We start from the raw sequence: 71,567 nt of genomic DNA, 5'->3' as shown, positions 1-71,567 counted from the left end.
AAAATTATAAATGATGGTGAAGATGACTGAGAGATGGACACTGCCCCCACCAGCCTGCCCCAGGACACTCACCATAGACTTGCAGATGGTACTCCTGGGTGTGGATGATGGGAGAATGCCTCAGGTCAGTGTGGGCCCAGTAGAACCCTGCATCCTCCAGGCTCAGGTTGCTGATCTGCAGAGAGTAGCCTGGGCCCACAATGCTCACACGACCCTGGTACCGGGTTTCCGCCTGAGAGATGTGTCCAAGCTTCCAACATCTACCATGGTGACTGAAGCGATTGTCACAGGGACCGAACGGGAGGTCCAGAAGATGCTCTCCACCTGCTGTCCGGGCAGCAGCTGCAGGGGTAGAGTGACAGACCGTCCTTGGGTCCCAATTACCACCCAGGGGCCTAGGTCCTCTCTGGAAGCAGCTGGCCCTGTGAACACAAGACAGAAGCTTTAGGGGCAACCCGACTAAATGGAAAATCATAACAGGCCTGAGTGAGACAGAATAGAGAAGAGATCATTCATCCCATTTTATAGATGGGAAGACAGAGGCCCCAATGAACTGAGGTGACTTGCTGCAGACTACATAGCTAGTTAATGATAGAAACAGAGCCCGAGTCGATGGCCTTTCCTTCACACCAGAGCAGTCACCTGTGATATTTGCATACACTAATTCTCATATAATGAAATAATTATTTGAATGCTCTCCTGAGTTTTATAGGTACTAAACAGAACAGTGAGATGGGAAATTCTTGGGAGGCACCTGATGATCCCTGCTGTTAACTCCCAGGGGACTGGGCCCAGCACTCACCTCATCCAGCCCATGCACAACAGCAGCTGTCTTGCAGCACCCCCAGAACTGCTTTTCCAGCCACTTCTGAAGCAGAAGTCGGCTCCTCCAAGGCCTGGCCAGGGCTCCAGGGGATGCACCTTTCTAGAGTGACAGAATTGGGGCTGTGCTGACCACACCAGTTTGCAGATCCTCAGTTGGGGCAGTCGTTGAAATTCCAGACCATAGTTCTCTTGAAAGAGCATGTAAGGACTGGGACACCAGACAGATTTTCAAGATTCACTCTTTGCTCTACCTGGCACCACTTATGTCATCTTCAACAGCTTATCTGAACCCCTGTGAGTCTCAGGTTTCTCACCTGTGAGAGGATGAGTGCCGTCTTCTAGAACTCTGTGAGGGTTAAGTGAAATAATGCAAGCAAGGACTCTTCACTACCAGAATTCACTACAATTATAACTCACCAGAACTCATAGTTTGTCAAACTACTTAACATCACTGGAATAACTTACTGCATGCACCTTGTTTGCACCCTGCCAAAGCTGGTCAGCACCCTCGTAAATAAATTTTAAGAGCCACTCCTCAGTAGCATGACTCATTGCTGTTAGGACATTTTTACAACACAGACATGTGGCCCCAGGAGGCAGAAAGTCTGAAGCTGACCAAGGTCTACTCCACAGTTGCCTAGAGAGAAAGGCAGCAAGGCTCAGTGAACAATCAGGGAGGCCTCTGCATCCTGGTTTGAACTTGAGATCCAGAAGGACTGTCTCCATCACTGTTTCCTAGGCCAAGTGATGAAGCTGTTTATACCAAAAGTTGAACAGAGAAGCCCCATCATGGTAGTTGTGGTCAGGAGCAATGAGAGGTGGTAGCCTCCTGGGGGCACATGTGTCAAGTCGGGGGACACGCAGCACACCAGTGTGGTCACCACAGAACCCACTGGAACTTCCTCTCCCCAGACTGGGGCCCAGGACTGAAACCTGGCCTGGAGGAGCTCCACCTACATCAGCAACTTGGCTTGCCCTTGCCCTTCTAGTGCAGTAACTCGCCAGGCCCAGTTCAGGTTCTGCTCCCTTGCTGCAACCTTGTCTGAGCTCCATCCTTCTCATAGAACCATACCTTCCTCCAGCTTTCTTTTGGTCTGTGCTTCTGTTGATTTAAGTATTTATTCATTCTGCCTCACACAAATGGCAGTGCTCTGCATCTTTCCCCAGAGTTCATGAGCTCCCCCAGGTGAAAAGGTGGAAGAGAATTAATATTTAATAATAAAGTAAAGTAGGACTGGATGGTTTAGTCTCATAGTTCGGTATAGTGGGGTGCATGTCAAACTACCTGGTCTCAAGCCCATTTCTAGATTCAAGTAAAGAGAAAGAGACACAAAGCCATCAGATATAGAATCAGAACCAGACACATGGCCAAGCCTGTTAAGCCCACTATTCTTCCCAAAAATGTGTACAACAGATATTCTTAATCCCACTGGACAAAGGAAGACAATGTAACTTGAAGAACTTTAGGAACTTTCCCATAGTCACCAGCGACGTAGAAGCCATGTCCACATGACAACCCAGGAGTGTCTGGCCCCAAAGCTGATGCTCTGTTTGATAGACTGTGTGGCCAGCAGCAAGATTTCCCCACACTCAGCCCTTCCCCATGTCACTATCCTTTATCAGCCACACAGAGAGACTACAGGGCTGAACTGAAGACTGGTGAGCAGTTTTATTTATTTATGTACTTATTTATCTAGAAAGGCAGAGACAAAGACACACTTCCCAACAATTGGCTCACTTCCCAAATGCCACAACAACCAGGGCTGGACCAGGCCAAAGCCAGGAGACTGGAACTCAAACAGGGTCTCCCAAGTGAGTGACAGGGACCCAAGTACATGAGCCAACGTCTGCTGCCTGCCAGGCTATGCATTTGCAGGAAGCTGGAATTTGGAGCAGAGCCTGCACTTGAATCTAGGTTCTCCATTAACGGGATGTGCCCCAACTGGTGTCTTAGTGGCTTCACCAAATGCCCTCTCCTGTGAATATTTTTTTAAAACAAAACCTGAGTCACCCATTCTTTCATCCTAGGTCTGGAAGATGCCCCTGTGGACAATGACCACCAGGGGCCTGTCCTGGAAACTATAGCAGGAGAAGAGTTTCTAAATGTGCAAGTTCTGATGAGAGAGAGGAAGGTGAGGCTGGGAGGAATGTTCCTGGAATCCAGCTTCTTGGTTTCAGTTCTGTGTCTTTGGTCAGGATGCTGTGGTTCTCTGTGGCTTTCTTTTCTGCTGTGCTCTCACAGCTGAGCTGTGCCTATCTTCAGTTTCTTGGATCACTAGCCATAGCCCGAGAAGCCACCTGATCTCTCTGAGTCTCAGTCTATCATCTATAAAATGAGTGCAATGCTTTCTGCCTTACCCAAGTTACAGGATTGTTGTATTGTTCCCAACTGTAAAATCTAAGTGAAAGTTCTTTATAAACTTCCAAGTTTTATAATATCTAAGTCCATCAGTCTTTAAGGACACCTAAAGGCCAGGGTGGAGACAACTGAGACTACAGGTGACACTAACACCTAGCTCAAGCTGATTTTTCCCTAAAGCAGAAGGAGACCAGCAACAGAACCTAGATCCTCACTGTGAATTTCTTTTTTTTAAGATTTATTTATTTTACTTGAAGGTCACAGTTACACAGAGAGAGGAGAGGCAGAGAGAGAGAGAGAGAGAGAGAGAGGTCTTCCATCCACTGGTTCACTCCCCAGATGGCCGCAACAGCCGGAGCTGTGCCAATCCAAAGCCAGGAGCCAGGAGCTTCTTCTGTGTCTCCCATGTGGGTGCAGGGGCCTAAGGACTTGGGCCATCTTCTACTGCTTTCCCAGGCCATAGCAGAGAGCTGGATTGGAAGTGGAGCAGCCAGGTCTCGAACCGGCACCCATATGGGATGCCAGCACCACAGACAGCAGCTTTACCCACTATGCCACAGCGCTGGCCCCTGTAAATTTCTTAAGAGCCTTGTTCCCCAAACCTTTAGTTCCCAAACCCATTTCCTGCTGTCTCTCAGATCATGGAGTGTGAATGGAAAGAATCTAAAGAGAAAGTATCTGCCAATTACCTATCAGATGACTTGACATCCCTACTGAAGTCATTTGTGGAACACAGAAGCTCCAACTTATGAGTAAGGGTGAGTCTCAGGGACTGGCAGGAGGAGGAAGGAGAAAAAGACACAAGAATATCAGGTATAGAGCACTAATCCCAAGGAACAACATCCCTATAGGTCCTTAAAGACCTGAGTATCTTGGAAAATATCCCTGAGCTGGGCTGGGCCTGACTCTGTTGCATGGACACAAGAGACAGCTTCTCTGGAAATGCCCAGATTTCTGGTGCATTGTTGGTAGCAGAAATGTGAGGTAGGCAAGCTCACAGTCTGGACCTGTGTAACCTGGGATTATAGCATTATTGCACACACATGCACACACACACATGCACACAATCACTGTGGCTCCCAGAGAGACAGCATCTTCAGAGAAAACTGCCCACTTACAGAATGAACCAGCATGCAAAGCAGGAAGAAGGGTCTGGACAGTAGTGGGAGGGGTAGACTTACCCATGAAGACATGAAAGAAGGGCAAGGATCGTGTTAGAAAATGGTCCATACTATTCACCAGAGTACTGACCTACTTCATGGGAGCTGCTGGACTGTGCCTGTGTAAACATTAGCCCACAAATATTTCCTGTTTTTGCTTCACCACAATAATCATATGCAGTTTTTGAGTCACAAGAAGAAAATGAGGAGACATAAAAGAAGGAAGAACAAGACGCACCAGAGTGAGACATTTAAAAGCCAAGGCTATCGAAGTCATAGTCTTGCTCCAAACCTTCCAGAAAGCTGCCCTCCATAACAAGGCTGAAATCCAGGGTCAAAGTCCCAGTAGACGATGTCCTTTATGACCATGTTGCATCTTACCAACCACCCTGGTCACTGAGTTTCACACCTGGGACTTCAAGACTGCTCCTAAAGCAGTCTCTTAGGCATTCTCATTTTAGTAAATGCAATGCTAAGTATCATGTAATTTTACTGACTGGGTTTCCCTGTTTCACCTGCCTTCATCCTGATATCCTCCTATTGCCTATTTCAGGTCATCACCACCTTGGGAAAGCCTTCTCTGAAGCCCAGGCTAGAGCAGTGCTAAGACACCATCGTCTCCTGCCCTAGGACATTGGTGGTCCTGGCCCTCAGGCTTTCAGTTGTGGACCAGGGAACTTCCAGAACAAACTCCTCCCTCCCTCAAATTCTAAGTCTTTGGACTTGACCTGGAACTTAGACTATCAATAACCTTGGTTATCTAGCATTCAGTCTTAGACTGAATTATATCATTGGTTTGCCTAGTTCTGATACTTGCAAATATCAGATTGTGGGACATCTCAGCCTCCATAGTTGTCTGAGTCAATTCCTATAATAAATCTCTGAATCAATCTAGCTCTATTCTATTTTTATTTCTATGGAGAGCTTGTTCTAACACAGACTTTGATACTGAGAGTGGTTCCACAAGAGATAGAATTATGGAATTTCAAGGACGAGTCTTGTATTTAATAATATTTCTTTCTTTATTTTAAAGGCAGAGAGAGAGAGATATCATCTATTCCACAATGCTCCCCAGATGGCTGCAACAGCTAGCATTGTGCCTAGCCAAAGCCAGGAGCCAGGACTTCTATTCAGGTCTCCCACATGGGTGTCAGAGATTCAAGCACTTGAGCCATCATCTGCTGTCTCTCAGGCACACTAGCAGAAAGCTAGATTGGATGCAGACAGACAGGACTCAAACTGGCACTCTGATGTGGATGTGGGCATCCCGAGAGGTAACTTCACCTGCTGCACCACAGGTCCTGTCCCAAGGATGTTTTCCAACTCGATTTTGAGATTTTTGTTATTGACTCTATAATTTGCTGGATTTAAGGCTGCTAATAACCACTTGCAGTAGTAAGGAGAGCACTGATAATCCATGTTCTGAACTGTTTATAGAGATTCACAGTCAAGCATATGAAATAAGAAGCTAAATGACTTCCCATGTATGATACTTTTGAATATTTTTGGAAATCTAAGGAATCATATGACATTGGTCAGTGGCTATTAATGTTGGTGGACAAACTTGTGCTCTTCAGAAAGCATTCTCCTCAGGCACAGAAGAAATACAGCATGGATTTAAAGTGCAGAGCTCAGAGTGCAAAAGTATTGCTCTTAATTTTCATTGTAATACCACGGCTGAGTATTAGACAACCAAGACGATTGCATCTAGTCCTTGGACAAAGACGATAAGAAGACTAAGCGATAGCTTAGCTTCTCCATCTTCTTCCAGGTAACTATTGTTCTAATGTGGTTATTGTTCAATTTTTATTGCCTTTGGAAGTGAACATACATTTTTTATATGAATGAGGAAGCTATTTTCATGTTGCAAGCTTATTTTATGGATTCTGACTTTTAGATTCAACTCTCAATATGCTATATAAGGTTTGCTTTCTTTTGATACTTAGAATTGAAGTAAATTGCTCTAAATGAAAAAAAAGTTGGTGGACAAGGTGGTGAATGAAATAAAAGTATGAGTTCAGGAATTAGAATTTCCAGCCCAAGGGACAGCCGCTGTGGCACAGCAGTTAAGCCACCACCTGCAGGGTGGGCATCCCATATGGGCACCAGTTGGAGTCCCAGCTGCTCCACTTCCCATCCAGCTCTCTGCTATGGCCTGGGAAAGCAGTAGAAGATGGCCCAAGTGCTTGGACCCCTGCACCCCTGTGGGAAACCCAGAAGAAACTCCTGGCTCATGGCTTTGGAATGGCCCAGCTCCAGCCATTACAGTCATTTGGGAGTGAACCAGTGGATGGAAGATCTTTCTCTCTGTCTATCCCTCTCTCTGTCTGTAACTCTACCTCTCAAGTGAATAAATAAATAAATAAAATCTTTTAAAAAAATTTCCAGCTGAAGTGTCCATAAATGATCTTCTAAGTGTGCCCTAAAGGAGTGCTTTCTCTGCTAGAGTCACGGGCATGAAATTACTGAAAATCAAACACAGAACCTCATCCTGTAGCTGGTTGAGCTATAAGGCAAGTTGAACTCCCAGTCATGTGGAGTGCCTGATTTAACAATGAGTGTGTCGGATCTGGCTGAAAAGCCCATGAGAGTATTTCAGGCATGGAAAGCCAAGACACTCTGGCAAAAAGATCTCTGTGAGTGAGATCCCAGTGGAAAGAACAGGTCTTCAAAGAGGGAGGTGCCTTTCTCTGAAGGGAGAAGAGAACCTCCACTTTGACTATGACCGTGTCTAAACAAGATAAGAGTCGGAGAACTCAAGGGGCTTCCATAGCCTTGGAAACTCATGACTGGTGCATAGGGAGATTATTGATGCCATAAACAGGAGTGTCAATTTGTAAAGTCAACAACAGGAGTCACTGTGCACTTACTCCTCATGTAGGATCTCTGTCCTTAATGTGCTGTACACTGAGGCTTAATGCTATAACGAGTACTCAAACAGTATATTTCACTTTGTGTTTCTATGGGGGTGCAAACGATTGAAATCTTTACTTAATGTACACTAAACTGATCTTCTGTAAAAAAAAAAAAAGAAAAGAAAGAAATTATCAATTCCCAACTTGACTCTCACTGGGATTAAACATGACAGTAGGTCTGATCTGATTTCATCATCATTTAAAAAAATCATCTATTATTTTTCACTTTATGTTTCTGTGTGGGAACAAACTGTTGAAATCCTTACTTAAGGTATACTAAGCTGATCTTCTGTATATTAAGATAATCGAAAGTGAATCTTGATGTGAATGGAAGGGGAGAGGGAGTGGGAAAGGGGAGGGTTGTGGGTGGGAGGGACGGTATGGGGGGGAAAGCCATTGTAACCCATGAGTCGTACTTTGGAAATTTATATTCATTAAATAAAAGATAAAAAAAAAAATGAGTGTGTGTTGGGGCAGGCGCTGTGGTGCGGTAGGTTAATCCTCCACCTGTGGCGCTGGCATCCCATATGGGCACCGGTTCTGGTCCCGGCTGCTCCTCTTCCAATCCAGGTCTCTGCTGTAGCCTGTGGAAGCAGTAGAAGATGGCCCAAGTCCTTGGGCCCCTGCATCCACATGGAAGATCGGGAAGAAGCACCTGGCTCCTGGCTTCGGATCAGCACAGCTCCAGCTGTTATGGCCATTTCGGGAGTGAACCAACGGATAGAAGATCTTTCTCTCCGTTTCTCCCTCTCACTGTCTATACCTATACCTCACTGTCTATACCTCTCACTGTCTATACCTATACCTCTCAAATAAATAAATAAAATCTTTAAAAAACAGTGGAGGTGTGCATTGGGAAAGGACAGGATCCTATAAACTAGGATGGGGAGTTGTCTCTGATAAAGATAGGGCCATTGAGACCCTAAATTCTAAAGTGTCATCTTTGCCAGTGGAAGAGGTCTTCCTGCTTCCAGTGAAAGCAGCCTCACCATCACCAGCAGAAATGGCCTCCCCAACCACAGAAGAAGTAGCTTCCCCCCTCTGACGTCAATGGCTTCCCCACACAGTGGTGGCAGCCTCCCCACCCACAGTGGTATAGCCTGGCCACATACAGTGATCACAGCCTTTCTACTTCTGTCTGAGAGGATCAGTTCCACATTCCCTGAGAAAACAGCAAAGGCTTACCCGAGGTAATCGCTGAGCAGATGGAGCTGATTCTCCTCAGAGCCCATCTCCATCACCTCTCTTTGCTCCTAGACCTATAACTAGATTCGAGTGCCAGCGGGCCTCTGAAGGTGAGGTACAAGGTAGGACCCATGAGGAGGTGATATTCTAACACCACATTCCAAAAGAACTACTTGAGGCCAGCGCCGTGGCTCACTTGGCTAATCCTCCGCCTGCGGCGCTGGCACCCCGGGTTCTAGTCCTGGTTGGGGCACCAGGTACTAGTCCTGGTTGCTCCTCTTCCAGTCCAGCTCTCTGCTGTGTCCCGGGAGGGCAGCAGAAGATGGCCCAAGTGCTTGGGTCCCTGCACCTGCATGGCAGACAGGGAGGAAGCACCCAGCTCCTGGCTTCGGATCGGCACGGCACCATCTGTAGTGGCCATTTGGGGAGTGAACCAATGGAAGGAAGACCTTTCTCTCTGTCTCTCACTGTCTATAACTCTACCTGTCAAATAAAAAAAAAAAAACTACTTGAGGGGCCAGTGTTGTGGTTCAGTGAGTGAAGCCACCACCTGCAATGCTAGCATCTTATATGAGCAGCAGTTTGAGTCCTGGCTGCTCCACTTCTGACCTAGCTCCATGCTAATATGCCTGGGAAATCATCCAAAGACGGCCTTGCACCCGTGTGGAATGCCCAAGTGGAGTTCAAGGTTTCTGTTTTCGGCCTGTCCAGGCTCCTGTCTTCGACCTGGCCTTGGCCATTGCAGCTATTTGGGATGTGAATGAGCAGATGGAAAATCTTTGCCCCGCCCCCTATGTGTGTGTGTGTGTGTGTCTCCCTGTTTCTGTAACTCTGTCTTTCAAATAAATAAAAACATCTTTCAAAAAAAGAAGAAATGAAGAGTAGAAGAGGAATCAGTTGAGGCTAAGAAATGAAGCAAGATAGTTGAGAGTGTGATAATGAATAATTAAACACACTTGTGGATAGGGAGCAACTCTAGTGCTTTATTGCACATCAGGACAACTATAGACCTTAAGTCCACATTTCAAAATAAATAGAGGAAAAGATTTTGAAGGTTCCCAACAAGTACGACTTATGGTGGCAGATAGGGATGCTGTTTAGAGCTTGCCTATGTAGGAGCCTTTGGCAACAATAGGGGTCTTAAGCAGGTCCCGCTAATCGAATAGCAGTGCAAACCTTTCAGATTTGAGAGCAAGGCCCTGCAAATAACTACCCTCATTTTAAGAGACAGCTGTTGACCTGGCAGTAGGCCTTAGTAAAGACTGAACCTTTGGCCGTGAGCCACCAAGCGACATGCAATCGGTGTCATCTGACCCACCAACCCGAAGTTGGGTGTGCACAGCAACATTGCATAATTGGGTGGATCATGTTTGTATGATCCAGCCAAGCAGGCCTTGAAGGCAGAAGTTACATGAAGAAGTAATTGCGCAATAACCATTAGTTATGGATGTTAACAACCCTTCCTGACACGGGCACACGCACACACACACACACGTGCAAAAGCTATGGTAAGTGCTTTCTCTGTCAGTGTGAGAGCTGAAAAGAGATCACCATGGAGAGCCCAGAGAGTCAGAAAAATGACTGGGCTGTGGGATCTTTCTCCAAGAAGCCACAGAAGAGTTAGCTGCAGACAGTTCTCTAGATGCCTTTCTACTTCCTGTCCATGGGTAAATCACTTCCTGGTTACCACGGCTTCTGACTGGTGTCCCTCTGAGGCTGATGGCTTTCCATGCATGGGGCGTTCCTATTAAAATCAGAAAACTCCTCTCCTTGCAGTAACTTACTCTGAGCTCTGGGTATGTGTGAGGGATGTATATTCACACACAGTTACAAATAACTCTGGGCTCATTCTGTGTTCCTTTCACCCTCACATTTTCTTGCAAAGAAATGTCAGCTTATGGAACTGCACTGCGGTATAGCGGGTAAAGCCACCACCGGCAGTGCCAGCATCCCATATGGGCACCTGTTCTAGTCCCGACTTCTCCACTTCCAATCCAACTCTCCACTATGGCCTGAGAAAGCAGAAGAAGATGGCTCAAATCCCACCCACGTGAGAGACCCAGAAGAAGCTCCTGGTCCCTGGCTTTGGATCAGCCATTTGGGGAGTGAAGCAGTAGATGAAAGACCTCTCTCTCTCTCTCTCTCTCTCTCTCTCTCTCTCTTTCTCTGCCTTTGCCTCTTTGTAACTCTGCCTTTCGAATAAATAATTAAATCTTTTAAAAAAAGAAATGTCAAGTTATGAGTCTGTTTTTGTATGGTGTGGATAAAAGCTCCTTATGGTAGCCACTTAGCACTTTCCTAGGGAGGAAGAGAGCTGCTGGAGCCTCTTTCCACATCACTTACCCTGGGTGACTAAAGCTTCCCTGGGGACCTGGAGGTGGTCAGGTAGCCCTGGGCAAGGTGACCTCCGTCTGGATGCCCTTTTCTCCTCCATATTCTTCCTCCCCACAAAGGCCCAACCCCTGCTGCTTTCTGGGGAGCATGTCTCAACAGCATGTCCCAGATTCCCACTATCCCGATACCCCAGCAAGAGATCTGGGGCACTTAGAGGCAACCTGGGCCTGTGACAGCTGTGGCCTGTCTGTAACTCCACTGTCCCCAGAACCTCAAGGAGAATGGGGCAGAGAGCACTGGAGATCTGAAAACAGTGGGGTTGAGGGAGTGAGAGAAGCTAAGACCTCAGCATGAACGACCAGCCTGCCTCTCTTCACTTTCAATTTCATTCTTGCTCCACCATAAAAGCACAGAAAGCAGTAGAACTGTTTATATTCACACCTTACCTTTGGGGTGTTCCTTGGTTGCATTGTGCAAACCCGAAATAAGCAATGTCTAACGTCCTCCAAATCTCAAAGGATCAATGCGGTGAATGTCAAACAGTTTACGGCAAAGAGAAATCTCCCTTAGTCTGGCTCCACCAAGTGGGGTAACCTCAGACTTCATTCTTCTGTTCCAAAAGATAATGATCTTCTGTCTCCAAGGTATTGTTTCAGGAACTTAGAAACTGCAGAGTGGAAAGGTGCCCCCAACTCCCCCCAGCACACATACTTTAGTATCAGGAACATTTTAAGCTAAATCCTTGCTCCATCAGTTGTTAGCTGAGTGAGTCTCTGTTTCTTCAGTGTAGAGTTAGTTAGTAAGATGTGTCATGCAAGACTTTTATAGCTTAAAGATGATAATATGAAAGGTGCTTGGCACATAATTGGTGGAAACTATGATTGTTTTGAATAATTACTGTTATGTGAATTCTTTGGAAACTATTAAGAATTAGATAAATCAAATTCAGTTATTATGATCCTTAAATCCTCTCTTATTATTTATCAACTGGTGCAATTCAAAATAAGATGGTGGTACCTAGGTTCTGCCACTATACTGGGAAACACAGAGCACTGTTTTCCTCAACAGGATTTCATCTGTGGTAGTTTAAGCTTTTTTGAATTGTAGGGTCCTCTGTATATACAAATATTAAGGGAATAGAATTATATGTAGCTAATGGAATTAGAATGAATCAATCTGTATTTAAACACAACAATTTCCAAGATATATGGCTATAATTTTTTAAACTAATTTGAAAGGTAGAGAGAGAAAGAGAGAAAGAGAGAGAGAGAGTCTTCAATTAGCTGGTTCACTCCCTAAAATGTCAACAACAGTTGAGGCTGGGCCAGGTCAAATCTAGGAGCCTGAAATTCAACCCAGTTCTCCCACATGGGTGGCAGAGACCCAACTCTTTGAGTCACTACCTGTGCCTCTCAGGATGTGTATCAGAAGAAAGGTGAAACCAGAATCAGAGCCAGGATTCAAATGCAGGCACTCCACTATCACATGTAGATATTCTGAGTGGCTTCTTAACAACTCCACCGAATGCCACCTCCTATTGCTAAATTTTTAAAAAGACCCAAGTCAGTATGCGTAGTATGTTATGGTATGCATGTCTGTGCCTAGACTACCTCTCAGAAGATCAGTAAATCATTTATAACAGAAATCTCCTCCTGGAATAGTAATTCTTAGGAAAAGCAAAGAGGCAGCTGGAAGCAAGAAGTCTTAGTTTTTTATTATGAACCCTCTTGTATCATTTCCATTTTTCCATGTGAATCTAGTCACAAGAAATAAATACTCTCATAACTTAAGTAAACGCACACACACCCTCTCACACAGGAGACAGAACAAAAGAGGAGACCTGGAAGAAGGTCTGGAAGCACAATGGGTCTGAAAGTCAAACAATTCAAATTTTAGAAGTGGCCCTCCCTACTCCCTAGTGTTGGGAGCTGGGGCATTTAATCACCAAACACTCGTGGGTGTTTTTCATGGCCAAGACAGGTGTTGGATGGTGAGACGGAGGCATCTGCTCTTCCTTGATGAGTTCACACCTGACCAGGGAGAGAGGTAATCGGACTACTTGGTATGTTGAATTACAGTGCTAACACCTGCAGAGGACATACTGGGAGCACAGTGCAGAGGCACTCAGCCTGCAGAGAACATCTCCCTGAAACAGGTGACGCTGGTTTCCCCTGTTACCCCCAGCTCCTATGTCATCACCATCTTCTTTCAGCCCTTTCCTCTGAGATCTGAGTGTCTTCCCAACACCATTATCCCTGCAGAGCAGCTTCTGTAGCCCCAGGTCACCATGAAGTCCACGAAGGTATCTGAGCATGCTTCCTGCAACATCAAGCCGTCGTGCTCCATGAAGGACATGGGGAAAGACGTTCTGTACAGCTGGATCCCCAGGGAACCTCATGCTTCTGAGTCCTGTGGGGACTCTATTCTCTCCAGCTCCTGAATTCCCTGTGATCCGGACCTGCTATATAGAGCCCAGAATCCAGTGAGCCAGAGCAGCTCCCACCCTGTCCATGTCTGGCAATTCTGCACAGGTAACTGGCTACATAGACCCTCCAGGGATTCCAGAAATGTTTTGGGCAGGTGCGAGGTCTAAACCCCAGAATTCTGGTAGGACACAGAAGCAAGTGAACAGGCATGAATAACCTTTGTTCTGTACCCTCAAGGTCCAAGAGAGCCTGGCAGGACTGGGGAACACCCAGGGCCCTGTGAAACCATAAAGGTGAGAAGAGAGTATGGATGATGGCATCCAGATTGAGCTTTGCTTGAGTGGAAGTGTTCCCTGGGATCTTCTCAGAAGGGTGGAGATGGCAGCTGGGGCCACATAGGCTGCAAGCAGGTCCAGGAGTAGCAGATTGTCCTGGGAAAGCAGACAGAAATTCTTCACTAGAGGAGGGGGATGGGGAAGCAGGTGGTGGGGACTCCCATCCCCTTCAGGGCAAGTGAGGACCCAGGGAGCGGGCACCATGGCTGAAGCTGCAGTATCTCATCTCTGCAAATCCAAGAGTCTCCAAATGAAGAAAAATGGGGGAGACAGTCATGGAGATCCCAGGGGAGCCAACCCCCTGTCCCTGGCAGTCCCAGCCTGTCAAGACATAGCAAATGCTGTCTGGGTGTTTAACACCTCTATTATGAGCAAGGTGCAGGAAGAAGCAACAGCAGAGCTGCTCATTAAATCCAAGGATCTTGACAAGAACCGGGTATGGGTGTCTGGCCAAGACCGCTCCCTGAAGATCAGCTGGCTGAACTGGATGGCACCAGTCCCTACTATTCTTACATGTGCTTGGAGGCCACCAGCATAAAATGTGTCATTCTGCTCATATACCCTGAGTCAAGCAGCTGCTTTGAACTTTATTTGCGAAGACCAGGAGCTTAACAGTATCAAAGGGGCACGCAGGTTGGGGCTGGGGGCTTGGGTGGCGCGCAAGGCCTCTCTACTTGGCCGCAGGCTGCTCGGACTTCCCGGCTTCTGGGCCGCCGATCTGGGCACGGGCCTCGAAGGTGACCGGGATGGTGATCTCCGCCGACTGAGTGGCCGGCTTGGGCAGCAGCGCTTCCACGGTGAGCGTACCCTTAGGGGACAGTGAGGAGGAGACCAGCGTGGGGTCCACGCCGGGGGCGGGGGGCAGCGTGTACTTCCCGGTGAAACAGCGGGAGATGTAGCCTAGTTCGTCCTGTCGCTCTTCGTGTTTGCCCGTGATCTCCACCACGCCGTCCTTGGTCTTGACCGTCAGCTCCTCCGGGGCGAAGTGGTTCACACGCGCCAGGGGTCGGCCGTGTGCTGGATCTCCGAGACGCCGCTGCTGAGCTGCTGGCTGAGCGCACGGCTATAGGCGGGCGCGGCCACTGCGGGGGCCTCCGCGGCGGGCAGCGGCCGCACGTAGCCCTGCCAGCCGCTGCTGCCGAACCACCGCGCCCACTCCTCGGGCAGCCGCGGCAGCCCGAAGGCCTGGTGGAAGAGGCGGCTGTGCACTGGTTACAGTATCCATCATTAGATGAACCTTTCCTAAAAGGTTTCCTCTCTGCTGCTTTTCCTGCATCCTCTTCTCTCAGGCCTTACCTCACACCAGATCCCTAGGACGGCCTCGAAGTTCACATTACGGCCAGCACTTGGACAAAACATACCTGCCAAGGCACCCCTTGTTGTCGGCTTCCAGGCAGGCCCTGGCCACCAATTTTTGTTCTTTTCCATGTACTTCTACATTGATTCCCAGATGTGACCTGGAACTTGAAAGTCAGAGTTACATAGAGAGAGAAGGAAAGGCAGGGGGAGAGAGAGAGAGAGAGAGAGAGAGAGAGAGAGAGAGAGAGAGAGAGGTCTTCAATCCACTGGTTCACTCCCTAGTTGGCCACAACTGCTGGAGCTGCGCCGACCCGAAGTTAGGGGCCAGGAGTTTCTTCTGGGTCTCCCAGGTGGATGTAGGGGCCCAAGGACTTGGGCCATCTTCCACTGTTTTCCCATGCCATAGCAGAGAGCTGGATGGGAAGTGGAGCAGCCAGGACTCAAACCGGCGCCCATATGGGGTGCTGGCACTACAGGCAGCAGCTTTAAATGCTACGCCACAACACACCAACTTTATCGTTTATTTTTCTTTTTTTTTTTTTAAAGATTTATTTATTTGAAAGTCAGAGTTACACAGACAGAAGAGAGGCAGAAAGAGAGAGAGGGAGAGGGGGAGAGAGAAAGAGGTCTTCCATCTGATGGTTCACTCCCCAATTGACCGCAACAGCTGGACCTGTGCAGATCTGAAGACCACTGGGTCTCCCAGAGGGTGCAGGAGCCCAAGGACTTGGGCCATCTTCTGCTGCTTTCCCAGGCCACAGCAGAGAGCCAGATTGGAAATGGAGCAGCCAGGTCTCAAACCGATGCCCATATGAGATGCTGGCGCTTCAGGGCGTTAACATCTGTGCCACAGCGCCAGGTATTGTTTCTCTTAACATTTTGAGGGCAGGCATTTTGTGTAGCAGGAAGGCCCTGCTTGGGCACCTGCATCCCATATTGGAGTGCCTGGATCTGATTCACAGCTCCACTTCTCATTCCAGCTTCCTGCTGATGCACATCCGGGGAAACTAACTGGATCCCTGCCATCCGCAAGGGAGACCCAGATTGAGTCCCCAGCTCCTGGCTTTGGTCTGGCCCAGAATTTACTGCTGCAGACATTTGGGGAGTGAATCAGCAGATGGGATATCTCTCTGTGTGTGTATGTGTGTCTGCCAGTCTGTCTTTCAAATGAATACGCAAATTTTTTTTTAAATAAAATAAAACTGCTGATGTTTATTAAGTGCATATTCAGTGCTCACCTCTCTGCATTTCTTCTCTTGTGTATGTAAACACCTTAGGTAACAGGATCTCAAATAGAAACCTTGAAGGCCTTCGGGCATGCCCTGCTTATTTGTGTCGGTTGGTTGATTGCTTTTCCTAGCTTTAAGAACTGTATGAAATTGGGTGGTGTCTTGCTTTTTTCTGTTTTCTTTTCTTTCTTTCTTTCTTTCTTTCTTTCTTTCTTTCTTTTTTTTTTTTTTTTTTTTTTTTTTTTTGACAGGAAGAGTTAGACAGTGAGAGAGAGAGAGACAGAGAGAAAGGTCTTCCTTTTTCCGTTGGTTCACCCCCCAAGTGGCTGCTACAGCTGGCACATTTCTGCCGGCATGCTGTGCTGATCCGAAGCCAGGAGCCAGGTGCTTCCTCCTGGTCTCCCATGTGGGTGCAGGGCCCAAGGACCTGGGCCATCCTCCACTGCACTCCTGAGCCACAGCAGAGAGCTGGACTGGAAGAGGAGCAACTGGGACAGAATCTGGCACCTCAACCAGGTCAAGAACCCGGGGTACCAGCGCCACAGGTGGAGGAATTAGCCTAGTGAGCTGTGGCACCGGCCATTTCTTTCTGTTTTCATTGATTCTCTTCATTTTCCACTGAGCTTCATGGCCCACAGAGGTAAAGTGATGCATCTGAGATTTCACAGGTAATGAGGGGAAGGCCAGGTGCACTCCAGAATGCCTGTGACTCCTGGGCCACTTTCCCCACACTGTCCATATAAACTTCATGAATATGTTTGCAGTGGATGAAGTAGGCAGACCTGACTCCACGTGGGCTATACCTTTCTCCTCCCAGAGTAGGGGGTCTCAGGCACACGGAGGCTCTGCAGAATCAGCCTGGCCTGCTCAGAGGAGGGTGCTGGAAGCAACGTGACACATGTGCAGACGCCCCTGCAGAAGGAAGCCGTTGAATCCCAACTGGGATCATGCCTCAATAGCTCCCGGAAAATCAGTGTGAAAATCACCCCAAGTGCACGTGCACAGACAGCAACCCTCTCAGCATCTCCTGCCAATTTGTTCCTGGGACGTGTGTTCAGGTTGCGCTCCTTGTCTGTTCCCTCAGGCTGTGGGGCCCGAGATCCAGGACAGTTTGTGTTTGAAGTGGTTCTTGATGAAAGTGCAGCAAGAGAGTGGGAGAAAAGCATGTAGAACAGCATGTTTCAACAGAAATGCCGTGGGAGCCACCTGCAGAATGTCAGTGTTCTTGTCATCACAGTATGTGAAGCAGAAATGCATTTTAATAATATATTCTAACTAGCCTCATATATCTAAAATATAATTTCTATCTCCCAACCAAGCTGAGGCCTCAGACGACAAACTAGGTAATATCACCATCAACACAGGTTGTGGGATTTCTGGTCCAAATGGAAGCTCCCAAGCCTTGCTACACAAAATGTTACCTGACCAGCAGCAGGAGTATCACAACCTGTTAGAAATACAGAATCTTGGGGTTTGTGTTGCAGTGCAGTGGGTTAAGTCACTGCTTACAATGCTGGTTCTGGCTGTTTTGATTTCAACCCAGGTTCCTGCTAATGTACCTTTGAAGGCAGCAGAAGATGCCCAAATGCTTGGGCCCCTGCCACCCATGTAGGAGACCAGGATGAACTTCCCAGTTCCTGGCTTTGGCCTGGCCCAGACCTGGCTACTGTGGTCTTTTTACTGTGGTCTTTTGTGGGGAGTGAGCTAGTGGACAGAAGATCTCTCTCTCTCTCTCTCTCTTTCCATTCTCTCTCTGCCTTTCCAGTAAATAAATAAATCTTTAGGAAAGAAAGAAAATATAGATTCTTGGGAACTGGCCCAGGATACTGGATCTAAATTTTCATTTTAAGAAAATAAGTGTATCATATGCCCATCAAGACTTGAGAAGAAACGTGCTAAACAGCAGTGGTTTCGGAACAAAAGCTGCAGCCAAGATGGACTCTCAGAAGTAGGCATCAGAGCTACAAGAAGCAGCTGTGCTCTGGGGTTTGTAGTGACGGCATGGCTGTTTTCACTTGACTATGACCCGTGATGAGGATGGAGGTCTTTTCTCCATTAAAACAGATGAGACTATTATCAAAGCATCACTGAGGCAGTGGTCTTCCAATTTTTTTTTTAAAAAAGATGCTGTATTCAAGCAAAATGCCACAGCACAGAGCGTGTGAACCTGCAGCTGTCCTGCTGGAGGGTAGTGTAGAGATCTCAGATGCCTGCTCTACACCCCACTGCCATCTCACAGCGTCTAAATCACCACCTTGAACTCCGGGTCGCTAGACTATTAGGAAAATCCCTAACTCTGCCCACCACATCAAATTCTGCTTTTAAAAACTGTGTCCCCCTCCAAGCAGATGGACTCAGATAAGGGACTAGATGGGGACGGGACATCCAGCAGAGTAGGTTTTTCTGATGTTAAAGCCATAACCAAGAGAAAGGAAGCAAGACGTGGGCATGAGGCTGAACTACAGAGCTGCCCATGTTCCTTCTTCACAGTTGGCAGGCCAGAGCCTGTCTCCTCCAGCCTGAGCCCTCCCTTCCTGGGCCTGGGCAGACAAGGACAGGACAAAGAGGGGCTGAGAACACCACCATCCCCCCTGTGCCCTCTGCATTCTCCAGCACCTCTCCTCAACCCTTAACGCCTGCTTCTCTAATCTCTCCTCTTTAGATTCACTGTCACTGCCTTAGTTCATGCTGTCATCAATTTTTTGTTTAATTGAATCATTTTATTGGAAAATCATGTATGTGTATAATATACAGTTAAAAATAAATCTGCTCCCTAATCTCTAAATTCAAGGTTTGTCCCCCTACACTTAATCATTGTCAATATTTATGTATACGTAAATCATTCCAGAGAATTAAGTGCATTTATAGGCATCACGTGTGTGTGTGTGTACGCGTGTGCGCTCTCCCTTTTTAATTTCACATGTGGGAGAAATCTATCATGCTTTTATAAATCTTGCTTTTCAATTCGAAATTATATCCTAGCAGTGTTAGCACAGGTTGATTCAAATTGGTTCCCATTTATTCCATTCTATGGCTTTACTTATTTAACCAGTCATTACTAACAGACACCCCATTCCTTATTACTTCTTTCTTAAAATATTGTAATAGTTTTCCTGCTTGTCATTCTCCTCTCAAGTTTCTCCTTTCTGATCAGCACTTTGCAAAGCTCAACTGTGCTCTAAAATCATCAATGACTTCTCCTGGCCTTTGTTTGTGGTTCAAAAACCAGAATACCCTATGGTCAGCTGGGTGTGTCCTGAGGTAACACAGCCCTGTGTTCAAACCCTAGCTGTCTTCTGTGTTAGTAATATGGTCTTGGGCAACTCAGTCTCTAAGCCTCAGTCTTCTTACCTTGCAAAATGACTATACTCACCTCTCAGAGCTGATATGAGAACCAGGTGGAGTGATGCCCACCGTGCTCACTTGGAAGGTGTTAATTCCTTTATGGGCCAGATCTCCAACATCAAGCCCATGGGGGGCAATTTTGAGTAGTGGTTAAAATCCTCAGGGACTAGGCCAGTGTTGCAATCTGAGCCCTGTCACGTAAGTAAATTTTTGGCCTTTATGTGTTCCAGTTTTCTTGTCCTTAAGAAATAAATATACTTACTGTCTGTGTTTCATGGAATTTCATGCAGACTAAATGAGCTTACTCATGAACAGCATATAGAACAGTGCCTGAGAAATTATAGGCTCTTAGTAAATTTGAACTGCGTTTGTTCTACACTCAGGTCAAATGGGCTACTGGATGTAACCAAAGGCAGGATTGGCATCCAATCCATGTGCTACTCCAGTTGCTCCATTGCCCTGTGCCCAGTTCATGGCACCTGCTAACTTTTTAAATATCATCACTACCCAAAAAAAGGAGGCTTCCCCAGCTTTCACACCTGCCTTTAATTATGATGTATTCTCCATCAAGAATATCCTTTCACTAGTCAAAATCCCACCATTGCTTCAAGCTCAACATCAATTCTCCACCTTTCTGAGTTCTTCCCTGGTTTCCTAACAAGAGGCCACCTCCTCTCACATCTGCACTTCCCTCAAACTTCCCATAATTGCTAGAGTTGGTCCCACATTAGTTGATTTATATACAGATCCAACCCTCAATTCCTATCCTTGCTAGATAGACTACTTCTTGAAAACCAAGTCTGGTTCATCTTCATGTTTCCTAAGAGTACTTGTCTTGGCTCTTGGTGAAGGTTATCCAACAGGACCAGTTCTGCTTATTAGGAGTTGCTGAGTCCATCATATGCTTGTTGAATGTTTACCAAGTGGATGAATAAATAATGAATACTTGAAAGGAAGGAGGAAGGGAGAATGGAGTGAAACACCTTGAGAGAGGGAAGACAAAAACAAATCTCTTCTTCAGTTCTCTGGGGCTCATCTCAGGCAGGAGTCGGAGCATGTTAAATCTTTGCAATAAAGTAATAGAGGTGTGGGGATGATCAACTCTGAACTATGTATTCCAGAATCCTTGGCTGGCCACATGCTATATAACATGATCTTCCAAGGATGTGCGAAGCTGGACTGCCAGGCAGCATCCTAGACCCACCTCAGACAGCAACATCTCAACCAAAGAGGCTGAGAGGACCAACGGGCAGAAGCTGCCGATGGAAGAGATGAAGTGCATGACATAATCCCTCAGGAAGATGCAGCCTCTGACGGGCAAGCAGAGCAGGGTCTCATCCCCACAGATGACACAGCTGTCGAGTCTGTGGCTGAAGGGGACACAGAGTATATGCCAATGTTCCTCAATTCGCAGGTGAGCCTTAGGATCTATACACTGTCCTCCTCCTCTCAGTTCCAAGGCTATCATCGGGAGCTGGGGGCAGGGGACAGGATCAGGAGCATATGGACAGGAACTCATGGCTCTCTCCATGTTCATCAAGTCTGGGGGTCCCTTGGAATAGAGGCACTTACCCCCAACACTCATTCTTGGACCACTAATAAGAGAGGTGTTGGAGAACTAGAGGCACTATCCCCACTGCACTAAGGAATCTCCACCTCATGTGAAACCAGAGGTGTTGGGGTGGACTCCTCTCCTCAAGGATTGATGATGAAACTCTGGAAACCTTTAATTTCATAATTAAGGCTAATCCAAGGGTTGGCTTGCTATGGGGAAAGACCTCAGTTCCTCAGAAGAAAGAGAGCTTACCCACAATCTATTGCTCCATAGAAAAATTTCAGATTGTGAAAACAATTCTTTATTTCCCAAGCTCTATAAAATGAGGAAGCATTCCCCAGGCCATTTCAACTGAAGATCTTAGATTCTCATAGCTTAGAATCTACCTGCTATGCACCCCACACTAACATCCTCCCTATTCTCTTTTCTAAGACATCAGATCCATTCATACTATTGTTTTTGACCCTTCTCCTAAATATCTTCCATGTAATACTTTCAAGATATGGTTTTTAAAAATACTCTAAAAGATTTTCAATTATGCATTTCTCTCTGATCGAAGAATCAATCAGTAAGTAATTATTTAGCACCATTTGTTCGCCCAGAACTGGACTGAGAGCCACAGGGACTCATACATGTTTAAGGCCCCATCCTTGATCTTGAGGACTTGTGCTGTATCTTTTGGTGAAGGAAGGGCTGAAAAGTCTCAGCTGGAAAGGAAACACTACATGACTACTTAATTTGTTAATATGTTCGCTGTGGAGTTCCCAAGGGTTTCTCAGATGTTGGAAGTAGAAGATATCACTGGTGGGAAGAAAAAGGAATTTGATCTGGAAACAAAAAGATTCTGCTCACTGAGCACTTGTTCAAATATATGGTTCAATTTAGCCTTCATCTGCCTCATTCTGACTTCAAGATTGTGCCAGTTTGAGACTGACCTTGAGGTTAAACCTGTGATGTTCACTGTGTTCCCAAAGCTGTTCTCTTTCTTTTCACAGCCAAATAGAATTTATTAAAGGGAAATAAATTCACAAAGGTGGCTAACTACCAGTGTACACACAGAGTGAACACGTAGCAGAGAGCAATAATTTAGTGATGGGCTGGGTTTATATAGCACAAGCCAAGTAAGGGCCATGATGGGGGCTGGGCTGAGCTAGCTTTTCAAACTTGGTGGGCCTTCCTCTCTGTGGGCAGGCTAGTTGGAAAAGATTGCAGACGATGAAGTGGAGAAGAATACAGGATGTAGGGCCAACCCAGCCTAAGAATGCAGGGCCACCTCCCTTATGATGTCTCCTCTGGTAACCCATGTGAGGAGATAGATGGGTCAGTCTGGACCTCATACCTGGCCAGACCTTAAAGCCCACCTGCTTGTTATCACGCCCCTTCTGTCAGTTTCTATTTGCCTCTCAATGGAAAAACTTCCTCATGGTTTAGACAGCACTTTTCTTAGGTCCTCTAATAATGACTCTGTCCTTTGTTTTATACCCTGTGGGTTTAATCTGCTTCTTAGATTCATTTTCTCTAGACTTGAAGCAGTAAAATTCTAGATGGCCATGCACATGAAGCCTCAGATGGAAGCATCTTCTGCAAACTGACACTGCATCTCCCACCTGCAGCTGGAACCCTGTCTTGACTGCCGTTCCCAGTGACGCCTTTTTAGCAGCTGGGGTCTCTGAGTAAGTCATTGTCCAGCTTATCCTTTTCCCTTTCCTGGGCTCAGAGTCTCAGCCCTGCTCTTCATAGTCTTGTTGAAAGGTGTGCTCTGAAGACTGGGGGAACCCAGCATGGTGCCCGGGTCCTCTTGCCTCATAGTCAGTATTCAGCTGCCTGAGTACATATCATGCGAAGCATCATCAGGACACCAAACTTTAAGACTATGGCTTCCTAGGAGCCTCCTCTTCCAGGAACAGACCACAGTAGCTTTCTCATAATGTGCTGTAGTCAATCAAACAGCACACACATACACTAAGGGTAAAACTGGTCTTCCTGTGATTATAAACTCTCGGTGACTTTTCTTTCCTCTTAAAAATGTTTATTTATTTTCATTTTATTTAAAAGGGAGAGAGAAACAGAGAGAAAATCTTCCATTGGCTGGTTCATTCCCCAAATGCCTACAACAGTTAGGGCTAGGCCATGCCAAAGCCAGGAGCCTGGAGCTCAATCCAGGTCTCCCATGTCGGTTGTAGGGACCAAAGCTCTTAAGCCATCGTCTGCTACCTCCCAGAGAGTACATTAGCAGGAAGTTGGATGGGAAGCAGAGAAGCCAGGGCTTAATCCAAGCACTCTGATACTGGATGGGGGCCTTCCAAACAGTGATGTAACTGCTGCACCAAGCATCCGCCGCCCTCGATGAGTTTTTTCCAGAGATGGGCTTGCTTTGCACCGTCTACTCCCACAGCTGCCCATACCCCTTTGTGACCAATTGGCCAGAAGTAAGGTGTGAGATGTGGGTGAAAATTTTCCCTCTGCATTTGAATCAAGCTCTGGCCCTGGCTTTGGAGAACATGCCAGTGACAGCCAGAGGGCTGCTTCCTCTACCTCCCAGCCACCATCACCTTTCACTCTTCTTACTTTGGAAGATGGACCAGGGCAAGACATGTAGTCATCCCAGATTTGGGAGGATGGGAGCCAAGTAACAGGCTAGAAAACCAGAGAAAGGGAATCTCCATGCTAATGACAGTCCCAACTCCATTTACATGATACTTGACAGATTACAAATACTTGGAATGTGGTCTTCTGTGAATGACCCAGTATTTCCACCTGTTTTTGTCCTGTCTGCAAGTTGAGAGATATTGCTTAATAGCCTTATGCTTGTAATGGCAATTAGAAATCATTTTTAAAACAAAATATAGACCATGAACAAACTTCCATATCTTCTCCAGACTAGGAACTGCTCTGTGTAGATTCCTGTGGCATCATCCACTGTGCTATTTCCCAAAACAGAGGCTGATGTGCAAGAAAGGTGAGATGAGCTACAGCAACTAGGAATAAATATCAAAGCTCTCCAGTTCTTCACGGCTCAATCGAGTGGGGCTCTGGGCTTTAGGTGGTCTCTTTCCAACCTGTGGAAGAAATGGAAAAATTTCAGACCAACCCACTAGCAGATTCTTGTAACAATCGTGTGGGGGTATGAATCATTGTGTCCACTTTACAGATTAAGTAAATGGAGCTTGGAGTGGTAAAACAAATTCCTTAGGGTGAGCCACTAGTATGAAGTACAGGAGGGTCTTCAATGCAGTTCTCTGGCTTCAATTCCAGTGCTCTTTTAACCACACTGTGCTTCCTCCAGACCTCCCAGACTGTTGGGCTTCAGCTGAAGTTCTGGGAATCCCAACCACAACCCACTCACCCTCTCCATTGTGATCAGTGACAGCATTTTACTGGACCACAGTTGGAGGTTTGAGTGTACTAGGAATGGCTGGGATGCTCCCCATGCAGTAACCTCTCTGGGTGTAAATGAGATGTGTATGTATACCTGCCGTATAGCATTACGTGGGCATTAGATAAGGGATTCAGACGCTGGCAGGCTGCTTTACAGGTAGTGACTCTCAGCAAAGTTTGAGTCCCTCTTCCCCTCACCCTGCCTGCCAAATGAGCCGAGGAAATCAGTTCAGCCACCAAGCTCAGCGTTCACCTTTGAACAGCATCCACTCCAGCAGAAGCTTCAGACCACCCGTGTGCCAGAATGGTCCACTGCGATGGTTGAATTTTAGGAACTCATTTAGACTCACTTATCCCCACTGACGTCCATCCCTCACGCCCCTCCTGCCAACACACACACAAACCCTTGGAAGATCTATGGCTCACACCCTGGGAACTAGCTTGGAGACAGCCATAATCCACAACTTAGACTGCCTTATGAGAGTCAAACCTGTGTTACATGCTGACTCTCCCTGAGCCTCTGCATCTTCATCTCTAACATGAATATTTGGAGGGCAGGCATCTGGCACAGAAGCTGAGAAGCCACTTGGGAAGGGGAAGCTTGCATCCCATAGCAAAGTGCCTGGGTTCAGCCCCTGGTTCTACTCCTGATTCTACCTTCCTGCTAATGCAGACCTTGGGAGGCAGCAGATAATGGCCCAAATACTTGGGTCCCTGCCACCTATGTGGAAGCCTGGATTGAGTTCCTGGCTCCTGGCTCCTGGCTTTTGGCCCAGACCTGGCTGTGGAGAGCATTTGGGGAGTGAACTAGCAGATGAGAGCACTCTCTATCTAGTTTTCTATCATTTTACATTTCAAATAAATAAAATAAATAAGTTTAAAAAATAAAATGATGATTTGCATTTTAAGATCTCTGGAGACCTTTTCCTAACACACCATGCATGGCCAAACTTGAATGTTGTGCTGCAGAAACTAAACCCATCCAGGAGGAGTTCCAGGATCCTACCTCTTCGTAGACAGAGTGACTGATGGAAGAGTTATGGTTCTTCACCTTGGGTCCAGACTAGAAATTCAAAGGGAGAAAGAATACTTGACTTCAAGATTAGAGATGTCACTCTCCTGCTGGTGTGAGGGGTCCCAAGTGAGACTTAGGGCTTAGAAACCCCTGAGAGTATCCTTAGCCAGAAAATTAATAGGGGGCTGGTACTGTGGTGCAGCAGATTCATACCCTGGCCTGAAGCGCCGGCATCCCATATGGGCACCAGATCAAGTCCTGGCTGCTCCACTTCCCATCTAGCTCTCTGCTGTGGCCTGGGAAAGCAGTAGAAGATGGCCCAAGTCCTTGGGCCCCTGCACCCATGTGGGAGACCCGGAGGAAGGTCCTGATTCCTGGCTTCGGATCGGCACAGTTCCGGCCATTGCGGCCAATTGGGGAGTGAACCAGCGGATGGAAAACCTCTCTCTCTCTCTCTCTCTCTCTCTCTCTCCCTCTCTCCTTTCTCTGTGTAACTCTTACTTTCAAATAAATAAATAGATCTTAAAAAAAGAAAGCCACTATGGAAGTTAGTCTGGAGATTCCTCAGAAACTTGAATATACAATGCAGCCATTCCACTCCTTGGAATTAATTTACCCAAAGGAAATGAAATTGGCAAATAACTGTCTGCACATTAATGTTTATTGCAGCTCAATTCACAATAGTTAAGACCTGGAATCAACCTAAATGCCCAGCAACAGTAGACTGGATAAAGAAATTATGGGATATGTACTCTATAGAATACTGTACAGCAGTAAAATACAATGAAATCCGGTCATTTGCAACAAAACGGAGGAATCTGGAAAACATTATGCTGAGTGAAATAAGCCAGTCCCAAAGGTTGAAAGGATGACCACAGGTACCAAGATACAGATCTCAGGTCCAGGTGCAAATAAGAGCTATGAGCTCAATGCTGAGAATGAGTTGAGTGGACAACACAGGATCAGTCTGGAGGTCTCCACTAGCAGGTCAGAACCTGTGGTCTCTGAGAATCAACATTGTGTCACTCTAGGTCCAGTCTACTCCTCCAGCTCCAGGCAATGCCCTGCCAGCAAAAACCTCTCCATTATCTCTGCCATAGCATCAGCTGTATTTGCAAAACCCTGTGGTCCCTCTGCACAGAGCACTTCCTTCCTGTCTCTGATTACCCTTTGTTCCTCCCCCACAGAAACTTCTGGAAAATCCTATCACCCACTGTTCACTGAGTCTCAGAGCTATTCTTATTCTCCAGACAGAATCAGGAAGGCATTTCTCATTTGCCCCTTAACATTTAAATAAATCAATTAACAGAAGCTCCTCAGATACACACAGTAGGGGAACAACTCAACTGGGACATGCACACACACTCTCTGCAAATGTATGCGTGTGCACACACACATGCTTGCACACATGCTAAATACAGAGTTTCATCAATTGCACCTGCTAGGAAGGCAGGCAGAGACTCACCTTATATACTAATGAATACAGTGTATTTGAAGTTTCTGATGATGCAGAAGCAGGAGTCTAATGAGAAGAGAAAGAAAGCCATTTCAGAAGCATAGATCCAGCACAAAGAAGGTCATCTCTTCCATCCCTCTGGCTCAACCCTGCCCAGATGAGACATGTACCTGGTCTTGGGGAGGACTCTGGACAAGCAGGGCAGCCGGACAACCTGAGGGCTAGTCCAACTCGCACTAACAATAGCTGTTTCACATGTGCATTTTCCCCTTAGCCTTAAGCCATTTCCATAAGCTGAGAATGACTAGCTTGTCCGTAGCTCAGATGAGGCTCCCAAAGGACAAATAGTCCAGAGACACAACGTGGACACAGAAGCAGGAGTCAAACCCAAGATTCTCCAGGACTCTTCCTCAACAAGTCAGTGCTGCTTTTTGGCCATGTGGACCTGAACCAGGTGTCATCTCAGACTGGAACCCATCCTCGTTTTTTTGTTGTTGTTGTTGTTGTTGTTTTATTTGAAAGGAAGAGTTACAGAGAGGCAGAGGCAGAGAGAGAGAGAGAGAGAGAGGTCTTCCATCCACTGGTTCATTCCCCAGATGGCCACAATGGCTGGAGCTGGGTCAATTCAAAGCCAGGAGCCAGGAGCTTCTTCCAGGTCTCCCATGTGGGTGCAGGGACCCCAGCACTTGGGGCATCTTCCACTGCTTTCTTAGGCCATAGCAGAGAGCTGGATCAGAAGTGGAGCAGCCGGGACTTGAACCGGCACTCATATGGGATGCTTGCACTGCAGGCGGAGGAATTCCCCCCTAAGCCACAACCCCAGCCCCAACCTTCATTTTAAGATGCTCTAATCTTACTCTCACTCAGCACCCAAGGCTGAGAGGAGCTCTTCCTTGCATTGATTCAGTCCTCTCACTGGAGTTCCATCTGGAAGAAGCAGAACTGACAGACGTCAGCCACTCTTACAATCAGATTTTCTTTGATCCGCAACTTAGCCACCACATTGAAGATGCTGCTGCATTGGATATTCATTTGTTTTAAAAAAATCATTTTTATCATCAAATTTTCATCACCGACCACTAGGAGGCAGTGTTTTCCCCGATAGCAGTGTCAGGCCTGGGTTAGGCTGCTTCCTAGTTAGTGGGTGAATTTCAATAATCCTAGAATGTCAGGAGGCAGCATGGGGACTCAGAAGCCATCTGGCTCCTCTTTGCCACTATCCAGCTATGTGGCCTTGAGCACATTGGCTAACCTGTGTCTCAGTTCTCTCATCTGTGATTTGGGATTTAAATCCCAGGTAAAGTATTAGAACCACTTCGTAAGGCTTGGTGAGGTTCACTAAGAAAGTGGACATTATTTTTAAGACATAATAAAATAAAAGGGACCAATACAGAACTATTATTTCCTGAAAACTGGTGAAATAGGGAATGGGGATTAAAAAAAAAAGTACAAGATGCCGGCACTGTGGCACAGTAGGTTAATTCTACACCTACAGTGCCGGCATCCCATATGGCGTCCGTTCTAGTCCTGGCTGCTCCTCTTCCCATCCAGCTCTCTGCTATGGCCTGGGAAAGCAGTAGAAGATGGCCCAAGTGCTTGAGCCCTGCATCAACATGGGAGACCCAGAAGAAGCTCCTGGCTCCTGGCTTTGGATTGGAGTTCAGCTCCGGCCATTGTGAACATTTGGGGCTGATGGAAGATGTCTCTCTGTCTCTGTCTCTGTCTCTGTCTCTGTCACTGTCTGTAACTCTACCTCTCAAATAAATAAATAAAAATCTTTTAAAAATTTTTTCTGAAAGTACAAGGGCCCAAAGTATTGGAAGCAGCTGGGAGAAAAAAGCAGCTGAGTCCCCTCGGAGGCGCTTTACGCTCCTCCTTCTGGCTTCATCAGACCAAATTTGGTGCCAAGCACGAAGAAGAATTGCCTATTCCCAGGATTTCTGGTTCTGTTAAGATCCTCCCAAACCACATAGAGATTTTCAAATAATTTCTTAATGCAGCTGAGGCCAAACAATCTCCCAGGTTCCAAGAACACCAAGACTTCATCCTGCCATTCAACACTGTGCATCTTGAGAGAGCTTTAGGAGGTGCTATAGATGGGTATGGAATGGCTAGAGAAGGCAGAGTGGTACCTGAGCCTGGATCATGGAGTAGATGGTGCTTCCTTCTGGGGGTTTCTGCTCCTGCTCCTGTTCCTGCACAAGAAACATGATAGAGACCTGAGTAGGGGAAGACAGCACAAGCAGGAAGAGTTCCTGAGAGCCTGGGAGGGAGGTGGCAGGGGTGAGGGAGACAGGAGGAAGAGCTATTTGTCGTGGAGCCTTTAGTGGGTTTGAAGGGACTTGAGCAACCCTGCCCGGGGCCCCCCCGTCACTTCCTTCACCCCGCTAACTTCTGTACTAAATTCACCACACAACCACTGATAACGGACAGAGCTCTAAATGGGGCTCTTATCTAAGCCTTGCCTCGGGGTACTTGAACTCAGAGGATTTAAACGGATTAAAGACTGCACATTTAAGTTCCTTCCCTGGATCCAGCTTTCTTGGCCAGCCTTCTACTGGGCAGCAGCAGGGCTGGGTGGAGCCCCAGACCCAAGGCCAAAGGCACAGGCTTTCCTGCTCCCTTCATCTCTCCTACCCCTCAGGAGACTGGGGGCGGAGGTATTTCATTGCTGCTGAACCCTGAGTCTACCTGGCCTGTTGGGGCTCTGGCGGGGAGACACTGGAGGCTAGCAGGGTCCATCACACAAGGCAGAAGCTGACCTCTGCAGGAGCAAGAAGCTGCTCTTGTTAACCAGACTCAGGTTGCTTCTTCCCAAAAGGCAACGCAAACCACTGAGCCAGTTACAAAACTGTAGTGCTTTGGCTGTCATGCACGCCAGCCTAGGTACCAATTAAGAGACCCAGGAAAGTAAGCTCTGGCTTGCTAGGAAGGCGAGAGTTTGTGATCAAACCCAAGAGGGAAGCTGCACTCCTCCTGGCATTCCGCCCAGCTAGTGAGACAGGGCAGAAATGAGGACACCATGGCATCCTGGGAAGACAGCAGCAGCATTCTGCCTTCTGCTAGTGATGTCTGTTGTGCTCCATTCCCTCTCAGCAGCTACATCTGCACAAGATGCCCCCTCTGCCTCCCTTTATCTACTTGGCTTCCTCTTTTCCTCCATGGCCAGAGCTAGGAAGCTGCTAGAAAGAAGATAGATAGGAAGGGATAAGGGTCCCTTTGAGAGGACAGCTGTGCAGTTCCCTCTGCCTTCTCTGAATGGCCACCCAGAGCCGTTGAGAAAGACTCCAGCCCCCAGGATGCCATACTTGATTTCTTCTGATTTGCAGGTCCTTGACATCTTCATAAATTGTCAGGAACTCCTTGGGGCTGGTCTCTGCTGGAGGAAGGAAGCAAAGAACACAGCTGCGGAAACCTCCATGGGGCCTGGGTTGTTCCTCTACTGCAGATGGCTAAAACTTTAAGAAAAGTATAGAAAAGAGGCAGGCTGGTGTTCTCCCCAAGGCATCCAGAGTGCACAGTGAAGCAACCAATCTTGATATACCTCTTCCATCAAGCACGGCAGTTACCCCCAAAACCAGCCACCTGCAGATAAAGCTGGACGTTGGGGGTCAGGCTAAATATCCAGCAGCCACCACAGAAGGCATGAACTGGAAGAAAGCACCCAGTAGCAGTGCTTGTCCTCCCCCAACCAAGCACACAGATACACCAACACTCCCGGAGGAAAAGGACATGCTGTGCTCCCAGGCACGTGTCACTGGACACAGGATCAAGCTACTGGGCCAATGCCTCCCAAGGACCTTCCACTTACACGACTGCCTCCTCTTCCTCCTCCACACGCAGAAGAAGGTGAGGGTGCCAAGGAACAGCATGGTCAGAATCACGATGGCCACCAAAAAGGGAAGAAATTTGGATCCTATGAGACACAAAAGGACTGTGCCCTCAGTACTCCCTTCTCTTCCCCCAAACCTGTCTGCTGCAGGGGCTGTCTCAAATCCCAATCCCCTCTCATGCCCTACAAATTCAACACTGAAGTTGTCTCTTGACTTAGTTGAGTGGCTTTGCAGTGGTGCCAAGGGCATGGGTATTTCTTTTGGACAGACCTGGTTCAAATTCCAATTCTGTAAGCTCTGTGCTACTTGCTTAACCCCTTTGAGCCTCAATTTCCCTTTCTGTAGAAAGGAGATTATTGATCAACCTATGGGGATAATTATAAGATCAAATAACAAAATGCTTGAAAAAGTTCATGGAAAATGGAAGGTTTTTCTGTGCAAAAAGTTTTTGAAATCCATATGTAGTTCTACCATAATAAACATTGTTCATGGACTTCTTGAAGATCCCTTGTATGCATTGCTTTTAAAAATTTTTCACAAAACAAATTAGCTTTTAATTCCATTTTCCATGAAGGTCTTGAGGTACTTACATACATCCAAAGCATCTGGCAGAGCAAATGTGATATGTATCCATTCATTTGTTTTTAATTGCAAAAATACTCATGGCATGTCTACTATGTGTGGACAAGTTTCCCATTCACCTTTCTGCTATACCTGCTTTCACTGCTGTCTCTCATTTGAATTTCTACATTTAACATTGCATTGCATGTGTGGGCTGATATGTAATCCAACCAACAAGAGAAGAAGGGGAAGGAATTAAATGCTCCAGGTGCTGGCTATCTAGGTTCTTACTTTTTTTAAGATTTATTTATTTTTATTTGAAAGTCAGAGTTACACAGAGAGAGGAGAGGGAGAGAGAGAGGAGGGGGGGTCTTCCATCTGCTGGTTCACTCCCCAATTGGCTGCAATGGCCGGAACTGTGCGAATCTGAAGCCAAGAGCCAGGAGCTTCTTCCGTGTCTCCCACGTGGGTGCAGGGGCCCAAGGGCTTGGGCCATCGTCTACTGCTTTCCCAGGCCATAGCAGAGAGCTGGATCAGAAGCAAAGCAGCCAGGGCTGACGCCGGGGCTCACTTGACTAATCCTTCGCCTGTGGTGCCAGTACCCCAGGTTCTAGTCCCGGTTGGGGCGCCGGATTCTGTCCTGGTTGCTCCTCTTCCAGTCCAGCTCTCTGCTGTGGCCCAGGAGTGCAATGGAGGATGGCCCCAGTGCTGGGGCCCTGCACCCGCATGGGAGACCAGGAGGAAGCACCTGGCTCCTGGCTTCAGATCGGCGCAGTGCGCCGGTCTTAGCAGCCATTTAGAAGGTGAACCAATGGAAGGAAGACCTGTCTCTCTGTCTCTCACTGTCTAACTCTGCCTGTCAAAAAAAAAAAAAAAAAAAAAAAGGAAGTAGAGCAGCCGGGACTCGAACCGGCACCCATATGGGATGCTGGCACTACAGACAGTGGCTTTACCCACTACGCCACAGTGCCGGCCCCATGCCTAGGTTCTTTACAAACATTATCTCACTTAATCTTACCTGCAATCCTGTGAGGCATATGCTAATATCATCCCCCTTTACCCAAAAGAAAATTAGAGATTCAAAGAAGCTAATGAGTCTGCTTGAGATCACAGAGTTAGTGAATGTTGAGACATGACTGACATGACCCAAATGTCAGTGTCCTTGTCCCTGTCTTAGGTGTTTCAATCTTTCTATAGTACTTAGTTTTGTTGCCCCAACTGGGCTGTAATTTCCATAAAGACAGGGACAGTGTGGGTTTGTGTTCCTGTTAATGTCCATGATACTTGCATTAAGTCTTTGTTTATCTAATAAAAGGTGCTGCAAATTTAACTTAGGTAATCCCCCAAGTGAACATATTTGATAAACCCAGAATTCTAAGTATCCTGGGATCCTTCTTAAATTCCCTCTGACCCATGGTGTTGGAGTATAGTGTCTTCAGTTCTTGGAGAACTGTGTGGCTTGGGACACATTATCACTTGGCAAAGAGAACTTTATCTCCTTCAATCCCTCAGAGGAAGATCACAGCCAGGATCACAGCCGTTGCAGGACTGAGTCACCAAACTACTATGCATTTCCACATGGAGGATAAACTTGCCTCTCCAGAAGGGAGTAGGGGTAAAATTCACCCCAGACTAGGAGAGGCCTGGCTGTACAGTCACAGAGGCTGGGATGTCCAGGGGAAAGGCTATAAGGCATTGGGAGTAGAAGCCAGGGATCTCATACACCGGCTGCTCTTGCACAAGACCCAACACCTTCGGCCCCTATCATAGCCCACAGAGTGCCCCACGTACCCTGGTGGGCACTTGGACAGCCCTGGGTAATGTTCAGGGTGTGGCTTGCCCAACTGGCACGGTTGCTGATATTGCAGGTATATGTGTTCATGCCATCAGTATCACTCCGCTGTTCCACATAGGTGAGATTCCTCCCCACCTGGAGCAACTCGCTCCCTCTGTACCAAGTATAATTCACATGCTCGTCCATGATGACCAGGCAGGATAGAGTCATTTGGCATATTCCTTTTCCCAGGGCCTTCCACTCCTCCTGTATGTGGGGCTTCTTGACATGATCTGGAAGCAAAGATTCTGATCAGAAAGGTTCTGGATATACTAGTTTTACAGGAATCAGAGGGTCAGGATGATCAGTCCTGGAGACTCACCAAACACAGAAACGTTGAACTTGATTTCACAAACATGCCCAGTCTCATCAAAGGTGATGACCAGGACATAGAGACCACTGTCCTGTGGCTCTGATGCTGTGATGAGAAGATCCATGTTCTGAAATGTATAATTCAGTCTATTGTTGAAATGATCCAAAATGCAAGGTTTAGAATGAAGTCGTTTGTTCTTCCAATTCAGTATGACACAATAGTCTGGAGAGAAGGGCAACTTCACCTTCCACTGATAAGAGTATACATTTCTCTGTGTGTTGAGGAGTGGGGGAGATAACCTGAGAGGCATTCCTGAGAGGCCATTCATGTAGGCAGGAACATCTGGGCATTCTAGGGAAGAGAACTCAAGTTGAAGGTGGCAGAAAAAAACAGTGTAGGTAATTGAATGTGATCTCCCTGAAGACAAGAGGACGGGGATAATATAAGAAGATTGGAGCCTAAGAGAAACTTAAAAATGTACTTCTTTATCTGCCTCTCCTTCTCCCCACATTCTGTTCCTTTTTCTGAAGGAATCCACACATCAATAATAACAGCTTAAATCTCTTAAGTAATTACTATGTGACATAATTTTTCTTTTATTATTTTACTTATTTATTTGAAAGTCAAAGTTACAGAGAGGGAGATATCTCCCATCTACTGGTTCACTCCCCAGGTGGCCACAATGGCCAGAGCTGAGCCAGGCCAAAGCAAGGAGCCTGAAGGCTTCTTCTGGGTCTCCCATGTGTGTGGCAGTGTCTGAAACACGTGGGCCATCTTCCACCACCTTTCCCAGGCCATTAGCAGTGAGCTCGATCAGAAGTAGAGCAGCCGGGACATGAACCAGTGCCCATAAGTATGCTGGAGTTACAGGGAGCAGCTTTACCCACTATGCCACAACACCTGTCCAGGCATTTTTCAAACACTTAACATGTTTTTACCTATTTAACATCACAATGCCATAAGAGCTTCTTATCCTTATTTTTAGGTGAGTTATAAAGAACTTCAGTAAATGGCCCAAGTTACACAACAAGAATGATGAACTTGAAATCCAGTCAGCTTGCCAATTGAGAATAAATCCATAACCATGATATTATAAGCATTCTATCTGATGTGACTCCCTCCCAACCTCACTGAGACAACCAGCAGAGACCAGGGATGACTTCCAGAAATTCTGCATAACAAGATCTGGAGAGATTCTTCAATATAAGCTCATGGTCCCTCTTCTCTGCTCGATTCATAATCCTCTAATCCTCTCTTACAGAACTTAACACATCAGACTGTGAGAATTACACATGAACATTTGCTAATTTTTAGTGATCAGAAAGTCTCCATGAAGATTGCTCCCTAGAAAACAATCAGAAAGAGAAAAGTCAAACTACACTTTCCAGGCATATCCAAACAATTCTGTTTCTAGGGATTAAGATGAGAGCTAATGAACGTGGGATTATGACATGGTAGAGCAGGCCAGGACAGTCAGTGGGAAAAAGTAGAAGTTGTTATGGCTGTTTTTTGGCAGAAACATTATGGCACGGCCCAATAGAAAGGATATAGAAAGGTCGTCTGCATGTATTGGTGAAAGCAAAGGAGAATTTCTAGGAGAAAAATAGGATAGAGGATAGTTAGATGTCTGTTAAAATGGAGGACATTAGGAAGAAAGTGATGGAAAGGGAGGAATTTTTACACATCCACCTGTTTTATAAGTGCACTCATTGCCAACCACAGCTTCACTCTATTTCCTCAATCGACAGAATGAATAACTGAAGGACTTCTAATACTATTGGGTCAATGGAATACGTTTCTTTGATCCTGGTGTTCCTATGAGTAAAACAAATGGGGTTCTCATTTATATTCTCATAACTTGTTCTGGTTCTTCCCATTACCAAATCAGAAGCTTCTTAAAATAAGAATGTGCTATGTCTCTCCACCACAGTGCTACAACTATTTATGAGAACAGATCAATCTGCGAAGAATTGCACAAAGATCCAGAGAGTGAAAGTAAGTGAAAAAAAAATTATCAACTCTACAAAAAAGGACGTAACTTTCATCATTAGTTATTCAGTCTCTAGTGAGTCCCCACTGTAACTCAGATTCCAAAGAAACAGCACCTCTTCATGTATAAGATGTGGTTCCTGCCTCTAGAAAGTTTGTGATCTGCAAAAAGAATATAGTTTCACTGCATAATATGCACTTAATGGTTGAGAAAAATAATCATCTATGGAATTCTAAAAATGATAATGGAAAACCAGATTAAGACATACTAACCAACCCTCCCACTGAGAATAACTAGAAGAAAAATGAACAAAAATATAAAAGCATGTCATTAGTATTATAGGGCCAAGATCTGCAAAAAGGAAACTCAGAGACTAGACCAACTTTTTTGAAAGTTGTCATCTAGAGACATCTGATTTCATAAAAAGCAGCTGAAAGCTTGAGAAATTGAAGAGAACTTAACTATAAACTCAGGGAACTAAGACAATGAGGTGTTCAGAGCCCTTCTCTTAGGAAGTGGGTAACCTAAAATTCACCAGGTTTGGCATTGGTACAATAAAAAGGCTATATATTAAGAGTAACAATCAGGGGCTGGCACCATGGCACACTAGGTGAATCATCCGCCTGTGGCGTCGGCATCCCATATGAGCGCCGGTTCTAGTCCTGGCCGCTCCTCTTCCAGTCCAGCTCTCTGCTGTGACCTGGGATAGTGGTGGAGGATGGCCCAAGTGCTTAGGCCCCTGCACCCACGTGGGAGGCCTGGAGGAAGCTCCTGGCTCCTGGCTTCGGATCGGTGCAGTTCCAGCCATTGCGGTCATTTGGGGAGTGAACCAACGGAAGGAAGACCTTTTTCTCTGTCTCTCTCTCTCTCTGTATCAGTCTGTATCTCTACCTGTCAAATAAATAAATAAAATCTTTAAAAAAAAAGAGTAACAATCAACAAGAAATGAATGAAGCTCAATTTCTAATCATCACAATCCTGAACTTGACTAAAGTGACTTGGAATCTGTATAATTTGGCTGCCTTCTCAAGGCAAATATAAAGTATTCCTGGAGGAAAATGACGTTAGTTAGGGCATTAAATTACTTCTAGCATTTCTCACGCACAATTTCCAAAATGAAATTTAAAAATATTGAATAGATATAAGAAGAGGACACATGCACAACACTAAAAGTAAAAATAAACCATAGGAAGAGATCCAAGGAGCGTCTGTGTAGTGGAGTTTTCAGTCATAAACTTCTAAGTAATTATGATCAATAGGTTCAAGGAAATAAAAATGAAAGTCTAAGAATTCTGGCAGAGAACTAGTGTGATAGAATGCAAAAATGGCCATGTCCTTGCAATGTGACTTGGCCACTCCTCCCATCATCAAGAATTGGGGTCCACTCATCTCTCTTCTGATTGGACTGGCCTTCTTGAATAGAATGCAATAAAGATGATTTTGTGCCAATTGGTAAGCCTTGGTCTGAAGAGGCATTGCACATTTCTACTTGTTCTTTGGAACCTTGTCTAGCTGACACGCAAACAAGTCTAAAATGCTGCTGGAGAATGAGTGATCACATGTAGCAAAACAAACTAACCCAGCTGAGACCATCCTCACTGAAAACTACAGCTAAATCATATTTAGCTGTAATCACCTACTTTAAATCAACATTATACTGGAAGTCATAGCTGGTTCCACAAAGCACAGAAAATAAATGAAAACAATAATATTTGGAATTGAATATGCAAAATGATATAATTGTGTATATAGAAAACCCAGAGGAATACTTGAGCAACTATTTGAATGTGTAATTTGACAAGGCAGGTGAATATAAGGCCATATACAAAAATTATTTGTAGGGCAAGCATTTGGTGCTGCAATGAAGACAGCACTTGAGCTACCTATAACCCATATCAGAATGCCCTAGTTGGCATCCCAGCTCCTTTACTTCCACTCCAGCTTCCTGCTAATGCACACCCTGGGAGGCAACAGAGGATGGTTCAAGTCCCCACCAGCCACATGGGAGACCCAGACTGAATTCCCATTCCCTGGCTTCAGCTACCTCAGCCCCAGCTATTGCAGGTGTATACGGAATGAACCAGTAAGTGGAAAATCTCTCTCTGTCTGCCTCTCTCTCTCTCTCTCCCTCTGTGTCTCTATCTCTATCACTTCCTCTCTGTCTCTCTCTTTCTCTCAATCTTTGACACTGACTTTCAGATAAAATGAAAATAAATTAAAATCAGTAAATCAATAAATATCTAAAAAAGAAAAGCCACAAGCCTCAAGCTTTTAAAAATCATTTGCATTTTATGTATTAGTGCAAACATATAGAAATTAAAATTTTGAAAATAATGCTATTTACAACAGTACAAAATTTAAAATATCTAGAAATAAGTTCAATAAGAAATAGTTAATCCTGTACATCTAATGCAGTAAAAGACTTCTGAAAAAGTTTTTAAAGTTCTTTCTCTCTCTGTCTCTCTCTCTCTCTCTGTAACTCTGTCTTTCAAATAAAAATTTTTAAAAATTTAAAAGCTAAATAAATGGAAGTGCATATTCTTATTTTTATTGAATTACTTAATATTCTTAAAATTTCAACTGGTTCTAAATCAATCTATGGATTCAATAGAATTCTAGTTGGTTACTTTATAGAAACTGATTCTAAAATTTATATGAAATGTAAAGGACTTAAAATAGCCAATGAAATCAAGAACAGAGCTAGAAGACTTTCACTACCCAATATCAAGACTTATCATAAAACTTCAGAAATTAAGATCATACGGCATTATTGCAAGGATAGAAAAAAGTCAATAGAACATAGAAATAGAACCACACATAAATGATACTTTTTCTTTTTTAAAGATTTATTTATTCATTTGAAAGTAAAAATTATAGAAGAGAGAGAGAGGGGCCAGTGCCGTGGCCCATGAGGATAATTCTCGTTCCTCTCCTCCCCCCGCCCCCCCGGCGCCAGCATCCCATATGGGTGCCAGGTTCTATCCCTGGTTGCTCCTCTTCTGATCCAGCTCTCTGCTATGGCCTGGGATAACTGTAGAAGATGGCCCAAGTGCTTGGGCCCCTGCACCCGCATGGGAGACCAGAAGAAGCACCTGTCTCCTGGCTTCATATCGGTCCAGCTTCAGCCATTGCAGCCACTTGGAGAGTGAATCAATGGAAGGAAAACCTTTCTCTCTGTCTCTCTCTCTCTCTCACTGTCTGTAACTCTACCATTCAAATAAATAAATAAATCTTAAAGATAGAGAGAGAGAGAGAGAGAGAGAGAGAGAGAGAGAGAGATTTTCTGTCTGCTGACTCACTCCCCAGATGGCTGCAATGGCCAGTGCTGAGCCAGGCCAAAGCCAGGAGCCAGGAGCTTCATCAGAGTCTCCCACATGGGTGGCATCGGTCCGAACACTTTGGCCATATTCTGCTGCTTTCTCCAGGCAATTATCAGGGAGCTGTATCAGAAGTGGAGCATCCAGGACACAAACCAGTGCCCATATGATATGCTGGTATTGCAGGCAGTGACTTTACCCAATATGCCACAGTGCCAGCCCCCATATATGATCTTTTCCATAAATGGGGTTGGGACATGTGCATAGTCGCAGGAAAAAATAAACCTTAATATCTACCTCACAACCATATTAAAAATTAACTCAAAATAGGTCATAAATTAAATGTAAAAGCCAAAATATTTAACCTTCAAAAAAAAGCATAGAGATTATCTTCTACATCTTGAGATAGACAAATATTCCTTTAATATGATATGATTCCTTTCTTTTTTTTTAGTTTGTTGAGACTTATTTTGTGGGCTAATATATATTCTATCCTAGAGAATGTTTCATGAGCTCATGAAATGAATATGTATTCTGCTACTGTTGGATGGAATGTTTTGTTGGGTGGAATGCTTTGTCAATGTCTATTAGGTCCTTTTGGTCTATAGTATAGTTTAGTATGATTTTGTTGACTTTTTGTCTGGATGATCTGCCCATTGCTGAAAGCAGAGTGTTGACACCTCCTTTTATTATTATACTGTAGTTTAATTCTGCATAAGAAATAATAATATTTCTCCCAAAAAACTTCATAACTGCTGTGCTCTGCCTGTTTGTGTCCCGAGACACTCTGGCAAAAAAAAAAAAAAAAAAAGACCTAAATGAAAGGTCTCTGCGAGTGAGATCCCAGTGGAAAGAATAGGGCCATCAAATTAAAGAAGGAGGTACCTTTCTCTGAAGGGAAGAGAGAACTTCCACTTTGACTATGACCCTGTCGGAATAAGATCGAAGTCAGAGAACTCAAAAGGCTTCCATAGCCTTGGCAACTCAAGACTAGAGCCTAGGGAGATTACTGACGCCAGAAACAAGAGTGTCAAATTGTTAAGTCAACAACAGGAGTCACTGTGTACTTACTTCTCATGTGGGATCTGTCCTTAGTGTGTTGTCCAATGTGAAGTAATGCTATAACTAGTACTGAAACAGTGTTTTACACTTTGTGTTTCTGTGTGGGTGCAAACTGAAGAAATCTTTACTTAATATATACTGAATTGATCTTCTGTATATAAAGATAATTGAAAATGAATCTTGATGTGAATGGAATGGGAGAGGGAGCGGGAGATGGGAGGGGTGCGAGTGGGAGGGAAGTTATGGGGGGGGGAGTCATTGTAATCCATAAACTGTACTTTGGAAATTTATATTTACTAAATAAAAGTTAAAAAAAAACTTCCCAAGTGGCTATGCCTCTTTGCAGTCACACCAGTAATGAACAAAAAATTTTGTAGTTTCACATCACCATCAGAGTTTAGTGTTGTCAGTGATTTGGATTTTAGCCATTCCAACAGATGTGTAGTGATATCTCACTATTGTTTTGATAATTAAATGATACATGATGTGGAGCAACTTCTTATGTGCTCATTTGACATCTGTATATCTTCTTTGGTGAAATGTCTGTTCAAATTTTTTGTCCATTTTGGATTAGATTGTTTTTATTATTGAGTTTTAAGAGTGCTTTGAATATTTTGCATACCATTCTTTATCAGATAATGTGTTTTGCAAATTTGGTTTTGCTTGGCTTTTCATTCCCTTAACAATGTCTTCCACAAAACATAAATTTTGAAGTTTTAATTAAACAGCTTACATAAAAAAAGTCTTGAGTATATACAATTGGCTAATAAGCATGCAAAATAATTACTAAAATCATTAACAATGAGATTCCACCACATTCCCACCAAAATGGCTAACATTTAAAGGACTGGAAATTCCAGGTGTTGGTGGAAAGAGGCAGCAACTCTCACTGTTAGTGGGAGTGTCAGTTGGTATAAGCACTTTGGAAAACCGTTTGTCAATGTCTAATGAAATTAAACTTACACATACCTACAATCCAGGAGAATTTTTACATATTGAAGAAAATCTGGTGTGTATGTTCCCTAAAATACATAAAAGAATGCTCACAGTGGCTTTATTCATAATAATCCAAAATGAGAAACATATCTGTCATCATAAGATAAACAAGTTAATCATGCTATATTCCTATAAGAGAATATTACAAAGCAATGAAAATAATAACTACTTATAAGGCAATAATGTGGATAGGCTTCACCAACATAATGATTATTAGTAAGGAAGCCAGACAAAAAAAGTGTACACAGTGAATGATTCCATTTATATGAAGTTTAAAATCAGGAAGCACTAATCTGTAGTGAGAGAGGTTAGAATGTTCGCTGTTTTGGGGAGGGTTGGAAGAGGCACAAAGGAACCTGTTGAAAAGACTGAAATGGTTTACATCTTAATATGGTGGTGATTTTATGTATATACATATATAAAATGCCATTAAGCTGTTACTTGAATTTTGCAGATATTACTGTAAGTTATACCTTCATAAAGGGCATAAGAAATAAAAAGGAGTAATGGCTCCCTCCCACAGAGTTGTTGTGGCTATTAAACTAAGCAAGATGAACTTTGATAAGTGGAAAGTGTGATGTACCCACTGTGGAAACATTGCCACAGCAAGAGTGGAGACAGATTTCCTTACTCATGTCTTGACTAAACCCACCTCTTAGATAAATATCATCAGAAGTCTTCCTCATTCTCAGTTACTCAAATGACCTATAGAAATCAGCAGATCAGAAAACATACTTAGACAAGACAGTAGATTAGCTAAATTTACAGACTGATAACAAAAATGTCCTGAACCTAGGTGTAATCTATTATACTTTTTTTTTTTTTTTTGACAGGCAGAGTGGACAGTGAGAGAGAGAGACAGAGAGAAAGGTCTTCCTTTGCCGTTGGTTCTCCCTCCAATGGCCGCCGCGGCCGGCGCGCTGCGGCCGGCGCACTGGGCTGATCCGATGGCAGGAGCCAGGAGCCAGGTGTTTTTCCTGGTCTCCCATGGGGTGCAGGGCCCAAGCACCTGGGCCATCCTCCACTGCACTCCCTGGCCACAGCAGAGAGCTGGCCTGGAAGAGGGGCAACCGGGACAGAATCTGGCGCCCCGACCGGGACTAGAACCCGGTGTGCTGGTGCCGCTAGGCAGAGGATTAGCCTAGTGAGCCGTGGCGCTGGCCTAATCTATTATACTTCTATAGGGATGGAGAACCTTTTTTCTGCTAAAGGCCATTGGATATTTACGTATCATTCATGGGACATACAAAATTATCAACTTAAAAATTAGCTAGCTGTAGACTCATTGAATTTCAAGTCTCTCCTGCAGTTGCTTTGGCAAGGCCAGACAATGTAATTTTGTGGACCTTGTATGGTATACAGGCCAAAAATTCCCAACCTCTGCTCTATAAGAATAACTGACAGTCTTAAAGGAAATGGGAAAACCACTGACTCTTGCATTCGACAAACAGTTAGTGAACACCCTGTATGTATTGGCATTGCTCTAGGGCAGGACTTCTTAACCGTGGTGCCCTGTGTTTGAGGCCTTACAATGCCTTGTCATGCCTGTTCAGGTGAGGAGTTATCTTGAGGTTTTCCAGGTGGTTTAGCAACACCACTAGCCTCTATCTACTAGATACCAGTAGCACCCCTGCCCCAAGACATGAGATACAAAAATGCAAAGCTGTCCCCAGCTGAGAACCACTGCTTTAGGCATTGGGATCTGAGGGTAAGCAAGAGAGAGAAGGTGCTTGCCGTCATGAAGCTTAGAGTCAGAGAGACATAAATGTCATGAAAAGAATTTCAAAAGGTGACATGACAGAGTGACTGGTGGAGCATGGAGATTACTTTAGATTTGTGGCCAAGAAAGACTTCCCTGAGCAGCTGACATCTGAGCTTCTTGCAGGAACCCTGGAACTCTGTCAAGCAAAACCTGATCCGTGGCTTTGTGGGAAATTGGTATAAGCTAAGGGGCGCCTGCCTTCCAGGCCAGTGTGGTAATTCCTTGCAATGTGAAGGGTCATGTAGTCAGGTCATTTGGGGGGCGAGGTGCCCCAGGATAGATGGGAAGTGAAGCCATGGATCCCTGCTTTGTTAGTCAAGCGCCTTACTTCAATCAGGGGCTCCTCAGATGAAGCCAATCATGTTGGGATTCTAAGTCTTCTCCATAGATGAGCCCCTACAGAGCCAAGGGGAAGAACAGGTGAGTAGAACAACAGTTTCCAAGATTCTCTAGGGACAGGGAACCAAATAGAAAGTAAAAACTTTGTCCAGGATATTAGAAATCAAATAACTAAATAAGAGTAGAAAACCATCTGGTCATAGTGATTGGCAGAACCTGTGAAGTAATAGATTCATATCATGAAGACTGAACTTTTTAGGCTATGGAAAAGAAAATAGGACAATCCAATTATATTCAAGAGACTAATCTAAGCAAGTATGGTAGGGGAGAGTTTTTAATAGATTCATATGCAGAAAGACGAATATGCCCCTCACAGGTAACAAGTAAGCATCAAAGAGTGACAAGATGGAATACCCAAGACCAAATTCCTGGGGCAGGGCATGGTTTTAAATATAAAATGGAAACTAAATCACAACAAAAGAAGCAAAAAAGGAAATAACTGAGAGCTATGGACAGTCAGCATTGTTGATGCAAGCATGGATGTTTCTTACTGACTCAAAGACAAGAGCAGAGTTCAGCTACTACACACCAGTTAACTATATGTGCTCAGAGCTGACATTTCCAGTGATTGGTTGTTGCTCATGCAGTATCTATAGGTAGATAAAAGAGTGGAGCTATCAAGGGCACTGGATCAAGGCATAAAAGAAAAGTTGCAATCCTTGTCTTAATGTGTGGACTATATAAAGGAAGAAAAATCTAGAACAGCCTACTAAAATGCGATGGAGATATGCCCAAGGCATGATGCACACACCAGGAAGGCGCTGCAATCCTCTGCTGGGGGCATTAGGAGTGGCTGCCCAGAGGAGGTGGCCAGGAGCTGCCACTGAAACAAAGAGTTGCTGTCTGCCTGGTGGATGGAGAAAGGAGTAGGGGAGGGGGTGTTATAGGAGGAGCAGCAGCAAGGGTGAGGCAATCCCACTCTGGCCCGCAGGTCTGGTCAGGACGGCAGCTGAGCTCTATCAAGTTTGGACAGTGAGGTGTCAGAATACGAGTATGCTTTTACATATTATTGAATGGTTTTACTTTATTTTTACCTTTTATAAGGTTGTGAGAGCATAAACATTAAAAGGTATAAAAAATGTAAATGTACAGCATAACGTGTAATCACAAACCCCTGTACGACCACCTTCAGCTAAGAATGTAGAGCCCAATGAAAGAGCATAGTTCTCTGCTGTCACAAAGTTGAACACGGGTTATCCAGGAAGACAGTTAATATTTACAACAAGTTCTATTTCTTAGATGTGCACTCAATTACATCAGTTTCTTTCTTTAAGAAAGAGATAATACTTTTACAATCCACTTTTTTTAAGATTTATTTATTTAAGAGGCAGAGTTACAGACAGACAGAGGGGTAGACAGACAGAAAGGTCTTCCATCCACTGCTTCACTGGTTCACTCCCCAAATGTCAGCAACAGCCAGAGTTGGGCTGATCCGAAGCCAGGAGCCAGGAGTTTCTTCCTGGTCTCCCACGTGGGTCCAGGCACTTGGGCCATCTTCCACTGCCTTCCCAGGCCATTAGCAGAGAACTGGATCAGAAGCGGAGCAGCCAGGACTCAAACCATCATCCACATGGGATGCCAGTACCACAGGCAGAGGCTTAACTCACTATGCCAGAATGAAGGCCCTGATAGTTAATTTATTGACTAGACTGTTACATACTGAAGAATCAATTTGTGATAAGTAGTCCTAATGTTATATCACCTTTGGGATCGTTTCTAAAACTATACCACTATATTTTATTTTAATGTAATGTTGTATTAGTTTATTCACTTAAGATGAGTTTGTCTACGAATACAAAGGAGCTTGGAAGAACATCAAGCATTTGGGTTTCCAAATGATAGGAAAATAAACAAAGAGTATAAAGCCAAGGGTTGGATGAGAGCACCCTTGCCCTGAGAACAGGCAAATGTGATCATTTATGAGATAGATGAAATGGGTTGACACTGGATAATTGATGGTGAAGTTGGAAGAATCCATAGCTAGTGTTTTCATTTTCTTAGAGAAGGAGGCCATTTGCTGAATGAGGCTGTGATTGTGGAGCACAGCCATGAAGAGATGGAGAAAGATCACCTTTTGGGAATGGGAGGAGCTGTGGGCCAGAAAGAAAGATTCTCAGAACCCTGAGGGCCTGGCTGAGGTTGGAGCCTGCGAACTGGAAGTTGCATTATTTCCTGCAGCCCTCAGCAGTCCAGTGTGGGAAGGAGGAGATGGTTGGTGTGAACTTCCACAGTTGGGCTACAATTGGGGAAGATGTGACATTGTGATGTAGATGCAGTAGAAAACCAAGTAGGCAAGGTATTTTGTACTGGTTTTATTGCGATTAATACAAAAAGAAATCAGTGGCTGTCCCAGGAGGATAGATGTGCCTACTGGAAAGACAAGAAATGCCAATATGGAAGGATAACTTCAACACAAGTTTGCATATCTTAGTGCAAGATGGAGAGGGCCTGACAGCTAGGGTCAACAGTTCAGTAGGAGAGACCACAGCAGATTCCGGTGGTCAGGGCAGGCCTCAGGGCTCCTGCCACTGCTGTGCTACTGCTGTGCAGTTTTGGGGGCCCTTTTCCGGTGGTTAAGAACGGTTGAAGTAAAAGAATAACTCTGCAGAGGAAGGGCAGGGGATGAATTTCACTGCAGCTTCAGGAAGAAGTGTGTAAGAAGTGCAGAGAACAGGCAGGGAGACTGCCTGAGGCCCTGTGAACTCCACCCATCCCTAAGCCCACACACAGGGTCTACAGCTGGCTCAGCTTCCTCCAACCTGTACCTATGGGTCAGAGTAAGATGTGAGGCCTGAGTGCCCAGGAGAGGGGCAGGGGAGCAGCACAAAGTAAATAAGACATCCACCTAACAGCAAAAGGATGTTGAGGTTTTGTCAGAGTTTGTGCTACTAAGCTGGGGGTGCAAGCAGCAGTGAGTATCCTGCTAGGGACTGAGTGAATAGAACCCAGTGAGATCCCCAAAGTGTCAGGGCAGGGCCAGGACAAAATCATAAAGATACAGTTTTTCAGAACACAGGCTCACTTCACTTCCTCTAAACTCCAGACTAACCATATTAACTTCTTCCTTCTGGCAATGCAACCCACATAACTGCTACCAAAATCTGCCTATCCCATACCCCCCTTCTTCTATCAGCTTCCTGATTCATCTCATGTATAATAGTCTCTTCAAGGTGACAGGTGCATTTTCCTTCCATGTTTAACATTCTTTTTTTATTGATTTTATTTATTTATTTGAGAGGTAGAGTTACAGACAGTGAGAGGGAGAGACAGAGAGCTCTTCCATCCACTGGTTCACTCCCCAGATGGCCGCAACGGCCAGAGCTGCACCGATCTGAAGCTAGGAGCCAAGAGCTTCTTCCAGGTCTCCCACGTGTGTGCAGGTACCCAAGGACTGGGGCCATCTTGTACTGCTTTCCCAGGCCATAGCAGAAAGCTGGATCAGAAAAGGCACAGTCAGGACTCAAACCGGCGCCCATATGGGATGCCAGCACTTCAGGCCAGGGTGTTAACCCACTGCGCCACAGTGCCAACCCCACATTTCACTTTCAAGCCCTGTGTTTTCCTGATTTTGTGTAGACCATTTCCCCTGCTTTTGTTGTCCTTCTGTTTTCTCCTTACCTGTTGAATTCTTATTTATCCTTCAAGGTCAGGTCCCCACAGTCCCTTCTAAGAAGAGATCATCTTCTCAGCTCTCTTTTTGTTCCTGTTTTTGTTTCTGAGAACCAGAGAGACAGAAAGTTCCCATCCCCTGGCTCAGTCTCCAAATGCTCACAATGATCAGGGATATAGGCCAAGATCTATTTAACATAGGAGCTGGAATCAATCCAGGTCTCCCATGTGATGGCAAAGATCCAAGTACTTGGGCCATCACTGCTGCCTCCCACGGTCAGCACTGGCAAGAAGCTAGAGTCAGGAGCCAGAGCCAGGTATCAAACACAGGTACTTTAATGTGGGTGTGGGCTCCTTACCCAATAGGCTAAATGCCTGCCCCTTAGTTCTCTTTCTACTGTATATGTGTCTTGCCTGTCACTGACACTTAGCATTTTATCTTTTCTTGTAGTTATTGTACACATATCTTTCCTCTGTCTGAAAGATTCTTAAGGGGGCCGGCGCTGTGGCATATTGGGCAAAGTGCCACTTGTAGTGCTGGCATCCCATATGGGTGCTTGTTCGAGTCCCAGCTGCTCCACTTCTGATCCAGTTCTCTGCTATGGCCTGGGAAAGCAGTAGACGATGGCCCAAGCCCTTGGGCACCTGCACCCACGTGGGAGACCCGGAAGAAACTCCTGGCTCCTGGCTTCAGATCAGCACAACTCTGGCCACTGTGGCCAAGTGGGGAGTGAACTAGCGGATGGAAGACCTCTCTCTCTCTCTCTCTCTCTCTCTTTCTCTCTTTCTCTCTCACTCTCTCTGCCTATTCTTCTCTCTCTGTATAACTCTGACTTTCAAATAAATAAATAAATCTTAAAAAATATTCTTAAGGATGGAATCAACATCTGTTTCATTTTTTGTTTCCCCCACAAAACCTTGCATAGTTGCTAGATCATAGTAAGAGCTTAATGAATTTTCTTAATTATTAATTCAAGAATGCATCTCATTTAATCCCCAAATGACTCTAATATAGAAATTTCATCCACCATACCAGAAGAATACCAGAGAAAGTTCCTAACTGTAGGCCCTCAGAACAAAAACTCAATTACCCTGAAATAACATAGAACTTTCACATACTGCTTATTTTAATCACTTGAAAAAACATTTTGACAGCATCTGCTAGAGGTATATGCTCATAACCCATGATTTTACCCCTTGATATATACCCAACAGTCATACATGGACAAAAGGGATCATAGTAGCATAATTACAATAGTACCAAAAGAGGGAAACAACCAAAGGCTCACCAGTAATAGAATGAATAAATAAACTACACCATAGAGATACAATAAAATACTATACAACTACAAAAATGATCAGCTAAAAACAATTATGTAGAAAAACTTCATAAGATGTTGAGCAGAACTCAGACACAAGAGTATATACCATGAGATGCCATCTGTATACAGTTGGTATGATCATCATACTAGGGTATGATGTTAGAAGTCAGTGGCTGTATTTGTGGAGTGAAGAAGAGTAATGAATGGCAGCAAACATGGTAGACAAAAGGGAGTGCTCACTGATTACTCATCAATATGTAAGTATACGACTGTGTGCACTTTTCTGTACATTTGTTGCACTTCAGTTGAAAAGATCTGTTCGGAAAGACAAGGATCTGGCTGTCCCTGAAGTGATTTTTACAGAGATGGATTTCCTTCAGGATGGGCTGTAGCAGGGCTCTCTCAGTCCCAGTCTCCCTCCCGTGCCCAGCTGTTCTGCTAGTCACACTTTGATTAAGGGGAGGCACGATAAGGAGGAAATGAGTAAAAATGATTGCAGCCTTCATACAGCTTGCGGTTCGAGACCCCTCCCTAAGAAATGAAAGTTTCGACACAATCTATTGAAAAAGCTGGCAACACTTAGAGCTAAAATATTAAGGACAATGGCAGTCTTTTTTCCCAGCAAAACTCACCCCAGATCCTGAAGGCCCTGAGGAGCCACAGACTTCAGTGTGTTCTTTGGGGCTTCCTAAGATTGGGCAATCATCACCTGAATTTAAGTTCCAAAATGAATGCGAGAGTCCAGGCCCACTCTCTGGCCCCTGTTCCCCAATATATCCAACCCCAAAAACATCTGTCTGCCTCTGTTATGGCTAAAAATAATTTATTTTGAGCACCCGTGTGTTCAGCATGGTGCTGTGTCCTTCAGGTGATAGAGCGTAGGCTCCACAAAGAAGGAGGCTGTGGACATTCACCACTGAACCCCCAACACCTGGCCCAGGGCCTGGTGCAGCGTTGCTCAGATACACTCAGCAAAGGGATGGGAGTAGAGGAGCAGATGTTCAGCATTGACTGTATCCTTGTGCCAGGGAACATTCTGGATGCTGAGGGTGTGGCAGTGAACAAAATAGACAAGTCCTGGTCTCAAACATCACATATTCCAGTGGCTGAAAAAGACGCCAGGAGACAGAAAATAAAAAGTGAACTCTGTGGTACACTATATAAAGATGAGCGCCATAGAGAAAAGTTGAGTGGAGAGAGAGCCAAAGGGTAGCAGCCTCTTGTGTTGTTACTCCTGCCTGAAATGCATGTGACCTGAACCATATGAGGGAACAGCAAACCAAGAGTGAGGATCTTGCTGTGAAACTCTTCAGAACCACTCATGTCACAAAAGACAAAGGAAGGTAGAGGAGTGGTTACAGATGGACTATGGGGCCGGCGTGCGGCTCACTAGGCTAATCCTCTGCCTTGCGGCGCCGGCACACCGGGTTCTAGTCCCAGTCAGGGCACCGGATTCTGTCCCAGTTGCCCCTCTTCCAGGCCAGGATGGCCCAAGTATTTGGGCCCTGCACCCCATGGGAGACCAGGATAAGTACCTGGCTCCTGCCATCAGCAGTGCGGTGCGCCAGCCGCAGCACGCCGGCCGCGCCGGCCATTGGAGGGTGAACCAACGGCAAAAGGAAGACCTTTCTCTCTGTCTCTCTCTCTCTCTCACTGTCCACTCTGCCTGTCAAAAAAAAAAAAAAAAAAAAAAAAAACAGATGGACTATGACAGAGCGGGTATAGCAACCAAATGCCATACATGAGCCTGATTAGGACCTGGGTCAGGGGAAAAGATACCAGAACGTACATTACGGGGAAAGCTGGTCACCAGTGACTGCATGTTTGATAGTATCAGTGTTAGACTTATAACTTTGGCAATTGTACTGCAGTTATGAGAGAGAGTCCTGGCTTGTAGGACACACGGGCTAAGATATTTAGAAGTAAGGAAGCCATGGTACCTGCAACTTCTAAAATGGTTCAGCAAAAATTATTATTATTATACATTTATACACACATGTATGGGGAGAAAAATAAATGTATGTTTATATGAACGTTTATAGAGGGAAAAATTACTGCAAATGTGACAAACTGTCACTAACAGGTGGAGTGGGCATTTTGCACAATGGTTGTGATGCCACTTGGGATGCTCACATAGGAGGCTGTGGTTTCAAATCCTGCCTCTGTTTTCAGTCCAGCCTCCTGCTAATGTGCATTCCGGGAGGCAGCCGGTGATGGCCCAAGTATGCCACCTATCAGGGACATTTGAGTTCAGGCTCCTGGCTTCCACCTGGAACAGCCCAAGCTATCGTGGGCATTTGTTTAATGAACCAGTGAATAGAAAATATTCTCTCTCTCTCTCTCTCTCTCTCTCTCTCTCCCTCTCCCTTTCCCTTTCCCTCTCCCTCTCTTCTTCCATTACGTCTTCCCTTTTCAAATAAAATTAAAATTAAAAAAAAATTTTAATGCTTAAATGGGAGGAGCGCAGGGGTACCCACCCTGGTCAAAGTGCGGCTGCAAAAGCGCAGGGAGACAGCGGCTGCGGTGGGGCAGGGAAGCTGAGAGAGGCACGCGGGCAGCTCCAGGGCGCGGGCGGGCTGGTGAGAGCCGTGCAATGCTTGCACCGCACCCATGACCCAGTGCCCATGGCCAGCAAAGTGCCTCCCCAGAAGGAGCTCGGCGCGCAGCAGCACTCAGAGCTGCCAGAAGTGCTTTTCCACTTCCTCGCGAGCCTAAAGAGGCGGGAAAGTTTCCTGCTCTGCCCTCTAAACTTGCCACCTCCAATCAGATCAGCCTGGGCCCACTCCGAAGCTTCGAGAAAAGCCACCTCCTCTGTCCCCATGGTGGCTTGAAGAGTCTCACAGCAAAGCTGGTCTGGGCAGATTTGCACACCGGGGTCTTAGGCGAAAGCCGCTTTCTTTTCTGAAAAGTGGAAGCAGCGTAAGTCCGCCCTTGCTCCATGCGCCACAGGTCAAGACTCTCGCTATGACCAACTTACAGCTACGGAGTGGAAGTTTGGCGTGACATCTGGGAACAGCGAATTGGAGAAAGTGGGAAGTATTTTTTGACAAAGTTGGTGGTTAAGAAAGAAAATCATATTGAAAGTTTGTATGTAGGATTAAATTCTCCTCCTGCATGTTCTACAGCTTCCTGCATGAGATGGAGCAAGGCGAAGCCAGCGTGGAGCATTTCAGCTGATTTCTGTCCCTGTGCCCCCTCGTCGCTACCCTGGGTGACTGCTCTGAGAGGCAACCCTCCCCCCACCCCCGAAGGTCTGCTGGCTGCTTGGGAGTCCAGGTCCAAAAAGCTTGTGAAAACCAACAGGATGTAGTCCTGAAAGAGCCCTATAGATGACCTTATAAAGACGTTAAGAGAACAGCCACCTCCCATATCCCCAGGACACAGCCAGATGGTCTCAAGGCTGTCACATCCAGATTCAGGGGCGCAAATCAACTGCTACCTCACCTAGCAAAGTCCAGAGAAAAGGAATGGTCCCATGTCTCAAGATAACACAATGATCACCCCCCCAAAAAGCAAGTGCTCCTTTATGGCTAAGGAACAAGCAAGCTGTGTGAGTGCCATGTGTGCAGGTTTCATGGCCACTGTATGTCTAGTAGTGGTGCCTTGCCAGTCAGATTGTTTTTATAGTCTGAAAATTGTTTATTAATTTTAAGGATATATGTACCCACAGAAACACACCATGAAAATAGTCTGATCCTGCAGTCTCTGACATTTTCACCATCTCCTAAAGCCCTAGCAGGATGTAGATGGGAAGCTCCACCCATCAAGCTGCCATTTGTTGAATAGCAACCTTCCTACAAGCTTAATACCTACAGTGGCTTCTCTCATGTATTTGTCCAGTTGGTTTTTAATGCATCAGGTCAGTGAGCCACCTGTGTATAGATAAGTGACCCAGTCTCTGAAAAGAACTGAGACGAAACCCTGCCCCCACTTCCGGTGTTGTCCTATTGTGTTGTAATAAGACAGGACTTTCAAGACTATTTTAACTTGTGTCAGTTCAGGCCGGCCACGTTTATGAAAAAGGTTCTGAAGAAAAAGAGAATTTTAAATGGTAATTGTTGAATAAACATAAGCGAAGGAAACACAAGGTTCCTTTGCACTATTCTTTCAGCTTCTCAGGAACTTTGCAATCCAGTCCAACTATGAAGTTTACAAATGAAAGCAAGCAGAGCAACTCCAGGTGCTCACATTAGGCCAGCTCCACAGACACGGAATATGGAAGGAGGAGAGGAGAGCTGACGACATGTGCCCTGTTCCCTCACTCCAGGAATCACTTACGGTTGCACTGTGCTACAGATCTGCCACCACCATGCAGAGACGGTGTTGTACCCCTGGACATGGTGGGGAAGAAGGACATGCCATGCCCCTATCACACAGCCTCGTCCCTTCTGTCACTCTTGCCCCTGAACCCCCAAACTCATCAGTCCTCTCTCAACTGACTGAGGTGCTTTTTAAGCTCCTTAGACCAAATCCCAACCAGGGCTGTTGAGTCCCACTTGCCCACCCACGGAGCCCTGGGGCTCCAAGCATCCCTCCCTGCTCATGGTTCTTCACCATGCTATTCCCAAAGCTGTCTGTATTCCTCACAAATGCTGAATCCACACAAGCTTAGACTATGTCTTCCTGGAGGATGTGAGTCCTCAGGGGCTCATGATGAACCGGGACCTGGGGCTGGGACTTTAATGCACAAGTTTCTGGACAAACACCATCCTCCGTCTCACTTTCCCCCTCTGTACCCACCCAGCCCTGCCCTTGTACCTGAGCCGCTCACCTGAAACATAAGATCAAAACTTCAGAATACCTTGGACTCCAGAGTTGGAAAAATATGGGAGCATCCTTGGACTGGATCCCCTGAGGATGCCCTGGAAGACTGCATGCCCTATTGACAGCCTTAGTTTTGCTGTGTAGCTTTCTAATACTGTGCTCTCCTACTTCCACTCCAAGCCAACATTTCCCTAATAATTCTCGGGCTCCTACAACCCCTGGGTTACAGGAAGAGCTGAGGAGCCAAAGCACTGGGCATTTGGGTATAACCCCTATCCTGGCCAGTGGCTTTGCCCCAGCACCCCTGCCCTCTTCCCACTCAGCCTTCCTGCCCAGTGGTCTACCTGCCTGTCTCTGGGCTCCAGAACCTTCCAGCTTCCTTGGGGCTGCTTTGCCACTCTCATCCCACAATTAGAGGGTGAGATTTCCTTTGTTGTTCTTACAGCAACTGGGAGGAGGTCTCCTCCCCACTTCTCAGAAGGGGAGATTGAAGACAGTGAAAAGCGATTGCTTCAGCCAAGACTGCCTGGATTGCTAATGGCAAGGGCACAGGCCATTCTCAGTTCCCCGATCCACTGTCAGAACCCACAGGAGCTGACAGCATCCCAGCTCCAGGTGACCCTACAGGTGGTCTGATGGGAGGCTCTGGGTTCTGATCTCACTGAGCTGTGGAACCCGTGGTCCATGCCAGCCCCCTCCCCCACACCAGGCTGGGGCTCTTACCTTGGCCCTGGTGCTGTTTGAAGAGCAGGAGGAAGGTCAGGGTGAGGGTGAGGACAGAGGGGTCGGGTGGCCCCAACATTCTCAAAGGATAGAGGAGTCAGGTAGCTCCTCTCCCCTGCCAGACACCCTGCTGTACACAGGCTCAACAGTCACCAGGCAGTAGCAAGGCTGTGGTAGCAAAGCGTGTCACTGCCTGTCCAGCCACAGTTTCCTCAATTTGAAGCTGCTAACATTTGCTGCAAGCTGGCAAGGTCTCTGAGAAAGCCCCAGTCCCTGGACCTGGTCTGACAGTTCCCATAGCTGATGCAAAGTTTGCATCAAGTGGGCGGGTCCTTGGGGCTCACTCTGACCCACAAAACCAGCTTCAGAATCTGATCCCTCCTGCGCTGGAGCCTAGCTGCTTCCTTCAAAGGGCAGATGCCTAAGACATTTTCCAATTCTCTCCATCCTACTAGCAATATAGAGAGACAACATGAGGAGCACACAGCCATTTTCCCACACTGGGGAGAAGGGTTGGGAGGGTTTGACTGAGAGCCAGAACCCTGTGTAGGACATAGGAAGAGAACAAAGAACTAGGAATATTTTTTTAAGATTTATTTATTTATTTGAAAGTCAGAGTTACAGAGAGGCAGAGGCAGAGAGAGAGAGAGAGAGAGAGAGAGAGAGAGAGATCTTCCATCTGTGACTGGTTCACTCCCCCAGATGACTGCAACAACAGCCGGATCTGGGCTACTCCAAGGCCAGGAGCCAGGAGTTTCTTCCCGGTCTCCCACGCAGATGCAGGGGGGCAAGGACTTGGATCATTTTCTACTGCTTTCCCAGGCCGTATAAGAGAGTTGGATTGGAGCAGCTGGGACTTGAACTGGCGCTCATATGTGGTACTATACCACAACACGAGCCCCAGAACTGGGGGTATTAGAAAAATCTAACAGGCCTGGGATTCTGTGCAAGTTGAACACCCAAGTTTTAGTACATTCAAGTTCATGTTTTTTATAAGAATTTACTTTTGCTCCAAGCTTTCTATCTGTACTGGGGGGGGGGGTATCTTCAAAATTCATGGAAAAATGCACACAATGAAAGATTATTCATGATTTATGAATTTTTGCACAAGTATGAGGTCCTTCATACTTCCATATGCTATGCTTTTTTGTACCTTCCTGGCGGTAGTTCTCTCTTCCCTTTCTGGACTTCACCCAGAAAGCATGTGCTGTCATTTCTGCTCCCGTCCCTCTGCACACGTGGAGTCCACCCTCCTGAAAGGTCAGGCAGCTCTGGACCCCTGAGGTCTCCATGAGGGGCAGGGGCAGTGACATCCCACTCCCTTTTGCTTCAAGCGCAGGGTTACTGCCTTCATACCCTAGGGTTCGTGCCTATTTCTTTCACTTTCCTCTTAGCAGCAACTATTTCAGTTCTCTTCAAGTCCACCATTCTTCTCTTTTCCCATTCTTTTATTCATTTACAATGAGCCTGTTGGAAGCAGCACAGAGGTGAGAGGCTGTAGGCCTTGGCAGTGGGGCTCTGGACAGAGCTTTGGATTTGGAGTCAAAGACCTGGGCTCGAGCTGCTGTTCAGCTGTGTAATGCTGGCCAAGGTAACTTTCTGCTCTGCAGGATCATCAATAGTTGACTTCCCTTCTTCAAGAGGTAGGTTTCAGGATCAAATGAGCAATTATTCCTGAGCCCATGTGTATAAAACTCTGTCACTATAAAACTCAAGTTGACATTGAGTCACAATTATTAGGAAGTGAGGTCTTCAGAGAAGTTACTAGTTCATGACAGCAGAGCCTTCATGGGTAGAATGATTGTCTTTATTTCAGAAAAGTCCCAGAGAGCTTGCTCATCTCTTCCACTGTGTGAAGACACAGCTGGAATTAAACACTTTGCAACCCAGCAAAGAACTCTCATCAGACCTTGACTGCCCTGGCACTCTGACCTCAGACTTCCCAGCCTACAGAACTGTGAGAAGTGAGTTTATGTAGTTCATGAGCTGCCCATTTTGTTAGAGCTATCCAATGGAGTAAGGTATCCGATATAGATAAGGTTTTGTTTATTTAGCTTTTTGAAGCTGGTCTAATGGTTATCATCTCTTCTATCATTTGTCTTCTCCGAAAGGGAAGCCCTCATCCCCAGGGAATATCCTCAGAGTTTCTCTGACAATGCTCTTGACCTTGGGAGGTTGTGCTCAAAGTATGATACAAAAAGAAAGGGTAAACTTCCTCACCTGGCAGATGGAAGAGACTATCCAAATAGCACAAATTAAGAATCTGCTTCACAATCCTAAGCTGGGAGCAGGTGTACCACTTTTGTGTCTCTGCCTTGTGGTCTTTAACAAACTCTACCACTTAATAACTGCCCTTTGTTCCCACACTGCTCTGCCTAATCGTGAGCTCTACAACATAAAGTCGTGCTCCCCTTAGTTTGGGGTTCCCAGAGCCTGGTTCCGGGCCTGTTCCTTCACAGTTGCTTAATATATTGTTGAGTGCTGAAAGAATGAGTGAGTTCCCTAGAAACGGCATTTGCATTTCCCTGAGTCACCAAGGTCCCTGCACTCCTCTCTGCCTCTCCTTCTCTCTGTGTGTAATTCTGACTTTCAAATAAATAAGTAAATATTTAAAAAAAATAATCAAGGGAAGAGGTAGACATGGCAGGATCCAGGGGATTTCCAAACAAAAGGATCATGCACAAAATTCCAGTTATCCTATTCCAACAGAGTTATACAGACAGCTCTTACTCCTCCCAGAAAAGGTATATAACAATATACATGGAGTATTGACAACTAGGGAAGCTCTCCCAAGCTTTGGTGTCCAGAATTTTGACTGGCATTTGGCTAACCACCCCACGGCTGACCTTAGTCTCTGGTTCCTTCTGATGCTATACAAACCAAATCTCCTACTATAATTCAGATTGTTACCATAGACTCTCTGGAATGGCTCAATGTCCCTGGTAAATGAAGACTTTCTAATGAGGCAACATACTCCAAAGCTTATGGATTACTTCCCAGGAGCCAAGGGCCAAGGCCAGATTTCTCTACAGGCAAAATTAACCCTTTTACTGTACACCTGAAAAGAAGAAACTATAAAAGTAGTCAAAGATGAATCCTTCAAAAAGGGCCTGATTGGTTTGACAAGTATGTTAAGCAATCTTTTAAGAATTCTAATACTAGATGCAAATGAAAAATTATTGTCTTTCTAATCATCTGAGTATTGTCAGTGTACTTCTTTGAATGAAAGCAGGTAAAAACAATTCTTTTTCTGTTTCTCTTTCTCAAAAGGGCTAAAAAACTACTCACTCTTGGGTTTTCATTCCCCAGAAGAGAATAAGCCTGTTTTAGGAGTCACTGTGCACTTACTCCTCATGTAGGATCTCTGTCCTTAACGTGCTGTACACTGAGGCTTAATGCTATAACGAGTACTCAAACAGTATATTTCACTTTGTGTTTCTATGGGGGTGCAAACGACTGAAATCTTTACTTAATGTACACTAAACTGATCTTCTGTAAAAAAAAAAAAAAAAAAAAAGAAAGAAAGAAATTATCAATTCCCAACTTGACTCTCACTGGGATTAAACATGACAATAGGTCTGATCTGATTTCATCATCATTTAAAAAAAATCATCTATTATTTTTCACTTTATGTTTTTGTGTGGGAGCAAACTGTTGAAATACTTACTTAAGGTATACTAAGCTGATCTTCTGTATATTAAGATAATCGAAAATGAATCTTGATGTGAATGGAAGGGGAGAGGGAGTGGGAAAGGGGAGGGTTGTGGGTGGGAGGGACGGTATGGGGGGGGAAGCCATTGTAACCCATGAGTCGTACTTTGGAAATTTATATTCATTAAATAAAAGATTAAAAAAAAAATAAAAAAAAATAAAGTCCATTGAGCTAAAAAAAAAAAAAAAAAAAAAAAAAAAGAATAAGCCTGTTTTGTTTATTTGCTTACTGTGGTGACTTTCAGGTTTGTGGTCAGAGATACAACATTCCTGAAAGGAAGATGTAAGGCGAAGCCTCTTAAAACAACACACGGAACATCAAAAAACCTGGTGGACCTGTATGGAAGTTGAGGACTCAGTAGTGAGAACCTAATTGTGCAATGCATGAGATAGATCACTTCAGAATTTCCATAGAGTGGGGAACTTGCTATTCCCAGCTTCACTGGGGAGAAACAGCTCGGCAGTGCAGAAAAGTTGAGGCTAACTCCTGACACTCACAATATGGCACAGGAAATAAGATCAATCTCTGCCTCCTTGTGTTGGAACCAATATTTCTACATGAAAAATGAATGCATTTTCCCAAATTGCAAGGGAGATGCATCAATGAATTGTCTTATACCATTTTAACTTATACCATTTAAAATAATAAAATAGGAATTTCTTTTGTACATTTCTGTTTTACTGTATTGTGTTAGAATGTCACTTGGTATCAAATTATATTCTGAGAGTTTTATCATTGAACTATTACTATGTCAACGTTTTGCAAAAGTCAAAAAGGAAACATAACTTTTAGGTGACCAAGTACTTGGGTCCCTGTCAATCAGCAGGCGACCCAGATTGAGTTCTCTATTCCTGGGTTCAACCTCATCCAGCCCAGCTGTTGTGGGCATTTGGGGAGTGAACCAGTAGATGGGGGAGCTCTCTGGGTCCTCTCACAATCTCTCTCTTTCAAATAAAATAAATAAATAAATAATAAAATTTTAAAAAATCTATGATACGGGTTTGGATGTGTCTACACACTCACACAAGACCACCAAAAGATGAAGAGCCTATGTCTGACTTCCTCTTCTTCTAACAGTTCCCTTTCCCCCTTCCCTGCCCCACCTCCTTGTATGACTTCACATGAAGTTCTCTTTTCCTGGCATACCTTCTCCTAGTCAGCTCCAATAGTGTCCCTTATCACATCTGTATGTTTTCTTCTGAAGAGGAACAGGCTCTTGAGGATCAAATGCTTTGACCCCCTCCTTGCTCCACACTGAGACTTAGTTTCTGCCTCCCAGTCTATCCTGGGCAATCCAGCACAGGCATGGGCAGTGAGATGCACTATGACTGAAGCTGGATACATTTTAGACAGGGTGTCTAATGGAACATCAGCTTCATGCCAACTGAGGCTCTTAAAGCATTACTTCAGCTTTAGATGTACAATTCTTAGAAGAGACTTCTGCTACCTTGTGTTTTAATTCTGGGAATCTGTCTTAGCCTAGATCAAAAACCAACTTTCAGGTCTTGGGCCCTAGATGTTTCATTCCCTTCTCCAAGTCTGAAAAACACCATCTCTGTCTTTCCTATCCAGCTTCTTTCTATGTTCTAAAGGCATTGTGTCCTCCTGCCCTGTTTTCCTTTTTGCTGTTTATAAGATTTTTTTCTGACTACAGTTGTCAATTCTGCATACACATTATTTCTTAATTTACAGGAGCATTTATCACGTATTTTGCACACATTTTTGTGCATACATGGTGGCACATCATACACTTACATTTCAAAAGCAGCACCTTGGGCATTTCTTTTAATTCCCTAAAGCTTTCACTGCTCTTGAGGAAGTCTGCCAGCCTGAACTTTCATATACTATTGATAAAATAACATGATCAATATGTAGTGTGTAATGGAAAAGTCATCATTTCAACCATCAGTGATTTTCTAAGACTTTATTGCATATTTGCCTCACAAAGAATTAAGGCTGTGGGATTCTGCACAGAGAAGTCCTACAAAGAATCATGGAAACGAGGTTTGGGAAGTCATTTTGCTATTCTTTAGGGAGTGCAATATAGGACTTTAAAGCAATTCACTTCCTTGAAATTTCAATATAACCTCAGAAACAAATGCCTGATAATGATATAGTAGAAAATAAGTTGCATTATATTCACACAATGGAATATCACTAGCTTTGAAAATGAATGGGTGTACCTCAAATGTAATGTATTCGAGTGAAAGGAACATTTTGATATTCGATGATTGTTTTCAGGCCCTGTCTCTCCCACTGAGGAACAGTGTTTTTTTTCTTTCATACTGTTAGTTGAACTTTTTTACTTAGTGTAGGGTTAATTTTATGATCATTAACTAAACTGAAAATAGATCTTTAAAAAATCAAGAGTGGGAATGGGAGAGGGAGGAGGAAGAAGGGTTGGAGCATGGGGGGAGCATGGGTGAGTGGGAAGTATCACTATGCTCCTAAATCTGTAAATATGAAATACATGAAATTTGTATAACTTAAATAAAATTTTTTAAAAGAAAGTAAATGTAACCACCTCCACTATGGATATAAATATTGAACTCCAAAGACATTAAGAAATGTATACAGAGTCAAAAGCAGACATGGATGCAAATTTAGGATTTTGGGGTTGGCGATGTGGCATATCGTGTAAAGCTGCTGCTTACAGTGCAAGCATCCCACATGGGCGCCAGTTCGAGTCCCTGCTGCTCCACTTCCAGTCCAGCTCTCTGCTATGGCCTGGGAAAGCAGTAGGAGATGGCCCAAGTCCTTGGGCTCCTGTACCCACATGGGAGACCCAGATGAAGCTCCTGGCTACCGGCTTCAGATCAGCGCAGTTCCAGCCCTTGTGGCCATCTGGGGAGTGAACCAGCAGATGGAAGACCTCTCTCTCTCTCTCTCTCCCCTCTGCCTCTCTGTAACTCCACCTTTCAAATAAATAAATAAATCTTAAAAAATTTAGGATTTTATCATCACTTAACTTTCATTATTTTTCCTGCTTTCCTGATACATTAAACTATCCCTCATTAAAAAAAAAAAAAAAGGAAAGGACATTTAGTCTAAAAAGTTAGGATGCTTCCATCCCACATCAGAGTGCTTGGGATAGACGTCCAGGTTCAGATCTTGACTCAAACTTCCCCCCAACAGAGACCCTGGGAGGCAGCAGTGAAAGCTCAAGTACTTGGATTCCTGTCACCAATGTGGGAGACCTATATTGCATTTATGGTCCATGGCTCTGGCTTTGGGCTAACCTAAGCCATCTCTGGCATTTGCTGGGAAATTCTCTCTCCTGGCATTTGCTGGGAAATTCTCTCTCTCTTTCTCTCTCTCACTCTTGTTCCCCCCCCCAATCTCTCTCTTTCCCCTCCATCTCAAATGAAAAAAAAAAAAAAAACAGATAAAAACATAAAACCTAAGCATTTTCTTCTCACTTTTGGTAATTTTGGTAATTTTGGCATTTAACAGGCATTAAAGTTATAAATTTTTGCTTTAAAAAAAAGAAAATGAATGGATGAATTGGCAACAGCATAGAAAATAATGCTTAATGTCACAGGTAAAAAGATACACCCAGAAGACAACATCTGATATTTCTATTGAGTTTAAAAACAAGAAAATAAACAATGTGCTATTTACGCACATATGTGACGTGCATGCATGTGTGTGTGATTGTTAAGAGTAATTTAAGCAATAGAAATGATAAGCATACACTGAGATAATGGCAACAACAAGTGAGGGGTGAAGTAACAGAGAGGAGCATGGGGTAGGTGGAGATTATTAACAGCATTCTAGTTCTTGGGTTGTGTCATAGCTTAAGTGTCCACTGCATTGTGAAACAAAGGAAGGAAGGAAGGGTGGAGGGAGGTGGGCAGAAAGAGGAGGGAGGAGGGAAGGAGGACTGGTCTGGCTCCCATGCATCTCTGAATTTGTTACAAGCATAAAGAAACGACCACCAATATCACCTTGCTGCTCACTGTGATCCCATTCTCTTTTGGAAGGGGGCACATGGAAGAGGACCCTGTGACTTGTTCTGGCCAAGGATTGGAAGCAAAAAAGATATCACTTTCAGGCTGAAATCCTTTTTAAAAGATTATTTATTTACTTGAAAGGCAGAGTTACAGTGAGGAAGGAAGATGAAAGGGGAAAGGGGAAAGGGGAAAGGGGAGAGAGAGAGAGAGAGAGAGAGAGAGAGAGAAATCTTCAATTTGCCAGCTCTCCTCCCAAAAGCTGCAATAACTGGGCTGGGCCAGGCCAAAGCCAGGAGCCAGGACCTCCATCTGAGTCTCCCATGTGGATGGCAGGGACTTCCCAGACATGTCAGCAGAAAGCTGGAGCAGAAACAGAGTAGCTGGGACTCAAACCTCCCCTTTGATATGAGATGCTGTAGTCCAAAGCAGTGGCTTAACAACACCCTGCCCTTGGGTTGAAGCCTTAAATCAGGCAGGGCACCAGGTAATATATTTCTTTTTCTAGTTTCAGTAAAACCTGAATTAACTTGGTTTATGTTTATAGGAGATGAAGAAACTAATGTCGGAAGTTGAAATGATAGTGCTCTGTGTTATGTAGTAGTCAAACCATTGCCTGTGGTAACTGACAAGTAGTTATGTGCCTAGTGCACCTGGGCTCTGAGAGGAGGCTTCAGGGGACCAGAATGAACGTGTGATGTGTTGGCTACACAAAACTCATATATTACAAAAGCAATTACCTCAGGAAAAAAGATCATCTGTTTTGCAATAGGAACAAAAAGAATAAGTAACTTTAGCAGGTAAAAGATCTGGAAAGTTTTCATGGATAAATGATTTTCAATAATCACACACACATACATTAAAAACCTTTCTATCCACCTCAGCCAAGGGCCAGTATCTGGGATCTCAGATGTGCCATGTAGTGCATAGCAACACAAGTAATCTAGCAACTGAGAAAGCTGAGAAATATTATTTTATTCTTACACTAAAATCTAAACTTCTAAAAGCTGATTTCAAAACTGGAAATAAAATAATAAATCTTAAAATTACATTTTAGATTTAAGAATGTTTTAGATTTTCATCATTTGAGGGTGAAACATGGCTCCTTCCTCTCCTGAATACTGTTCCAACATTGGACTGCTGAGGCTTTGTGATCAAGAAGCACATTCAGTGAGCTCTGTTGAAAAAAAAGGTTTATTTCAAGATCATACCTCTAGAAATCCTGCAACCTGGGCCAGATAGGGTGGCGTTGTTACTGTAACAAAGAGTGGGCTTGTGCTTATAAGTTCCAAAATACTAGGATTTGGGGTAATAACACATTCTAGTGTTTCTGAAAAATATTAAATCTGAGTCAATATGTCTTAATATGCATCTAGAGAAGTACACTGTACATTAAATTTTTAGTTAACAAAACTACCCTCCCTTAAAAATATTTCCACCATATCCATCCCCTGTTGAAAATCGCATCATGGTTTTACCCAAACAAACACATTGTCATTTCAGTATGGAAAACAGAACTGTGTCTGGAGTTCTGAAATTGGTCTTGCAGATATAACATCCTGGTGGCAGCCCCAAGTTTTACCTTGGTTATGGTTGATTTCAGAAATTGTGTTTCTAAACATTGTTTCTAGATATCTGAATACTCTTTTTTTGTGTTAATTCATCTGGACATATTGTATAATCTATTCCTTTGATACCCTCAAAGTAGAAAATATCAACTTAGGACACAGGAACTCATCATCTTTCCCCTAAGAATTACTGTGCAAGACTCTTAAGTCTTTTAAATGTAATGTTATCAGTTATTTAATACAATTTTGCCATAAAATATGAAAAAAGAAGAGGAAAAAATGGTTAATTCCACCATTGGGAGAGGGAGGTAACTAATATTTTTTCTTAAAGAGGTCGATAACCCTGGGATATGAATGAAGTCAAAGGTCTTGTATTTAAACAAAAAGATTTACTTATTTATTTAAAAGTCAGAGTTGCAGAGAGAGAGGGAGAGACACAGAAAGTGAAAGTTATCTTTCATCCATTGATTCACTCCCCAGTCGACCACAATAGGCAGGGCTGTGTCAGGCAGAAGCCAGAATCCAGGAGTTTCTTCCAGGTCTGCCATATGGTTGGCAGGGGCCTGAGCACCTGAGCCATCTTCCACTGCTTTTTCCCAGGCCATTAGCAGGGAACAGGGTCAGAAGTGAAGCTGCTTCTGTATATAAAGAGAATCGAAAATGAATCTTGATGTAAATGGAAGGGGAGAGGGAGTGGGAAAGGGGAGGGTTGCAGGTGGGAGGGACGTTATGGGGGGGAAGCCATTGTAATCCATAAGCTGTACTTTGGAAATTTATATTCATTAAATAAAAGTTAAAAAAAAAAAAGAAAAGAAAAGAAAAAACAAAAAAAAGAGAAGTGAAGCTGCAGGAACATGAACCAGCACCCACATGGGATGCTAGCATTGTAGTCAGCAGCTTCACCCACTACACCACAACAATGGCCCCAATTTCAAAGGTTCTAATCATCAAAGGATTTGTATTGAATCAAGGGCTCCCAAACTGCTATCTAAGCATTGCATCAAGTCATAACACATTCCAGTGGCTGGAACCAGCATAAAAAATGCAAGAACATTTGCATTTGCATCGTGGTTAAGATGCTGCTTGGGTTGTCCACATCCCATACTGGAGTGACTAGGTTCAAGTCCCGATTCCACTCCTGATACCAGTTTTCTTCTAATGCCCGTCCTGGGAGGCAACAAGTACTTTAGTCCCTGCCACTCGCCTGGCCCACCCCTTGGCTTTTGCAGGCATTTGGAGAGTAAAACAGTGGATGGGAGATCTCTCTCTCTTTCTCCACCCACCCCCCAACACACCTCTGCCTCTCTAATAAATAAAACAAAAAATTGTTTTAAAAACATAAGAACAAACAGATAAGACTTCATGACATTAGATATACTCAAACTAAAGAAACATGCTTGCCGAATAGTATGAAGAAGAAAGGGGAAAAAAAAAAAAAAACAGAAACAAACTATTCGGTGAACTCTCCACTTAGTAAAAGGTTAATCTTATGAGTATAAAATTCACTGAAAACTGACCTTTGTGAAAAATAAGAATGGGGAAGGGAGAGGGAAGAGGAAGAAGAGTTGGAGTACGGATGGGAAGGAGGTAGGGGTGAAGGATCACCATGTCCCCAAATTTACATATATTAAATGCATGAAGTTTGTATTTATTCCTTAAATAAATTAAAAAAGAAGGAACCAAAACTGAACAGTAAAAAAAAAAAAAAAAAAACACACTTGCTCTGTAAGTATGTCCTTTCAATTTTGTTGTTAAAATATCATCTTTGATGTAAGATGATACTGTTAATGGATGTTACATTTCTGATTTTTAATATTTAATTGACAAATTTCAAAAATCGGTAATTTCATAGTTTCTCTTGGAAATAAAAGAACTTATTGCTTCTCGGCCTTTTGGCTAAGATCAAGGGTGGAAATAAAGAAACATTTTAATAATTCTAAATCTATGATTCTCTGTACAGCACAGGCTAGTTCTGAGAAAGCCAAGATCCTCATCTCCAAAGTACACGAATGACTTTCCTTATGAAGAACTGAGAAGTACCCTCCGGAGAATTTTCCAACAAACTCGGAGTGCCCTTTACCATGGAACTATCAGTTCCAGGAAATTTGTGGAAGGAAACAGAGAGCTCTTAAGTATAGAGCTCTGGGGAGGCTGGCGTTGTGGCCCAGCCAGTTAAAGCCTTGGCATGCAGTGCCTGCATCCCATATGGATGCCGGTTCAAGTCCCGGCTGCTCCACTTCTGATCCAACTCCCTGCTATGGCTTGGGAAAGCAGTAGAGGATGGCCCAAGTCCTTGGGCCCCTGCACCCTTGTGGGAGACCAAGAAGAAACTCAGTTTTGGCCGATGCAGCCATTTGAGGAGTGAGCCAGCAGATGGAAGACTTTTCTCTCTGTCTCTCTGGCTCTACCTCTCTCGGTAACTCCGTCTTTTAAAGAAATAAAATAAATCTTTAAAAAAAGAAGAAAGAAGAATAAGAAGAAGAGAGCTCTGGGGCCGATGCTGTGGCACTGCAGATAAAGCCCTGGTCTGCAGTTTTGACATCCCTTTTTGGCTCCAGTTTGAGTCCTGGCTGCTCCACTTCCGATCCAATTCTCTGCTATGGCCTGGGAAAGTTCCTGGGCCCCTGCACCTGAGTGGGAGACCCGGAAGTGAATAAACTCCTGACTCCTGGCTTTGGATCGGCTCCAGCCATGCAGCCATTTGGGGAGTGATAGAAGACCTCTCTCTCTCTCTCTCTCTCTCTCTGTGCCTCTGTCTCTCTGGAACTCTGCCTTCAATTAAATAAATCTTAAAGAAGAAGAAGAAGGAGAAGAAGAAAGAGGAGGAGGAGAGAGCACCTCCACCCCTGTGGAAAGAAAGGTAAGGGGCTAGTGATTAAGTCTCTTACACTTCCCTTTAGAGTTTCATGTCTAGAAAAGAGGAAGGAAAATAAAAGTGAACATTAGGACAACGCCTTTCGCAACTTGGCTGTCTCAGTGACCATAGTCAGATTCTGTGTCGTGTGGTTTTTCTTCATGACCAGGAAATGACCAGTGTTCACAGGTCACTTTCTTAAAAGCAATTCTTCCTTGAGTTAGTGCATCAGTGGAGTGGAGGTAATAGAGCTGGGCTAAGAAGTCCCTAGTAAAAGGGCCTATCCTTGATCACAATGGATCTCTCCAGCTGTAAAGAGCTTTCAGCCTTCTGGGAGACCAAAATAGATAAGGGACCTGTGATTAAACGGATTATGTCCCCCCAAAAGATATTGAATTCTCAATCCCCAGGATCTCAGAAAATGACCTTATTTGTAAATAGGGTCTTTGTAATGAACCAGGTATGATGTCATTTGGGTGGATCTTAATCTAATCTGACTAATGCATTCATAGAAAGAGGAAATTCAGAAACAGAAATGGGAATGCTCTGTGAATCTGAGAGCAGAAACAAGGATGTTCTATCTCCAAACCACAAAACAGCAAAACTTGCTATCAAACCACCAGAAGCTGGAAGAGAGAGACAGAGACAGAAAAAGCTCTCTCCCACAGCCCTCAAATGGAATTAACTCTGTTGACATACTGATCTTGAACTTCTAACCTCCAGAACTATGAGAAAATATATTTCTATTGCTTAAGCGCCCACTTTGTGATACTTTGTTATGGCAACCCTGGCAGATTAATCCAGGATCATAACTAAAGAAATTCTAGGACTGAGGTTTGTGAAATATTGTCTAAGAGCAGCAGCATCAGCATGACCCAGGAATTTGCTGAAAATACAGACCCCTGGGTCCTACCCTATTCTTGGTGTTTTAGAGAAAGCAAGTGTATGAGAATCAGTTCCAAAGGCAGAAGGACAAAGAGAACAAATCTAAGATTACACAAATTGTAATTTATTGGAGGGACTTGAAGACCAAAGCAAGGTCCGGGTGGCTGTGAGACATGGATCTCTATGCCACAAGGCAGGGGAAAATGTGTGTTATAGACAAAGGTGGCCAATGGCCAACCTAAGTGTACCTGGACTTTGCCAAGAAACATTAACATTTCAAGTACTACGAAAATGACACACCAGGGTCCTCCCAGCAAGACAAGGCTGGCCACTCACCTGAATGATTTTGCTTGCCCTGTGTTTTATTCTGAAAGTTTTGTAGTTCTAGGTTTTACATCTGGGTCATGGGTCCAATTTAAGTTGATTTTTGTATACTGCGCTAGGTACAGATCCAATTTTATTGACTGTGGATATCCAGTTTTCCCAGAACCATTTGTTGAAAATGCTTTCTTCACTGACTGGCTCTAGTAACCTAGTCAAAAACCATATTTGTGGGGATTTATTTTTTGACCTTGTAATATATTCCATGTCTGTATATCTGTCTTTATGCCAGTAGCACACTTCTGATTACTGTAGCTTTAAAGTAAGTTTTGAAAATAGGACATGTGAGTTCTCCAGCCTTGTTCTTTTTCAGTGTACTTGGGTTATTTGGAAATCTATTGAGATTCCACATAAATTTTAGCATCAATTTTTCTATTTCTACTAAAAATCATCATTATGATTTTGATGTGGATTGCACTGAATCTACAGATTCATTTTTGGTTGTAATGACATCTTAACAATGTTAAGTCTTCTAATCTATGAACATGAGGTTCTTGCCATTTTTTTAAAGATTTATTTCATTTATTTGAAAGAGTTGCAGAGAGAGGAAGAGACAAAGAGAGAGGTCTTCCATCCGCTGGTTCACTCCCCAGATGGCTGCAACAGCCAGGAGCCAGGAGCTTCTTCTGGGTCTCCCACATGGGTGCAGGGGCCCAAGGATTTGGGCCTTCTTCTACTGCTATCCCAGGCTGGATCAGAAGAGGAGCAGCCGGGACTTGAACCGGCACCCATATGGGATGCTGGCGCTTCAGGCCAGGGCTTTATCCCGCTGCGCCACAGTGTTGGCCCCTTTGCCATTTATTTAGGTCTATTTATTCTCTAGTATGATTATCTTCATAGAATTGTATCAATGAACTATATGAAATCTGCTCTCTATATTAATAAAAATTTAAATTTATCTTATCTTAAAAAAGGAAGACTTTTTAAACTTTTCATTGCACAAAACTTTTATCTCTTTGGATAAGTTAATTCCTAAGTATTTTTTATTCTTTTTACACTACTGTGAAATTTTTCTTTGGGGATTATTCATTGTTAGCGTATTGACATGCACTGATTGGGGCCATCCTCAGGCCAAAGTGGGTGAAGCTGCAAAGTCAGCGCCCCATATGGGTACTAATTGGAATCTCATCTGTTCCCCTTCTGATCCAGCTTCTTACTAATATGACTGGGAAGGCAGCAGAAGATGGCCCAAGTATGTGGGCCTTTGTCTCCCTGTGGGAGACCCAGATGGAGTTCTAGTTTCCTGGCTTTGGTCTGTCCCAGTCCTGGCTGTTTAAGCTATTTGGGGAGTAAACCAGCAGATGGAAGATTCCCTCTCTCTCCCTCTCTATCTTCTCCCCTTTCTGTAATCCTGCCTCTCAAATAAATAATCTTTTTCAAAAATAAATGTTACTGATTTTTGTCTGTTAACTCTGTATCCCGCTACTTTGCTGAATGTGTTTTTGAGTCCTAGCAATATTTTTGTTAAATTTTTAGAATTTACTACACATAAAATCATATCACCTGTAAACAGAGATAATTTGGTTTCTTTTTCCTTGCCTAATTGCACTAGCTAAAAATTATAGTGCTATGTTGAAGCGAAGCAGCAAAATCAGGCATCCTTGTTTTATTACTGATCGTAGAGGGAAGGTGTTTACTATTTCACCATTGAGTTCGATGTTTCCTATGGGTTTGTCATATGCTGTTTTTATTATGCTGAGGCAGTTTAGTTCTATTCCACATTGTTGAGTGTTTTCATCATGAAGGGTGTTGGATGTTGTCAAATGCTTTTTCTTCATCAATTGAGATAGTCATGGGATTTTTATCTTTCATTCTGTTTATGTGGTATTACATCGATCAATTTTTAAAAAATTTTAACAGACAGGCAAAAATTATTTATGTTTATTGGATACTATGTGATGCTTTATTACATGTTATATCAGGTAATATCCAATCAGGATAAATATACTTATCCATTTAAGAATTATATTTCTTTATACTGAAGACATCTTATCTTCTAGGATTTTTCTGAATAGAGAAATATGCAGTGCATTGTCTATAGTTGCCCTCCTGTGCCTCTTGAAATAATTTAAGAAAGGCTGGTGTTCTGCTCCACTTCCAATCCAGCTTTCTGCTATGGCCTGGGAAAGCAGTAGAAGATGGATGTAGATTTGGGGAGTGAACCAGCAGGTGCAGGGCTTCTCTCTCTCTCTGCCTCTGCCTCTCTGTAACTCTGCCTTACAAATAAATAAATAAATCCTAAAAAAAGAGAAAGGTTGATGTTAATTATACTTTAAGAGTTTGATATAAAAGAGCGGTGAAGTTGTCTGGTTCTGGGCTTTTCTTTGATTGGAAGGATTTTCTAATTATTACTGGTTCAATCACACTAGTCATTATTGGCCTGCTTAGGTATTCTACTTCCTTATGATTCAATCACAGTGAACTATGTATGTTCAATTCTTCTATAGTACTGAATTTGTTGCCATATAATTTTTCATAGGAAGCTTTACTAATCCTTTGCATTTTTTTGTGTGACTCATAATGTCCCATTTTTATCTCTGGTTCTACGCTGTACAACACTACAAATTAGTTCCTTTGACCTAACCCTGATTTTGATAACTGTTATTCAAACTCCTTCCATCCTCCTTGCCCCTTCTAGGCTCTAATCATTACTAGTCTGTGCTGAGATTTAGTTTTATTTTGCTTCCTCATGTGAGAAACAGCATACAGTATTTGTCTTTTTGTGTATGGTTTGTTACACCAGAAATTATATAAACACATGGGAACTGGACAACTCCTTAATGTACAGAAGGCTGCTGAAGAAATCAAAAAGTAAATTTTAAAATTCCTTGAAACCATACTTCCTTTCCTCCCTCCATTCCTCAATCTCTGTTCCTTCTTTCCTTTCTTTTTTTTTTTTTTGTGCAATAACATACTTCCAGTTTACTTTATAATAACAATATACTACTAGCTATAATGTCCAATAAGTGAAAAGTAGAAAGTCCACTGCTCCACAGGAATATAGACAAGGGTTACAAACAATATAACTGTACCTATGAAATGCATGAAATCTATTTTCTTTATATTAATAAAAATGTGTAAAAAATTCTTGAAACTAATGAGAATGGAAACACACTACAAGTATTTGTGGGAATCAGCAAGAGCAGTAGTAAGAGGAAACTTCATATCAATAAGTGCCTACACCAAAAACAAAAGAACTACAGAAAGATATAAATAAACAAACAGTGTATCTCAAGGACCTATAAAAATATAAGAACAATATCAAAATTGATTAGAGGAAAATTAGTAACAAAGATAAAACATAGATAAATGAAAACACAGTACAAATAGTAAAATTTAATGAAGCATTGATCTTTAAAATGTTAATGAAATCCATGAGCCATAGCTAAACTAAGAGGAAAAAAAGACAGAAGACTGACATAAATAAAATGAGAGTTGAAAAAGGAGATATTACAAAAATGATACCACAGAAATATAAAGAATAATTACAGACTATAATGAAAAATCATAGCCAACAAATTGGAAAGCCACAGTGGATAAAATTCTGAATACATAACTTAAAAATCAAAACTGAATCATAAATACATGGAAAACATGAATAAACTAACAATTTGTTTAGTGATTGAATCAGTGATCCAAATTCTCCAAACGAAGAAAAGTCAAACACTGGATGTCTCCATTGCTGAATTCTACCAAACTTTTAAAGGACTGACACCAATCCTTTTTGAACTATTCTGAAAAACTGAAAAGGAGGGAAGGGGCCAGCATTTTAATGTAGCTGGTTAAGCCAACACCTCTGATGTCAACATTCCATACAGGCAGCAATTCAAGTCCTGGCTACCCCACTTTCAATCCAGCTCCTGCTAATTTATCTAAGAAATCAATGGAAGATAGCCCAAATATTTGGGCCTCTGCCACCTCTGTGGTAGACCCAAACGGGGTTCCTGGCTCCTGATTTCACCTTAGCCCAGCCCTTGCTGTTGCAGCCACATGGGGGAGTGAATCAGTAGATGGAAAATTTCTCTCTCTCTCTCTCTCTCTCTCTCTCTAATTATGCCTTTCAAATTAATAAATCACTTTTTAAAAGGAAAGAAAGGAAGGGAAGAAAGACTTCAAAACTTATTCTAGGGGTCCAGAGTTACTTTGATTCCAAAACCAGACAAGGACACAACAAAGAAAGAAATCTAAAGACCGAAGTCCTCGATGAGCATGCATCTACAGAAAGCTGAACTGACAAAGGTGCAAAGGACTACAGGAAAAGGGCAGTCTCTTTCCTAAATGGTGCTGGGAAAACAGGATATTCATATGCAGAAGACTTGTACCTGACCTCCTCACCTCTCACCCTATACAAAAAATGAACTCAACGTGAACAAAAGATCTAAATATAAGACCTGAAATTATGAAACTATCAGAAGAAAACAAGAGAGGAACACCTCAAGACATTGGGGTGGTCAATAGCTTTCTAACCAAGACCCCAAAAGCACAGGCAGCAAGAGCAAAACAAGACAAAAGCGATTTTATAGAACTCAGAAAATTTTACACAGCAAAATATCCAACCAAGTGAAGAGATAACTAACAAAATTAGAGAAAGCTGTTTGTGAACCGTGCATCTGACAAAGCATTAAATTCAGAATATATAAAACAAAAAATTCAACAACAGAAATAAATAATTTGGTTAAGACAAGGAGAAAGGATATGAATAGACAGTTTGCAGAAGAAATACAAACAGCCAATGAGTATATGAAAACAGAAATGCTCAAAATTACTAGTATCAGAGAAATGTACATCAAAATCACATTGAGATATTATCTCACTTCAGTTAGAATGGCTATTCTCAAAAAAACAAAACAAAACAAAAAATAACAAATGCTGGCGTATAGTGGAGAAAAGGGAACACAGTTGGTGGAAATGCAAAT

At 44.2% G+C, this 71,567-nt stretch overlaps 1 protein-coding gene and 2 pseudogenes across 5 annotated transcripts; 1 reads left to right on the top strand and 2 right to left on the bottom strand.

The window, feature by feature from the left end:
• Window positions 1–14,113: 14,113 nt before the first annotated feature.
• On the bottom strand, window positions 14,114–20,997 carry LOC100342969 (heat shock protein beta-1 pseudogene; annotated as a pseudogene). The gene is made up of 3 exons (XR_016210299.1): window positions 20,617–20,997; window positions 16,077–16,110; window positions 14,114–14,747 (listed from the first exon to the last, which is right to left on the bottom strand). The product of XR_016210299.1 is annotated as a heat shock protein beta-1 pseudogene (transcript).
• Window positions 20,998–22,974: 1,977 nt separating this feature from the next.
• Window positions 22,975–53,588, bottom strand: CD244 (CD244 molecule). Of its 4 annotated transcripts, none has more exons than XR_016237077.1 (9): window positions 53,302–53,588; window positions 33,367–33,708; window positions 33,002–33,277; window positions 30,628–30,732; window positions 30,125–30,192; window positions 28,949–29,011; window positions 26,826–26,882; window positions 25,352–25,408; window positions 22,975–24,026 (listed from the first exon to the last, which is right to left on the bottom strand). XR_016237077.1 is itself a non-coding variant. In XM_017345752.4 (9 exons), exons 1-9 carry the CDS (start codon window positions 53,378–53,380, stop codon window positions 23,946–23,948), a joined length of 1,131 nt encoding a protein of 376 aa, XP_017201241.3. In that variant the 5' UTR covers window positions 53,381–53,588; the 3' UTR covers window positions 22,975–23,945. The 4 variants fall into 4 exon arrangements, 3 of the variants coding, with proteins under 3 accessions (XP_017201241.3, XP_089193073.1, XP_017201242.3); XM_017345752.4 differs by having other exon boundaries at window positions 30,125–30,195; XM_089336947.1 differs by lacking the exon at window positions 25,352–25,408 and having other exon boundaries at window positions 30,125–30,195.
• LOC127493508 (COMM domain-containing protein 7 pseudogene) lies at window positions 50,259–50,991 on the top strand (annotated as a pseudogene).
• Window positions 53,589–71,567: the final 17,979 nt, after the last annotated feature.

Source organism: Oryctolagus cuniculus, chromosome 7 (genome assembly GCF_051225735.1).
Source record: "Oryctolagus cuniculus isolate XC-2025 breed Fujian yellow rabbit chromosome 7, ASM5122573v1, whole genome shotgun sequence".
Classification (NCBI taxonomy): Eukaryota; Metazoa; Chordata; class Mammalia; order Lagomorpha; family Leporidae; genus Oryctolagus; species Oryctolagus cuniculus.
The sequence above is the reverse complement of the archived record's forward strand: the minus strand, read 5'-3'. Positions and strand labels throughout refer to the sequence as shown.

What these genes read in the sequence shown, in the direction of transcription:
- CD244 (XM_017345752.4), bottom strand. Translation starts at nt 53,380, where the DNA reads ATGTTGGGGCCACCCGACCCCTCTGTCCTCACCCTCACCCTGACCTTC. An exon ending in GTTCAACGTTTCTGTGTTTG is followed by an intron (nt 33,278 to 33,366) that starts GTGAGTCTCCAG and finishes CTTTGCTTCCAG; the next exon opens with ATCATGTCAAGAAGCCCCAC. An exon ending in ACTCCATGATCCAGGCTCAG is followed by an intron (nt 26,883 to 28,948) that starts GTACCACTCTGC and finishes TCTTCTCATTAG; the next exon opens with ACTCCTGCTTCTGCATCATC.